At 33.3% G+C, this 72,089-nt stretch overlaps 1 long non-coding RNA gene across 1 annotated transcript; it reads right to left on the reverse strand.

Moving 5' to 3' along the window:
- Positions 1-24,592: 24,592 nt before the first annotated feature.
- On the reverse strand, positions 24,593-40,410 carry LOC144282846 (uncharacterized). Its single transcript, XR_013351259.1, has 4 exons — positions 40,340-40,410; positions 39,651-39,840; positions 26,350-26,482; positions 24,593-24,757 (listed from the first exon to the last, which is right to left on the reverse strand). It is a non-coding gene; the product is annotated as an uncharacterized LOC144282846 (long non-coding RNA).
- Positions 40,411-72,089: the final 31,679 nt, after the last annotated feature.

Below are 72,089 nucleotides of genomic sequence, written 5' to 3' on the forward strand. Positions count from 1 at the left end.
AATATGTGAACGTAAGTTTTCATTTTCCTGGGATAAATGCCCAATATTTCAATTACTGGATCATATGGTAAGTTTGTTTTTAGATTAAAAGAAACCCACTAAACTCTTTTCCAGTGTGTTGCAATATTTTACATTCCCATCAGCAATGTATGAGTAAATTTCTCTTCATCCTTGCCATTCGTGGAGTTACCACTATTTTTTTTTAATTAGCTACTCTGCTATATGTGTTTTAATTTGTATTGAATTGAGGTTTTTATTAGCATTTTCATAATGACTAACAGTATTGAACATCTTTTCAGATACTTGTTTGTCATGTGTGTATTCTTTGTAATGGAAGGTATGTTCATATATTTTTCTACTTTTTAATTGGATTGCTGTTTTTATTGAATTTTGGGTTTGAGGAGTTCTTAAATATTCCAGACACAAATCAAGATAGTGTGGTAGTTACAGAATGATAGATAAATATATAGAACAGAATAGAGAACTCAGAAATTGACTCACAAAATTTGCCTAATTGACAAAGATCCAAAAGGAACTTAATAGAGAAGAGATGGAATTCTCAACAAATTGTGCTGGAGCAATTGGATACCTTTAGGTAAAAAAATAAACCTCAACCTAAGTTTCATACTTTACACAAAAATTAATTCAAAATGGTTCATGAAGTTGTATGTAAATCTAAATCTAAAGTTTATTTTATTTTTTAATTAAATCTAAAGTTTAGAAAAGAAAAAAAACATAGGAGAAAATCTTTTATATTTGGATTAGATTTAAAAGAATAATTACAATTGACACAAAATGCACGGTTCATGCAAGTAAAAGTTCACAATTTGAACCTCATCAAAATTTCTTTGTTAGGAGGCTGAAGACAAGAGAGAGACTGGGAAAATTTTTTTCTAAATTATTTTAATATGCTTAAGGGCAGGAATTATATTTGTGTTTCTTCCTCACATTTCTCTACAAAAAGTTTCTAGTTATAAATAGTACACAGTAAGTTTGAGATAAAACCTGAATGTTGGCTGACAGAGACATTCTCTTTCTACTTTGGTATCAAGGCAAATTATTCTAGAATATGAAGAAGAGAAAGATCCTATTTGGTAGTGTATAATTCATGAAAGAAAATGCAAAACTTTTGAGAGCTTCAATATTCTGTGGGCCCTTTTTCACAGGTTTCTGAGAGAATGATGTGCATTGTTGACCATGCATGAGTCATACTCTAATGATCTTGTTGACAAGTATAATTGATTGCAAGGAAACTACACTTGACAAGGCTCAGTCTGCTTGCTTTGCAGAATTTGAGTGTCCTACCACACAGTGTTGCTTCAGGACAACAGGAAAAAAGTACCATTCTCCCTGAAAAGTCCTTTTAGATATATCCTGGCTATCAAATGTCAATACAGCTGACAAAGTGGCCAGCAAACTGCAAGAACTAGATATCACATGGTGATTATAAAAATTTACAGCTGTCAGCTAAAATGAGAATATCTCCCATGGGTGTGGATGTAAAATGTGAGGATTAGCTGATGAAGCATTCTGCTCTGGCTTTTTCTTTCATGAACTAAGATCACAGAGATGTGAGAATGTCATCCACAAGGTTCAACAAAAAGTTCTCCAAAATTTAAAGCATGATACTGAATTTGTTTAAAATCTCTCTTTTTTAAAAATCTTATTTATTTCAGACAGAGAGATAGAGATAGCAACAGAGACAAGGAGTAGGGAGGAGAGGGAGAAGCAGGCTCCCCATGGGGCAAGGAGCCCTATGCAGAGTTCAGCCAACTGAGCCACCCAGGTGCCCCTAAAATATCTTTCTTATATAAGACAGAATTTTTAAACTACTTTGAAAGGCACGGTGAAGTTGTTATTTGGCAAGATAAACTCAGAAATGATTAAAATGCACTTTAATTAGTATCATGCATTTTAAACATTGTATCATATTGCTAAGTAATCATTACTTGTGGCATAGGTATTGCTGTCATGTTAAGGGTGTTGCTCATTTAAAGATAAAAGCAGGGTCATCAGTCTTTTCAATCATGTCCAGAGAGGTCTAGGGTTTTGGGGAAAAGTAGAGCTGTGCCTAAATTTGATTCAGTATTTTCCCTTCTCTAAAGAGGAATTTCTTATGATTCAATGCATTTATATAATTGTTTTGAAACATGCCTTTATCAAGAAATGTGGATGAACTCAGTACTTTGTTATTAGAATTTTGTCTGGATATGGATGGAGTCCTGTTTAATACAGGAAAGTGGCTAATTCAGCATTGTGTATAGATAAGTGGAAAGTACAGAAACTTCCTAGAAGTGAAGCAGAAACAGGTAAGAATGAACAACAACAATAACAAAGGAATTAACAAAAGGCACATAAAGTTTGTTTCCTATAGATCACCTATTACTCTCCCAAGCCATCTAATTGCCAAATTCATGAGATTAATCTACCTTCTTAGTACATAATTCTCTGTCAAATCACTTCCTTTCCAACTCAAAACTTTATTATCTCTCTTGGATATGTGCTATCTGGATTTCTCTATCTTCAGTTTCTTTCCATAAGATCTACATTATTAGGTTACTTTTCTAAAGCACAATTCTGATCACAATATTTATATACTCACAAATGTTACTACTCAGTAAAGCCATAACAAATTAGTATGACATTAAAGTCATCCATTTTTTGGCCTCCATTTATTATTGCCGAGGTACTTTCCACTCTTTCCCTTCAGTTATGCAAGTAAATTAGATATGCCATGCATGATACCCACTTTTAATATGGCCTTTCTTCACTCGAATTTCCCTGCTAGCATATATGACTTTATCTTCAGTATTAATCTTGGAACCAGTGTAAAATATTGGAGAAGCCACTTTTTACAATGCACTCAGAAAACATGCAATATACTGGGCTTGTATGTAATAACTTTATGGAGAAAGTGTTTCTGGTAAAAATAAATTTCTTTCTAACAATTTAAATGGGAAAATATCAATTGGATGAGTTAATAAGCAGTGGATATTGATAATACATGCACATGTATGATCTTGAAGCATCTGAGGCCACAAGTAGTGAACGTGAGCTAAAGTTACAAAGAGGTAGATATATAAATAATTAGAAGCAGTAAGAGAGCATCCTTGTACAACCTGAGAAAAGACTGTAAGAGGAATTCCAGCAGGCATGAGCACAGGATGTTAACTCCTGTTCAGAAGGCAAACTATATAATAATTCCACAACATGAAGATGACTCTACAAGATAGGAGTTACCACAACATTGTCAGTAAGAGGAAGTCTTTCCTGACAGCACGTCTCATAATATCCATCCAGCTGTTAATGATACCACCTAATTGGGGTATGGATTTCAAATTTTGTGATTTTTTTTGAGAAATAACCCTTTCTATTTCTGTAGAATTTTAAAGTCCTTTTTTTTTTTAAGATTTTACTTATTTATTCACGAGACACACACACATACACACACACACAGAGAGAGAGAGAGAGAGAGAGAGAGGCAGAGACACAGGCAGAGGGAGAAGCAGGCTCCATGCAGGGAGCCCGACATGGGACTCGATCCCGGGGCCTCCAGGATCACACCCTGGACTGAAGGCAGCGCTAAACCTCTGAGCCACCCGGGCTGCCCTTAAAGTCTATCTTGACCCTAATGGTTCAAGAGACTGCACCATTAAATGCACATAAGAGGTAAGACCCTAGAGAATGCCTAAGTGCTTATTTGGAGACTGGTCCATTTTCAAGGTCACTATAACACTTGCAATCAAGGAAGTTAGGGCATTCTAAGTCTATTCCTAAAATGATAGTTTGCTTAGTTTCCATTTAGCAAGTTCAAAGCACGTTCTATTTAGTAGGGTTTAGCTGTTTATTCTTTCAAAAATAACTTACAAATCAGGCACAACCTGAGTCTTATGACTACTACAATTACTTTTTGAATTACTTAATAAAGAAAATGTAGTATATTAAGTAAAGCAAAGGCTGTATATTATTTTTCCCTTTTTGAGCCTCGGTTCAAGAATCTTGGGATGACTCCAAGATGCATAAATCTTAATGATACCCCTCATTAGCATCATATCAGCATTGATATTCTACCTAGAAAAACAAAATTCTTTGTAAAAGAATAATAAAGACTAACAAGCATATGGAACTAATAGAAAATAGCAGTGAAAAAGACAACATACACAAGTTCAAACATTTGATGTTTTTTAAGATTCTCCTCTTATGTGTGTTTTTCTTTATTTTCATGCACTGGCTGCAAAGTGTTTTTTTTTTATTTATAGATTTTTAAATCCATTGAATAGATAAGATGTTAATATCTCAGTATTACACCACTTTGAATTTCAGAAGTTAATTGGAAAAAACAGAAAAGTATAACTAAATCAATGACAGGAATCATCATAGATTTTTAAGCCGTAATACATGCTTTTCAACTGGGATATTTTCTGTGTACATTTTCAAAATATTTTATGGGATTCTATAAGCACCAAGGCTCAAAATTTGAGTTCCAAGTGAGATTGTGACAAGTTCTATTTGCACATTTTATCCCTCTTACATTTTAGATAGTGCTTCCCTATACTTTTAGAATTAACATCAAGTTATGCCATATCCATTTTCACAAGTTTTGTTCCACCATAAAATAAATAATTTAGCAAGTGATAGCTATAAAATGTTTGAGTATAACTCTTAGGATCGATTAAGGTAAGAAACAGATTCTTTGAATTTTCTCATTGAGATTGGAGTTCAGGGAGTAAAATCACCCTCCCCAGGCTCAGAAACTATAGTTTCAAATCTGTATACATTTATTTATTCCTTAAGGCTTAGATGTGTTACATTGGAAGAACCAAGCTGGACAATCACATGTCTCTCAATTAATTCAGTTTGCTTTAGCTCATGAAGAAAGAAAAGATAATCTCCATTAAAAAAATAATAACTGTTCCAGAGAATCTTCACAGTTGCAAGGATCATGGTATGGTGGTGATATAGATATATTTGGGGTGAAGAAATCAACAGTAGCATTCAAAGGGCACATGCTACTTTTTAAGAAAGGGATAAAAAGAATCCATGTGTATGAAAATGATTTTTCATTTTACTACAAAATTACAACTTGGGGTTTTCTTCTCTGATCTTCAGATTCTATTTACACACACAGTGATAGAGGTGTGATTGCTATCAGATACTTCAAGAACCTTGTTTGTAATATTTACCCTCTTAGTTCTATGAGACTAGGGATTGGAACAGAATATAGCCTCTAGACTACAGACCATGCCTCCTGTGTTACTTTGCTTATATGTGGGTGCCTTTTTCTGGATCTGTGTAAATATGTCAACACTCAAGCATAAATTCCAATAAATATTTTGGACAGCCCTGTGAACATAGCTTGATCCCTCACACTCCCCCACCTTTTAAAATAAAGTGATCAATAATTATAAGACAACAAAAAGCTTAACCCAGTGATGAATTGAGGTGCAGAATGTTACTATCTGTCTGCCTAGAACATTAGAGAATTTATCTTAGATGAAATGTACATGAAATGTGAGAAGGGGATATTTAAAGCTGACAACATATTATTCCTTCAACTAAAAGATGAGTGTACCTCAGCAATAAATAGAAGATACATTTGCAACATGCCATTAATACTTCTAACACCAGAAGCCAGTGTAATAGAGGACTCGTTTGATGAAAAAGCTGTGCCTCAAGCAGAATCTTCCTGAAGAGATAGTCACCAAGATGGCCAAAGGTATCTCTGGATACAGTTATCTTAAGCTTTAAATGGAGAAGACCCTCATTATTGCTCATTTGAACCATAGTGTCTGGCGTAATATAGATGCTCCAAAAATACCTACTGACTGTTTTTATTGAATAAAATCTATTTAAATCTGTATGCCAAAATAGATTGAATCACATATTGTGGAATATTTTTTTTAACATTTTAAGAGGAGAATGTAAACTAGATATATAATCATAATTTAAAAGAAAATAGTGTGGTTAGGAAAAATTCCAAAGTATTAAATAAAAAGCAGGATTTTGTTTTAAACAGTGAAATAAACAACTTCCACAAACCAAAACCATAAAAATTTGATAGGAAATGTCTCTAAAAATCTCATGGTAAATTAGAAAGTACTGCAATCATCCACCATCTGGTGATTGTTTATAAAAAGAATTGTACAGGGATCTAGACATTTCTATTGGGATTTAATGAGTTCGTTAGAAGGAACCAGAATGCACAAAATATTCTCTACAAGTGTTCTAATTAGATGGTGTTCCACTTTCATGCAATAAAGGTACTGGTATGTGGATATACAGTTCTCCCTTCAACTTTATAATATGTGTGACTGCTACCTCATTCATGTTTTAGATCCAATGTCTTTACAGAAGTTTGTGTGTATGTGAGACTTGAGGGTAGAACATTCAAGGAAATATTTAAGGACTTTGAGATTCCATCTTGAATAATTGTGGTCAAGATTAAATGATAATCCTGCTCTAAAATTAAATAAAATCATTTTGACAGAATGATAAAGATGAGTTTTCAATGTTCAAAAATTCTGTTGATACAATAACCACTTAAGCAAACATTAATTTACTGAAATTTATATTTTATTTATTTTTTCTTTTCATTGGTAGAAAACAATTCTCCATTTTCTCTAATTGAATCTTTAACAAGACAGCATTGAATTTGACTGCTTCTTTGAATAACTTGTGTCTCTTTAATTTTTTCTCAAATATTGTTAGAATCAGAAAATCTGTTTGCCTAAAGGACATCTGGAAAAGTTAACACTGCTCTTTTTTACTACCATTGTGAGTTTATCAGTGATTATAGAGTGGGAAAAAAATGAATACATGAACTTTTTAGGAAATACATCAAGCCATTAACTGACATAAGATGTATTGAATTTTCTCTCCAATTAATCAGTCAAATCATGTCACCTTCAGTACTATTTATTAATTTTTCTGAACTATCAAAAATAACCTAAAATGTGGTCATATTTAAGGCAAAAATTGTTCCTTTTAAAAAAGTTTCTATTGCAAATTAGCTAAGTTTACAGGCTACTCAGTTTAGTAGAACAATGTGGAAACATGCAAAAAGGTCACAAGAGGAAATACTTATTAAAATAGTAGATAACAGTGGAATCAAGATTTATATAGAGATAAATAATAAATCTATTACAAACTAATTGCAATGTGAAAATATTAAATATCACTATTAAATATTAAATGTCACTATATGTGTATATGTTATATTACTGTCTACTTATGTGCATTTATTAATTAAATTTTAATATAGGGCATATGGAGTGTTCCTTCTTCTTAGTAATTTCTTCCATTTGAGTGGATCTGAATTACAGTGGAATTGTATGTGTATCATTGAGGCAAAACATTGCATTGTCGTGAATTGTGGGTCCCGATTAAAGGTCTGAGTTGGGACCAAAAGAATTAAATTCTAGGACTATTTGTCTGATAATAGATAACTGAATTTCATTACCTTCGATTTTTTCTGGTCCAATTAAAAGTATTTAGTAGAGAATTTTTCTCTCTACTATTTTATAAGCCATTGTTGCTTCCTAAGTCCATTTTCAAGGATGTTGATAATGACATCATTTATATTTTATTATGACTAACAACTTCTATTGTTTTATATTTAACAGGGAGAAAGCTGCTTTCAATCTGTCCCATTTTGGGGTTACATTGGGATGAAATATCCACTTTTTATTTTAGATAAATCATAAGCCTTACTAAACATCAATATTTCCAGTAAGCTACACATGGGCAAAACAAACAGACCCATGTGCACGGTTACACTTGTCTGATTTTAGAATTAAAGATAAACAGAGTCAGCCTAAGGCAAATTTGTGGTGAAAGAGATGTAAGCGTACATCAACTCATCTACTCCATCTGTTTGCTTCGAGAACGAAACATCTTTTTCTAAGCTTTGACAACCCTCTTCCTCCTTCCTTCCATGCTCCCTATCATGATATAGAATGACATAATTATTATATATCTGCTGGTTTAATATTTGAATTGAAAGAGCGTAAATGGAAAAATTAATATAGAACCCCTGTTGCTTTATTTTGTAGTCAAGTTTGTATGCTAAGTATGCAATTAATAAAACTAAGAAATACTATGTCAAAATCTGTCTTGAAAATGGAAAGGCATGAGAGTGAGCCCATGGAGCTCTATATTGTTCTAAAGTTTGCATGTGTGTGTAACAGAAATAGATATAAGAACATCATACACCTGATTTTTTCTTTCTCCAAGCCTCTTAAAATTAACTTACCTTATGAAGTTCAGTAACACTAAATTTTATGGCTGTTAATATAAAAAATCCCTGTTATACATCATTCTTTACTAAAGAGTTTCTAAAGGTGTGGTCTACCTATGACTTGTAGGTACTCTAAGAGACTCTTGTCAAGATGTTCGCAAGCTCAAAACAATTTTTATAAAACCAAGAGATTATTTATCTTTTCTACTATGTTGACATAAGTACTGATGCTGTAAAACCAATGGTGTATAAAAATGATGCTTCTTTAGTACAAATCAAAGTAGTATTCTCAAAAGGTACTAATTGTCATTGCATTCTTCGTTGTTAGGAAATTATCTTAAAAAAAAAGAAAAAAAAACGATCCATTTAAGATTGTCCTTCATGGAACAGAAAAACTAATGATTGTACTTACTGTCAACCCGAAGTAAATGTGTTTTTCGATATTCTGTGTGACATAAGGGCAAGTAGACTAAAAGCACTTCTGATGCATATATGAAGATGATCGTTGTATTGAAGAAAAGTGCTTGTGTGATTGTGAGATTTGTGAGCCCAGTTGGCCATTTTTTATTGGAATCCCATTTGTATTTGGGAAAACAACTGGCAGACAAACTTTGATTATTTCAGACTTGGACATTAGACTAATGTTTTCTGAAAAAAAATAAAGAAATGTCTGTTTGAAAAACAAATTATAATATTGCCAACCCTAAGATTCAAGCTTTTAAGGGAAAATTAGATTTTGGGAAAACTTGTGTCACTTAAGATTGACAGATTATAGACTGAATACTTAAATTTCTCTCTCTCTTTTTTTTCAAAGATTTTACTTATTTGTTCATGAGAAACACAGAGACAGGCAAAGACACAGGCAAAGAGAGAAGCAGGCTCCCTCCAGGGTGCCTGATGCAGAACTCAATTCCAGGACTCTGGGATCATGCCCGGAGCCAAATGCAGACCGAAGCCACCGAAGCCACTAAGCCACCGAAGTCTCTTTTTGATGAAAGTAGTGATAATAATGATTGTGATTATTTTGGATACTATGTAATGACGTGTCAAAATATGAAAGATCTGCCTAACTCAGCAACCAATATTTTCCAAATACCAACTCTTGATGTTGCATTGGATGAAGTTAAAAAAGATGGAATAGCAATGCAAAATGTTACAAAATTATGCCTGAGTAAAGTGTAAGGTAGAATGTAGGAAAATACAAATTTTCCATGGTATTTATGACTTGGTATTACACATGGCAATAAACCTTTAAGAAATTCTGACTCATTAAGTGTTATTTAGTAACAAAGAGAATATTGATGATTATTTTAATAGACGTTAAAATGTCGTTCCTCTTTCTTACCACTATGTCTATATGAAGCCAGATTTTGTTCTTATATTTTAACCAAAAATTACAAAACCATATATTGAAATGCAGACCACAGGTATTAGAAACCAGCTAATTTCTATTAAGCCAAATATTTTAAAAATTGCAAAAACTGCAAACAATGTTTTTTACATATTGCTCGTAATTTAGAAAATACTTATTTTTCACAAAAATTGGTAATAGTTAATATGTAATGAGCTTATTGTTATATTTAATAACATAAATCAATATTTTAAAATAATCATATGTTTATTAATATAGTAAATATTGATAGACCTAAGCCATCTAACCACTCTGCATTCCTCAAAAATTTTCAAGGTTATAAATGTTTCCCAAGAACAAAAATTGTGAGAACATCTACTTTTTTACATTTTTACCTTCATAGAACCTATAAATGTCATTATATTAGACCTATAGCTGAGCTAGTTTGTACAAAAATTCTCAATAAGATATGATGGTTATCATTCTCAAGGATGTGCGAATTTTATACTACTAAAAATGGAATTTTGAAAGGAGGAAAATCTTTATGTCATAATCTTATGATTTCAGTGGATACTAAACTTTGATATTTGAATATTTACACAACTTTGATCAAGTTTAGTAAGGATTCTTTTTTCAACTTTGGTAAATCACTTAAGCTTGTTATAATTCAGTTTCCCATTATAAAAACTACCTCCATTATTCTTATTAATTATCCTGTGTCAAATAATTAACACATACTTGTCAAATCTGTTTTCATGTGCAGATTCCAAAGATATCCTAAGATAATGACAAAATTCTTTACAAGTGATACATATGGGAATGGATAATGGATATATTAAGGCGATATGGAAAAGCAAAGAAAACATTAAAATTTAAAATGTTTACTATTGTTTAGTTAATTTAAGGATTAGGTGAAATATGATCATGTTCAAAAGGGTTTAATGTAATAAAATTATTATAGAAAAAAGGTGCTGGAGAGATATGACTTTGGGTATAAAATTAAATAATAAAATAATATTGCACATAAAATTTTCCAGTTTGCAAGTGTCATGGTATTTAAAATACTTTTCTTTTTTTTAAGATTTTATCTATTCATGAGAGACACAGAGCGAGGAGCAGAGACATAGACAGGGTTCCCTGTGAGAAGCGTGATGCAGGACTCAATCCCAGGATCCTGTGAGGAGCATGATGCAGGAATCAATCCCAGAATCCTGTGATCACAAACTGAGCCAAAGGCAAAAATGCTCAACCACTGAGCCACCCAGGTGCCCTTTAAAATGCTTTTTTTAAAAAAGAAAAAGTAGCAGTAAGCCTCATTGCATAAACAATAAGAATTAAGTCATCTATAAAAGTATCAGAACATTTAGAAATTTCCTTAATGTATATTGTAAACCTTTAAAAATTTCCATAACTACAATCTACATTATAATTGAATATAGCATAGTTTATCTTGAGTATTCTAATTTAATATTATATTTAATACTATATAAAATTATATTATATATAGTAATACAATTATAGTAATAATTATATATAATATATAATAATATATTATTATATGTTTTCTTCAACTAGTCAGTTAGATCTTGAGAGTAAAGCTAATGATGGTAATGCTACCTAACTTTTCTTGAAAGTCTAGTATACATAGACATGGTGGAAGGAATTGTCTGTTGTCTGTAAACTTAAGACTACACTATGCTATAGAGATTGACATAACTAACTGGAATACATTCTCCTTGACAATCATGGTCCCTGGCATAAAGAATATGAGGATACAATAGAAAGACACTTTTCATCTGGAAGATTAACTGTATTGTGTTCAAATCAACAATATAGGAGTCAAACATGTGTTGTTCCTGGACAGATTCAGATAATTTTATATAATTTATATCATTTATAAATCATAAAAATTTAACCACTTATCTGTCAACAGTTGCATCCCTATTTGAAAACAGCCTCTAAACTACCCACAGGCAGATGAAAGGATGAGACAGAAAACACCTTATCAGACCATTTAGCTGGCTGCTGCATTTTAAAATTCTAATTGGTTTGATGTTATCTACTAATACCTGAAATATTTCATACTGTCCTTCCTCCTATCCAATGTAAAAATAAATGAATAAGTAAATAAAATAATAATTTCTGAATTTTGCATAACACATAATGGAAAATGTGCATTCTTAACCCTTTACCTTCATTTACCTAAATTTAGATGCAAAGGCGAGGTTATATAAAGGAGACTAAGTAACCCAATTAAGTGAAGAATGAAAACATTACAAAGTTAGATACAAATTATGGTAATTTGAAATAAGGAGATCTTTTACAACACAGGAAAAATGAGGAAGTTAGATTTTATATTACATTATTTTCTCTTTGAGTTCATTTCTAATTAACTCACAAGTTTGGGCTTCTAGTGTGCCCAAGAGCAATGCTTTCAGCAATTCGTATTGGGTCCCTTTTGATTACATCACACAGCCTCCTGTAAATTGTCCTTTCAGGGTGTTTGTTTGTTTTGGCTGATGAGATTTTCTCAACAACAATTTAAGAAATTAAAAAGGACTATGTCTTCTTTACCTCATGCCACTAAATTGAGAGTAGGTAGGAAAATTCACAAGGCTTGATACAGAATGTGGTTTTCAAGTAAATCGTAGAATTTTGCATACTCTTTCATTTAGTAATAAACAACAACAAAATAAAGCTTAAACCTTAATATGCTATAAAGAATTTAAGAGGAACATATTTTTGAAATTTTAAAGACAATGGTCAACATATGGGGGGGAAACAAACTTGTTTTTACTTTTCTTTGCCATTAATTAGTAAATTTAAATATAATTACACTTGAAAATATATATGTAAAATATAGTTAAATATATAAATAAAATAAATATATTTATTATTTTAAATGTACAAAATTAAATTTAAAAATTATATTTATTAAGCTGTGAACTGTGCTAGATGTTGGAAATGCAAAAGTAAAAAAATAAAATTACAGTGCATAGGGAATACAAGTATGCCAATAAGTAAAATTAAGCTACTTGCATTGCTTGAGGTACAGTCCCATAGGGAAAGAAGTATTTGTGTCTTTTTTAGAAACCAAATTCAAAGGTATTATGTGTTTTTGTGTGTGTGTGCATGCTTATATATTTATGTATGTCTATATATTTTTTGCCATTCCGAAGCTAACTTAAAAGACTTACTTTGTAAACATGTCCTTCTGCAATCTACCTGAAATAGTCTTACTAAAACACATCAGGGGACTTTGTTGTGGTCATGTTTTTTGGTATTTTTCTATTCAAAATGTACAAAAGATGAACTTTTTATACACTTCAGTATTTTTTTAAAGATTTTATTTATTTATTCATGAGAGACAGAGAGAGAGAGAGAGGCAGAGACACAGGCAGAGGGAGAAGCAGGCTCTATGCAGGGAGCCCGACATGTGACTCGATCCAGGGTCCCCAGGATCATGCCCCGGGCTGAAGGCAGTGCTGAACCGCTGAGCCACCCAGGCTGCCCTCAGTATTTTTAAAAAAGATTTTATATATTAGAGAGAGCAAGCATGAGCGAGGGGAGGTGGGGTAGAGGGAAAGGGAGAAGCAGACTCCCTGCTGAGCAGGGACCTAGTATCCTGGGACCAAGGATCCTAGGACCCCAGGATCATGACCTGAGCCCACAGAGATTGCTTCACCAAGTAGGTCACCCAGGAGCTGCTAGGATTTATTTTTAAGTATAAATGCCATTTGGACAATAATCAAAATTGAAGAAAAATAGAGGATTCACTTCATTCTGTTATTGATTTATGAATTTTAGAAATGGATTTGTGTATATGCAAATGGTGAGGAAATAGAACTGAGTTGTAAGAATCATCAATTGCATGATCAACAAATAGATGTCACAAGTTTTCCCAAGACAAGTGTTGGTTCTCTTGGTTTCCCAAGACGACTCACCCCGTCCAGGATAATTTTATCCATGACAGTGTGCTTTATCTTCCAATCATCATTGTTGTTTCATTACATGTTTTCTAATTAAATCACACCAAATAGACTGGGAATAACTAGGTACTTGGGACAGTAATGCTGGTGTGCAAACTATCCTTAGGAAGTGGGAAAGCCTAAAGTCAATTTAACAAGTTAAAATATAGAGGTAGAGCATATGAGATCATTCCCTTAGGGAAGAAATGTATCATCTAAAAATAAGTCAGTATTATCTATAGTAGGATTTACTGTGATTTTCTTATTTTAAGTGCCCATATTTTATGTTGCAACAACCTGAAGAAAAGCCAACCCAGTCTCACTTTTATTTGTGTTTTCTTTCACTGAATAAAAAGCAAATTTATTAAAGGGCTTCTTTTTTATTTTATTTTATTTTTTGTCAAATCAGAAGTAGAAAAGATTTCGTATACAAGGCTTAAAATATTTGGAAAGAGGAGACATAAATGCATATTTCAGAGGAAATTTGACTTTTATAACACAAAATTATAAATCCAATTATTAAAAAATCTTGCAGCAAAGAGGAGCACAGAGGAATTGTATGAATTCTTGTCATTGCACATTTCTGCATGAGATACTTTTGCATAGTTAAGCTTTCCTGTGAATAGAGATACAGATACATAGATACATCTATAGATATGTGTATCTATTGACCTGTATCTCTAGATCTATCTATATTTATCTATGCATCTATATCTATTGCATTTAAAGATTTATTCTATTGAAAGACTTGTGGTCAGATTGTGTTTCTGTTACTTATTAGCAGAGAAGTTAGACTTCTAACTTCTCTTGAAGCAGGATCCGATGAAATATTAAATGTGACTTAGTTTTCTGAACTTTGACCACAAATAACAGGTTCAAGACCATTTGCATAAGACAAGCCAAGAAGTTATGAAACCTACTCCGTGACTCTTAGTTCATCCCTGTTCTAAATTTTATAAGAAAAGTCAAGGAGGCTGATCAGGAATGACAGAAGTGGGGATTTCATAGAGAGAATTGACAGTATACAGTCCACATCAATGCATAGCTCTGTGGGGGGAGGAAATGAACGTATTCACTCATGTTCTGCAATAACGAAGATAAGCTTCAGAGAAATTTAAAGCAGCTTGACATTGGTTTCGTTGGATCTGGGTTTGTCATGTGAACTGGTTTCTACTCATACTCTAGGCTGGCTAGACCTATCCCTGATTTCAAATAGAAGCGGAAAGGCAAGAATGGAAGTAAAGCCATCATCTAATGGCTTGACAAAGATTTCTACTTCCTATTGGTTGCAGATGGATACTGAGAATGAATATTCCATCAACTTAGTTGAAAAGAGCTTTCATTCAAAAATATAAAGGAGGTATGTATACAATGGAATATTACTCAGCTATTAGAAATGACAAATACCCACCATTTGCTTCAACGTGGATGGAACTGGAGGGTATTATGCTGAGTGAAGTAAGTCAGTCGGAGAAGGACAAACATTATATGTTCTCATTCATTTGGGGAATATAAATAATAGTGAAAGGGAAAATAAGGGAAGGGAGAAGAAATGTGTGGGAAATATCAGAAAGGGAGACAGAACGTAAAGACTGCTAACTCTGGGAAACAAACTAGGGGTGGTAGAAGGGGAGGAGGGCGGGGGGTGGGAGTGAATGGGTGACGGGCACTGGGTGTTATTCTGTATGTTAGTAAATTGAACACCAATAAAAAATAAATTAAAAAAAAAAAAACAAAAATATAAAGGAGGTGGAAGTGATATTAAAAAGAAAATTTATGTGGAGTGGTTGGCCAAATACCTGGGGAGGGGGGTAGTGAGTAAGTAGTCAACAGTGAAAATAACTGCATGACCAAGAAAGAGACTAAGTTCCATAATAATCCACACAAGTTTTTTGGGATGAGGAAAAAGACTGTATACAGATAGCTACTATATCTGAAGGTGACTGCCAAGAAAGAACCACTGACTGATATGTTGTAACAGGAATATTTTTTTTCCTCTTTCCCCCTCTTGCAAATGTGCCCATTCTTTGAAAGCTCAGGGAATCGGGGTATATGGGCAAGCCAAAGAAATAAAATGAACAAAAGCACACCCATTTTTTGTCTATCTGTTATGGACTTTGGACCCTGATTTAAGCCTGAACTTGAAGGATGAAAGTATTTACAATAGGTAAGAGATAGATATTAGGTTCTACTAGACTTTTAGAACTGAAAAAAAAAGTTAGTATCTTGAAATTATTGTAAAATCTTGCTTAGGTTTAACTATCAGCAGTGACAAGACAGATTTTTATTGCTTTCTATGGTATACATAATAAATAGTACAATGTTTCTCCCACACACACTCTATGAAAGATTTAGTCAGTTGGTTTTGATAAAAAATAACAAAATGTTTAATGTTTTCTCTTGCCTACTCACGTAAATGCTTTATTGTACATATATTGATCTCTTAATAATCATAAGTGGTAGAAATGATTAATATGCCATTTGACAGAAGTACAGACAGACAAAGTGATTAAGTAATACTTCTTAAGGCATACAGCCAATAATAGAGAATGCTTGCATTTTGACCAAGGTCAATCTGACTCCAAAGTATTGACTATGCTCTATTAGGCCATTTCTCCGTTTCCTTTAATATACTTTCTCCAAATATATTATTGGCCAAACTTTACAACCAGAATAATTTATACTCTTCTGACCTAACTCTAGGGTAAAATAACAAAGAGGCAATATCTTCTTGGTACCACTTTTAGGTGTGCCTTTCCCCAGGGTTGTTTTATAAGCTCATTATATGGAAGAGATACAGGGTGGGACACATAAATGTCAGCTGAGCACCTCCATATCAACATAAAAGTTCTACTGACTTGTCTTAAAAACTCAGCCAAGAGGACAAATATGTAAATATTTATGTTAATGAAGCAAGATTTAGTAAAAAAAAAAAAAATCAACCCAAGTGTCATGTTTAAAAAATTGTATTAGAGTCTGTATTTCCACTTGATCCAATATAGCTCTAAATAAAATCTCAGACTTTATCACTGAAACAAGTAAATGATAATTAGATTTTAAAGCAGTTTTTCTGCTTATTCTTTTGAGGTTGGTAATTGCCAACACTGATATAAAATTAATATGGTGCAGTATTTTACCTTTCTAATGCACTTATGCCAAAGAGGACTTCAGATGGAACTAAGTTTTCATCTCAATATTAAAGGGACTATTTTAATTGAAGTGATCAGTCTTTCCCTAATTGGCATAGCAGGTATCCATCAGTGTATTATACAATCAAGACATATTGTTACAGAATAAATTGCTAAAAAAAATTATCCAAAATCCAATTTATAAAACCTGCATGATAAAGTTTCTTTTTAAGGACTACAGGTGCACAGAATTGGCTTAATTAAAATCCTTTCTGAAGTATATCCTCATTTTCCGTGAATGATATTATTTTATTTTTATTGTGTTTTATTTTACTTGATTCTCTCACAGTAGAATGAACACCTATGTACACCAAACCAGAGAATATATATACAATATATAACATATACAATAATTTGTATATACTTGTGTGCTCACTTTTGCTCTTTACTCATAGTAAACATTCTAATTTTTGCCTTTATTATTTTCTCAACTTGTGTATTATGCTACAAAGTTTGTTGCTATTGTGTGTAGTTTAATATTACTGATTTTCATGGCTGTGTAATGGTTCATTATATACGTATGAAGATTTTGTAATCAAATCTTCAATCTCCCAATGAGCGCCTAATTTGTATTTTTTCTGGATTTATTTTTTTAACCTTGCATAAGAGATGATAAGAATGCTAGGGGCACCTGGGTGGTCTGACTCTTGATTTTGGTTCAGGTCATGATCTTGGGGCGTAGGTTGAGCCCCATGCCAGGCACTCTGTGCTTGCTGTGAAGCCTGCTTAAAATTTCTCTCTCTCTCTCTCTCTAACCCCCCTCCTCCCCACACAAACTCTCTCTCTATATATATATGTATATATATATATATATAGAGAGAGAGATATGCCTAAAAATGGAGATACTAGTATGTATGGTAGGCAATGTTCGATATTACTCAAATTGTTTTCCAAAGGTTATACCAATTTTTACCCTACAGTAGAAGCCTGTAAAATATTCAATCAGTCATTGGCCTCTGAAATATTTGATATATTCGATGTATTGATCCTGGATATTTTACCAACTGACTAAATGTAAAATATTATTGCAATCTCGATTTGCATTTCCCTGATCACTATGAAGACTAAACCTTTGTATATTAACTGTTTGGATTGAAGTACTTCTAAAAACAACTAAATATAAAATAGGCTTAAATAAAATAAAGGAAAATTACTTTGCTTTTCAGCTACTCCCTGGACCAATAAGGTATCCCCATTATGTTCTATAAACATACTTGTTATTTAAAAGAATATATATCATCATTATAAACTTAGTTAATAATAATCCAAATGTAGATATATGAATTAACAGAATAGAATACTAAGCCTAGCAATAAATTATATTCTATTGTATGATAATATTTCATTTCAGATAAAGAAAGCATTGCATTTTATTATATAATAAGATTTTGTTTCGGATAAAGAAAGACGATAGTTAAGTAAAGACATTATTAGTAGAGGGTGTTGAGAGGTCTTGCTTGAAATCTGAAAAAATAAATTAGATGACCCATATTTCAGACATAATGCTGATATTAATTTAAAGAGATTATTCAAAAAAATTGCCAAAAAAGGGAAACTAACATATATTTGTAAAAGAATGAAATAATCAAATAACTTTATATATGACAGATATGACCTTAGATATGATATGATTGTTTTAAAACCTGGGGTTATGAAAAATCACAATGAATCATTATACAACTTATTAATAGTTATATGTATTTAATAAAAATATATATTTTTAAAGCACATAAGTGCCTAGTAGGTGACCGGGCAAAGAAGATGACAGGCAGTTTGCAAAGAGAAAAACAAAATTAAACTAAACTAACAAAGAAGAGGTGAATGGTTAATGTTCATAGTCATCAAATAAAGTGTAGATTAAACATAGTATAATTTTATACTTCTTTAGAAAAGTGGATCCTAATACTAACTATGGGCAGGGATTAGTCAAATAGGTACACTATATGTGGTTTTTACTGGTTCCTATGTGTACAACACTGGAGGGAAAGCAGGTTATGAAAATGAATTAGAAACCATAAATGTTTCATAACCTTGACATAGGAACTGGTTTCCAGGAAACCATCTTAAGAAAATAATTTAAAGAAAGAAAAGAAAACCTGTAGGGGAAAACTTCTCATGGTATTAATTTAATTAGGACAACTATTAATAGCTTAGACATCAAATATATATGTGAAATTAAGTTAAATTACCCCTTTAGGCAGAAATTCCTTCTCTTTATTCTCCAACTGTATATTTCAGTCATCTAGCTGTAGCATCATTTAATTCAGGAATGGTTTTCTGAAACCTTCAACCTGTCCCTACCCTTTGATTCAGTCCTGACTTATATGTCTTTTCTACATGGCTTCAGAGTATCCTGTGAATGACTTAACCTTCATTAGAGCTTTCATTTAGACATATTATTGCCTCAGTTCCTCTATTTGGAAATGCAAAGCTATTTTCAAGATTTATGGGGAAGCATACATTTTCATGTTTAGCTCTGGGCTACTGCTCCATGATAGCTATCTTTGTCCAGACAAAAATGAGGGGAAAATCCTTTATTCCACAAATGTCCACTAACCATCTGGTATCTTTTACAGTGGTTTTGAGTTTACACTTCAGGAAAGTGAATATTTCAAATTGTTTACAGAAACTCTTACTCTGCCTTTCTACCATTCCAAGGAATTTCCATCACTCCTTCCTTCACTCAGCATAGTTGTCTGACATGTAATCTATGTAGCATTTTCTTCACATACCAACTGTCCTTTCCTTCTTGTGATCAGAGTCCAATTTTTCTCACTGTTTAATTTTCTCAGGCCAACTCATTCTGCTTCTCCCTTCTTAGCTCACATAGCCATATATCCATGTCATTGTGGTGTCATTTTTTTGCCTCAATTATTTTATAAAGTTATTTTTCTAAGCAGAAAATTATAAAATAACATATTTACCATCTATGTGTTTTTACATTTATTAATTGTACATATGTGTTTACCTGTCACTTCTCTTATTCATTATGAATTCAGTAGAATCAGATACCACTCTTTTGTTACTCATAGCATCTCAAAAAATGCTTTTTATAGGTGTTCAATAAGTATTTTTTTAGGTGCTCAATAAGTACTCATAAATGATAAATAAATGAGCAATATTCTGGGCGATTTTTTTCCATTTTTATTTGTTTTCATTTTATTAATTTCATTTTTGTTTTATTGATCTCCAGGCAGATGTCATGTGTTCTTTGTTATATAAAAGGAATTAATAAAAACATATAATGATTAAAAATACATAGTATATGTAGAAAATGCTGTGGAGAATTCACCAAGAAGTTTCAGATAAAACTACCGTCTTCTGATCAATGACACAGCACAGAGTAATGATTCACTACTCTGTTTAGAAAAACATGATCTCATAAACTTTAAATAGAAAGTGGTATTATTGACATAAATACATACTAAATTCAAATGGAAAGCTACCTAGATTTTGAAACTTAAACCCATTTTTGTTGTGATTCAGCATACACCTAAAATTTGCTAAGAAAGTTTATTGTAAGTGTTCTCACCACATACACACACACACAATTATAACTACATGAGGTGATGGATGTGTTGATTAACTTGATTACAATAGTCATTTCACAATGCACAGTAAATCATAATGTTGTACACCTTAAAAATCATGTTATGCAATGTAAATATATATAATTTTTTATGTGTGAATCGTGCCTCAATAAAGCTGTGGGAGAAAGGAGCAAAGAGGACAGGAGAGGAGAGGAGATAAAAAGGAAAAGAAAAGAAAAATAAGAGGATCCTGTTCCCCAAATCAACACTCAAATGCCATGGACGAAGAGGGCGTAGTTGTGGGATTTCAACTTGCTATATATCACTTTTATGTTGTTGTTGTTTTTTTTTTAAGCAGTGAATTTATAAAATTGATAAATTGGCCTTTTGAAATTTTTATTTATCATAAAATAATAGATATAAATTTGGGATTGCTATTTTAGGTTTCATTCTAACTAAAAGAAAATTTCAGTGATACTGAATAAAACCAGGGATTTTCATTTCCAGGTTATGTTCTGACACTAAATAATTTACTTCAATCAATAAATTAAACCTTTTTGGGCCTAAGTCTCTTCATCTTAAAATGAAAATCTTGGGAAAAGAATAAATGTCAGATTTATCATTTTAGTGTGCTTTTTAAGGTCTCTCATAATGCTTAGAAAGTTATGCTTAATATATATATATATGTATATATACAACTTTCTCTCTTTTTCTCTCCTTAAGTAAAACTTTGAAAAATTATATTTGGTATTTATTTGCCTAGTGAATAAGATTTTGTAGAATTAACAATAAAAATAATATTTTTATTATTAAATTATTAGTGCTTTATATAGATAGGATTATCTATATGCAAAGGATATTTTTTTTGCAAAGGATATTTTAAATTGAGAATTCTACCTATAGGGATGCCTGGGTGGCTCAGTGGTTGAGCATCTGGCTTCAGCTCGGGGCATGATCCCAGGGTCCAGGATTGAGCCTGAGGAGCCATTGGGCTCCTTGTGGGGAGCCTGCTTCTCCCTCTGCCTGTGTCTCTGCCTCTGTGTGTGTGTGTGTGTATCTTGTGAATAAATAAATAAAATCTTTTTAAAAGAGAAAGAAAGAGAAAGAGAGAATTCTACCTACAGTTGCATCATCTTTTTAAAGATTTTTTATGTATTTGAAAGAGAGAGCACAAGAGGGAAGAATGGCAGGGAGAGGAAGAGCCAATTCAGTGCTGAGCACAGAGCTCCACATAGGGCTTGATCTCATGACCCTGGGATCACAACTTGAGCTGAAACAAAGAGTCTAATTGACTTCACCACCCAGGTGCCCCATAGCTGAATCATATTTTTATTTTATTTTTCTATTGAATTTGATCTAATTTAGTTATATGAAGTCTATAGTATCTTATATACTTGTGCATTGTATTTTGAAGAAACTCTAGCACATATTCTACACAAAGGTTTTTTTGTTAGCTTTCTATTTTTTCCTATATCCGAACGTTTAAAGACATTACTCATATAAAAAAATATATAGGGGATCTTGAGTGATGTAATGGACAGTATTCTCAGCAACAGTTATAAAATAAGAGTTGAAACTTGTTCCCATAGGGCTATTTCTTGTACAACCCTTAATAAATGCAGAGTGTCTAACATTACAACTCAATAAAGGTGATTCCATTATGGAAGAAAATAGCATTTATCGAATGGCCATAATGTGCCAGACATTCTACATTTATTACCTCAATAATTTTGCTATCATTGAGAGATGGATAGGACATCCCAAAAGAGAAGTGGAGAAAATGCCAAGGTAATGGATCTAATATTGGACAGCTTGGGACCTGAATTATGATTCCAAAGTCTGACTTTCCACATAATCAAAGCATCTCCTGCTTGGTCTGAGCCAGTGTTCTCCTTCTGGTATCCTGATTGGTTAATGATTGTACTTAGCAGTCCAGGAAGGGTGGATCACCTTATTTATTGATATCAAATTTTAGACTCCATCAGGGCTTGTTGAGATTGCTAGGCTTTACTGCCAGAGATTCTGATTCAGCAAGTCTGTGGTGGGGTTCTTGAATTTTCATTTTTAACAAGTCACGAGGTATTGGAACTGCTGTGGTTATGGGCACCATGTTTTTAAAACAACTAGTTTATATGAATGCACACCAGTATATAGAAGATGGTTCCAAAAAGGGAACTTAGGATGCTTAAAAGAATTGATAAGCTACCATGGAGATAGAAAACTCATATCAATAATGATAATAACAATAATAATGATAGTATATAGCAAGGGAATTATTGTGTACTTTATTGTGACATATAGAGCAAGGATTAGTTACTGTTGAGTGCCTACTAGGTAACAGGTATTCAGGTAAATGCTTGACGTGGAAGGTAGTCTTCAAGATACCTACAAAGTAAATAAGCATAGGAAAAGTGACAGAGCATGAGTATAAGTTTTTGAAGGGTGGAGTTTGTTAGTCAACAGTCCATTTGCACAAAGAACCCGGGCAGCGCTCTGTGGAAGAACCAGAAGTACAGACAGCATCCATTGCCTTGCTGTTGAGGCTTCTTTTAATAAACCTCTGACTGCAATTATTCTGGTTTGTCTTCTTGCCTACTATTAGTTTCATTTAGTTGCCTTTAATTTTGTTCAGTTTAGTTTTAGTCTTCCCAGAGAAAGAAGTGAAAAAGTTTTTAAGTAGCTGCTCTGCCTAAAATATATATTTTTTCCTTGCACGTCCATATCACTCTCCTCTAGCTCACCTTTTATTCTTAAAAGCTTTCCTTTTCTCTTGTCTTTCTCAACCTTAAATTAGTGTTCTCTAGAGTTTTATGTTCAACCCCTATTTTCTCTATAAACCCCTCACATTTCTAACAGTTCTAAAATATAACCCTTTCATGATTGGTCATGTATTTATGCTTTTGAACTTTCTGATTAATTTTCCTGGGCCATCCTTTATCTTTCTATCCATCCAGAATATTAGTCTTCAGCTCAATTGTCACCCCTATAATGTGACCCCAGTTTCCTTTAAAAATTTCCCTGTGATTTCAAATATTTGCAAAGATCTTGAATATTGTCTGCATCAATTTGTACATTTATCTGTCTATGTATTTATGTTTCTAGTCTCTCAAATGACCTTGAGGAGCAGCTCTCATGTCTTCTTAATTTTTGTGCCCTTCCCTTCATGACTTCAAAGAATATCTGCTCCATCTGAAAAATGTAATGAATAAATGGTTGATATCACGAGTCACAAATAATAAATATGTTCTCAGTACTGCACAGGAAAAGCCCTAAATAGGAATAACTAGCATAATGGAAGTGGTCACTTACTTCACCATCTATATTATCTAGATCTAGACTGCTATCTAGAATATTCCCCTACATTGCTCTAAACCTTTGGATTTTGAGGCTGTTTTGTTTTCTGTTTCACTGTCAAATTCATTCCGTTGCTACAAAAGCCCTGAGAATAAATCTATTTGTGGTGAGTAGACATTCACCTTTTTTTTTAAAGATTTGATTTACTTATTCATGAGAGACACACAGAGAGAGGCAGAGACATCGACAGAGGAAGAAGCAGGCTCCACGCAGGGAGCCGGATGTGGGACTTGATCCCAGTACTCCAGGATCACACCCTGGGCAGAAGGCAGATGCTCAACTGCTGAGACACCCAGGCGTCCCTGTAATGTCCATTATCTAAAGGATTACTCAAAGAAGTAGATAGAGTCAAGATTGAGTCATAAGGAGATACAGAAATATAGGAAAACTATTAATGAAAATCCAGCAGGAATAATGTAGAACCAAGTTCATGAATGTGCAACAAATATATATTAATACAAAGATGACTTAGAAGCAATGGTATAATAATGGGTGACAGAGTCTCAGACATGGTGATAGGGATTTAGAACCAGCTATTCTACAACAAGTTTAAGAGTATAGACTCTTGGGTACAGGTACTAAGACAGTGTGATCAAATGTAGGCTTGTCTTGTTTTGTGGCTCACAAGTGAATCTTCCCTATCTAATATTAGCATATTAGCATGTATCTCTAGATTCGTGTGCAGAAGGTGAATGAGATAAAACTCCTAGGTAATGATTAGAGGGGAGAAATGTCAAAGAACTCAGGTATATCTTGTCATCTTTTCTTTCGTTGTTATGCGCATAGCACATGGGTTTAAGGTAGAAAGATCTAGATCTTATTCACTTTTATGGTCATGTATGTAGCAAATGGAAGATTCTCAACAAATCTATTAAAAAATAAGTAAATGAATATTTTTTTTCAAGTGGCTTCTCACCAAAATACATTCAACTCAGTTTTCTTAAAGGGCCAGCAGTTCTCTCAATTCAACATTTTATTTGTTTGTTTGTTTTCATTTGGGCACTTTTAAGCTTGCAGTAGTTTCTTAGGAAGCTGTTGCACAATTTTCTGGTGAATTATAGGCTTGGGATGACTTTGAGAGTTCCTTGGATCCATTATTTTGCCTCAAGGCAGTATTGGGACTAAATAAACTGAAAGAAAGTATGGAAAAATTCAGTTTTCCCTAAGAAGTTAGTTGTTTTACATCACAAAATAGCATACTTCATGGTTGTCTTTCCTTTTTGATTGGTATTAAAGTATTTTACATGGTTACTTTTAATTGTGTATGTTAACTGGGTTAAACCATGTCATTATAAAATAATTGTCATTTTTTTCTGACTTCAGACATTTTCTCATGGCTAAATTTCAGGTAGTATTAAATTCACCATCACCCAGAGATGTAATTTCACTTCTTGAAGACACACAATATCAATGTTCCAAAATAGCATTGTAAAATAATTGTTTCTGATTGGCATTGATTACTCTAAATAATTGTTTCTTCTCTATGGGTTCTGAAATCACTATATGACATGCTCAACTGTGTAAGAACAAGCTAAAACTGCAAAAAGAAATGTTGGCAAAAATTTTAGAAATAATTAAGAATTATGTAAATAAATGTGTCTTCTGATCAGTTTATTATTTCATGAAAAATAATATACTTTATGTATATTATGGAGATACATATATGCAATATTGTATAAACATCAGACCCAAGGACTTTACTTGTGATATGTATTAATTATACATTAAAATATCAATTGCAGCTGTTGTACCCAAACTATTTAAACATTTCAAAAGAATATAGTTTATTTCTGGTACTAAATTTTTCTTGACCCTAGGTATACAAATGCTAGTAAAGCCAAATTAGTGGTCATAACCTTTACTGTGGAAATACACAAATAGTTAACTTTAGCATTATTTTGTGAATAAGTAGAGATGTATGTATGGATGGATTCCTAAGCCAGCACAGGAATTCTTAAATTGTCCTGGGTTGGGGTAGGTTGGTAGAAAAGGATCACAGTAGATTTTAAGGAAAATGATAATCTTTAGCTGAATGTTGAATAAGCAAGAATTAGCCCAAAAAGTTCATCTATCCACTTTTCCACATTTCTATGTCTACTGCCACTGTCTAGCCAATATCCTCATGTACTTATATTATTTAAAAAGCCTTTTAGTCTCTTGTGTCTCCACAAATTATTATTTCTAAGGCTGCCAAAAAGATTACATCGTTAAAATGTATATAAGACAATGCCTGTACCTAAATGTTTTCAAATGGCTAAACCATGAAATAGAATCCCAATGCTTTATGGCCTACATAATGACTAAAAATATTCTTTAAAAATATGGCCTCTGCGTACTACATCTTTTTTTTTACTGTACTCAGGCAATCTGACTTTTTTTCTCCTTCTCAAAAACTTAAAATTTGTTTCCTATTTATAGATTTTAGATTTATTTCTTCCTCTGCATTAATTTATAAGTTTCTCATAGCTGACTTTAGGAGGTTTTAAATCATTCCCTCTCCCCTTTTTTTTGGCATTCCTACTATAGATAGGTCTCTGGCTTGGCCTCCTGAATCAGGGGGCTGGTTTGACAAATGAGTGTACCAGTAGTGATGCTGTGTGACATCTGAGGTCTTTTTGGCTGGATCATTCATACTTTGGTGTTAAGCTGTTATGGAAGAAATCCAGGTTTTGTGAAAATGCATTATTTTGAGGAAGCAAAAACACATGGAGAGTCCACTTACATTGTAATCAGCAGTAAAGGTCTTTAAGTCATCCCAGCCCAGGTACCATAAATGTGATGTATCTTTAAATCACTGCAGTTCTCAACCATTCAGCCATCCCAAGCTTTGAGCCCTCCAAGTTGATGTCAGAGATCTGAAACAGAGAGCAAATCATCCCATTGTGTCATGTCTGAATTTTCCACAAAGTTCATTTGTATAAAAATCAGTTGTTTAAGCTATCACATTTTGAGATAATTTGTTATGCAACAGTAACAGGTATATCATATAAATCTTGTTGCAATAATACCTCCTCAGATGGACTCCATCACCAAATTTCATTAAACATAATATTCATATCCATACTATTTATTATAGCCAAAGGCTGAAAATAGCTCAAATGTTCATCTATAATTGAATTAAATGTTGGTATATTTACACTGTGGAGTATTATACAGTAATTAGAATGGAAAACGTATACTTACATGCAAAATATCAACAAATTATCAAAAAATGTTGAACAAAGTAATTGATGCAAAAGAATACATTTTATGTGAATCCTTTTATTTAAAATAAAAAAAAACAGTAAATTACTTCTTGTATAACTATTTATTGTAAAAATGACAAAAGGGCAGCTTCTGGCGTACTGGTAGTATTGCTATTTGGGTCTGGTTACAATTTGTACACTCTATGCATAGTATACAACAAGTTTAAATAGCTTTCAGCTATTTCTTATTTTTATAATATATTCTTTTTTTCTTTATAATATAATTTATTGAGAATTATCTGGTATTATTCAATTAATTTCATTTATGATTCCTTGTTACCCTCCTAGAATGCATTGACGGTAAGAATTATTCTGTCCTATTTATTTTTTTTATGTCTTTGTCAGTTGAATTGAATTAGTGTCAAACTATAAAATATTAATATTGTGTAATCTTTTGTAAATTATTTTTTAAGAATCTATTATATTATTTTATATCAATTTAGAAACATTTAAAAGGAAGAGCTAATTGGAGAGAATCATGGTAGATTCTGTAATTGAACTCAAAAGTATTTAACCTTTAAAATCATAAAAACGTATTGTTAAAACTACCGTGTCACATCCCAATTAACAGAATTAAATCATTGTTTTATGCTAAAATTGCAAGTTTTAAATGTAATATCACAAATTGGAACATCTTCAGAGTAAAATAACTAGGAAACGAAAACAACTCCAAAACATATGTTGTGCAAAAGTACTGAAGGTTACCAACTCTCACTTATTATAACTCTATCTCCTGTTTTGTGCCTCTGTGGATTCTACTTTATTTAAACAGTATGACAGAGCTTTCTGTTCTCCTAAACAGAAAACTCATAGTGATTTATTAATTCAACCATTCATTAAAGACAAAATCTTCACCCAGGCACTTAGCACCTGAACTTTGATCTCTGTCTCCTCATGTCATGGAGTATCTTGGAGAGAATGCTGGATTCTGATTGGTTTCCTTCTGCCCTATATTCTTGAGGATTGCATTAGGCTATAATTTGGGACAAAATTAGGATTTACTTTGCTCATTTCCCTTTACTCAGCAATTAAAATTCTGTGATGTCTTTCCAAAAGTTTTTTAGTTGTTTGAAATACAGTAAGTCAGGTGCCCATTATTATTTTACAGTTGGATGCAGAATTATCACCGTAGTGTTAAAGGTGTAATTTTTGCATTTATATAATGTCTGTCTCTATCCTTAGACTGCAATAACCAGAATAGAGCCCTACCATTTTTAAAAAATAAAAACAAACAAACCAATAAAAACACTTGTTAACCCGCATCTTGCACACTGCCTGATATGTGGAAAGTAAATATATGTTGAATGAATGCTTTAAAATAAATGGCTTTATGTATCCAAAAGATTGCACTATTTCACACCATTATTCATTGAGTTATCACAGGCAAATATACTTAAAGAGGATGAGTAGTGTACCTAGTTACTCCATATATTTATTAGGTACTAAGACTCACCTTGCTACAAAGCAAATGAAAGTAATATATTTCTTGCCACATTTATATTTGTATTTAATTTCACAATAACCCTATGTAAAATTATTATACTGATAAGTGAGAGTCATAGAATTTGCCATTTGTCAAAATTTGTACAATTGATGAGTGTCAAGATCTTAATATTAAATTATTTCTTTTTGCTTCAGCACACTACCGAAATTATCTCCAACTACATTGGCATGATTTGGATCAAATATACCATTCATTGCTTGGTACTCTTCTTGTAAAAAAAAAAAGTTATTTTTTTCACGTTCATGATTTCTTCAGACTAGTGTATTTTATGAATGTAAATGTATTAATTATATGAAATTATAATTATTTTTCCAACCATATTGCAACTCTTTGAATGGCAAGAATCATTCCATAATGCCCACATCCTTATATATGTGTGAAATATAAGTAGTTGCTATATTAACTGATTATATAACATTAGATTAGAATTGTTATACCATTCATTGTTGCTATATATATTTATGCAATAAAGGTATATCTTTGTATCTCATGTTTACCCACAACTAATAAAATTCCATCTGCCCCTTCAAAAAAAAAAAAAAAAAAAGAAACGAAGGAAGAGAAAGGAAACAGAAAAGAAAAAAGAAAAGAAAAAAGTCTGATATGCTTAAAACCAGGGAGATTTATAGGTATGCCATATATAAATACAATTCACATTCTTTTGGATCTTTTTAAGTTTTTACTTAAATTCCAGTTAGTTAACATACAGTGTCATATTAGTTTTAAATGTCCAATATAGTGATCTAATACTTTCATACATTTGGTGTTTATCACAAGTCTACTCCTTAATTTCCATAACCTATTTCACCCATTCCCCCCACCACCTTTTTTGGTTCTGATTATAGCATCTGTGCCATTTTCTTCTTCTGATCTAGACAGCTTTCATATTGTATCTGCAGAAAGCTCGTCTACTAGTGGGAACACTTTGCACCCTAGTGACTACTGTAATTGTATACCGGGAGGTTATTAATGTCTAAGGTAAGAAGACCTATCTCCAATGCTCCAAATAATACTTCTTTGCCTTCCTTCTTTGGCATTTATTATTACTGATGAAAATTCATGCTGAGCCAAGGTATGTGTGAGATTTTCTCTTCCCATATGATTGCTTGCTTATAAACTGGCCTTGCTACTATTGAATCAGACTTGTGGGAATTACAAAGATATACAATTTGGACTTAAACTAGGAATATAAATGCCTTCCATATAAACAGAAAGATAAGTGTCAATGTGCCATTCTGAACTATTCTTTTGTATATATTCAATTTCTTGGAGTAGTTTTTCTGACATAATCAAAAAATAGAGCAACATGATAATTTAAAACTGATAAAGATAGGTGAGTGGGACTTACTATGAATTTCTTCTCTTATTCAAATATTTCCTTATCTACAAAGCAAAGTTGGAAATATCATCCATCAGATTATCTCAAATTTTCCATATGATTTAATTAGTCTGTTAATGTAAACTTCTAAATGTGCATACTTCTATTTTTACAGGAAAGGCTTATATAAAAAAGAAGGTCTCTGTTTAAATTAACTAAAGTCTTTCATCAATCTCTGCCCAAATGTGCACAGGAGAACACTAAAACAAATAGCCTTTATGTGATAGTACCATGAATTCTGGGGAGAATTAATAAATATTCATTGCAATATTAATTGAGTCATTTGAAGTGAATACACATAGGGCACTTCCTGGGTGTCAGTTGCTTAAACTATTCATTTATTGTCAACCTAAGATAAAAAAAAATAGGCTTACAAGACAACTGCGAAACAGAAGCACAGTACAAGATGTAAATACTTGGACGTTCTTCAAGGCAAAATAAGTGTAACGTTTTGTAGATTCTTAAGCATGTGGGACTGACTTCAAGAAATCTATGTACTCTCTAAAACTGCATGTAAATATTTAGGTATAAGTAACAGCTGCATTTCTCCGAAAAGAGGTCCACTGCTTTTAAAAAGCCCTCAAATAAGGTCATATGTCATTATTCTATTTTATTAATTGTATAATGATCCCATAAAGGTCTATTTCATCAGCTTATATGTATGTCCCACATACAATAATGGATCAAAAATAGGATACTTGCATTGTTATTTCTCATCTAGAATAGGTGAATGGAGAAAGTCCTATTGTTTCCAAATCCATGTTTTCTAGTTATTGGAAAAACCTCATGTTGATTTAGTGTGCATACCATGAAAAATCGGATAGGTTATATACTTTGCAACATATGGAACTTGGGTAATACTGGGGAGAGTAAATAAAAAAAAAGAACACCAAAGCACTCTTGAAGTAAATAAATAAATATAGAAAATGAAAATCATCAGAAACATTATGGACAGGCTTAAAAGTATAATAAAACAAATACATAAAAGTGGCTTTTGGCAAGATGACATTTATTGAAAACAGATTTCATGTAAAGAAGGTATCATTTAACTTTAATTGGTTACAATAAAGAAAAGAGTTGAATAAGTGGAACTGAAAACTATATAAACATGTAATAACAGTATGAATAAACTCCTGAATTACTGCCTATGAGGAAGGAAAGGAACTCAGCAGCACCTCATTCAGAGGAATGAGGCAGTGTGAGATCACTGATGCAGTGTTCTGCCTTGGGTAAAAAAGAGGAACTTCTACAGAGCTTCAGCAGAGGTTCAGCTAATATCAGGCAGAGCTGATGAAAAATGGTTTTAGGAAGAGGAAAAATTGTTCTTTTGATTATGAGCAATTGATTCCACAATTTGATCGTGTTTAGAGATTTGGGGCAGATTAGTTGTAAGAGTTACGGTCATGGGCGAGAGGGGTAGAAAGGAGCAGCTTCAGAGGCTAAGGGAATGTGAAAGCCACAGGGAATATCTCTTCTGGTTAATAGAGATTATGTGTCATCCCTCAACCGCCCCAACGTTTGTTCAGATCTGCTGCTGACAGCAATCTATAACTCAGTGAGAACTGTCATCATGTCTTCTGGTGATTTTTGTCTTTGCAGCTGCATTTCGATCATATCAGTGAGTGGCTAGAAGCATTCAAGTCTCTGGAGGAAAACTAATAATGGACAATAGAGAAAACAAGTGTTGACTTGATAATTACCAGAAAGTCCTGGACAAGACCTGTTAGCCAAGGTTCTGTTACTATTGGTATTTGATAAGAGAATAGTTCTTACCTCTACCCTGAGTCGGTAGAAGGGGAACTTAGATATCTATACATTTGCAAAAACTTCTTCATCCTCTTGATTTACCCAGAGAATCAAGATTAGAAGAAAAACTTCAAAATCTCATTTTAACAATAAAAATTCTTAAGGCAACATAATGGGATAATCATATCCTTAAAAATCAAGTCAAAAAAGACAAAAAAAAGTATAGAATTAGTGATTTCTGTCTTTTGGGGGTTTTATCCAAATGTCGGAGCTATAATACCACAGTCTGCTGCTTGGTCTAACGTTTGATCTAATCATCGGACTGACTCATGTAGATATTGCTGATTTAATGCTCATACAATGACTACTACGATGGGCTATATATTTTGTAATATATGGAACCCCAGCAATACTAGGGAAAGGAAATGAAGAAAATGCTGACCTGATGCTGACGACTTCTAGAGAAACTTGAGGTATGTTCAGTTTTAGATCTCCTATTGGTATAGAAATCCAGGAAGTGGTTGTATGGTATCTTTTTAACTGGAAAACATGAATGCCAAGATGGGTTTCCTGGAGTTCCACTGAACTGTGTGGTAAATAGTACATGATAAGTATTTTTCAGTGAGGCTCAAGATTGGTCTTACATTGCTGTTATGGTCAGTAAACCAGGACTCTGGGCCAAAGGTCATGCCTTGATTCCTGTGATTTATCCTAGGGAGAAGCCACTGGAACTTTCTGATGATATGTTTGGGGATACTATATTAAATGTCTACTGATTTATCCATATTTAGTTATATTTGAAATTGCAGAATGAAAGACAGAGGATGAGATCTCCAGTTGTGTGGTGTCTTCACATGGGGATAATCTGTGATGTTACTGTTGATCGGAAGGTTTTGAGAGCTGGAGAAAGGCAACTGAAGTTCCCTATTTAGTCTTGTAAGTTTCAGCTTCAGTGGTTAATGCACTCACTCAGTTTTCTCTGAGGACTTAGGTAAGAGACAGAGATATTTCTTGGTTAAAGGCAGAGCCTCATAGAATTTCTTTATTATTATTTCAAAAAAATGGATTTCTTTCTCAACATATTTCTCAATATTTCTATTGTCAGAACAGTTGCTTTAGGCAGGGAACACCTTTTGCCAACCAGAAAATAAGTAAACCGATAATGAATTTGAAAAACATAGGGAAGATTGTATCTGAATAAACCCATTTTAGATATTCAAAAGGCCTACAGGTTTTAACTCCTGTCCATGTCTAGCCTGTATAGTTTTCCCAGAACTTGAAAAATGAGAACTGCCCCAGGATCATTCTTTTCACTCTTACTGAAATTTCCCCATTAATGCTCATTTATGATGGTTCTCAATTGTTTTCTTTCCACAGTGGAAAGGAAGTAACATTGCAAGACATTGTCTTAGCATTTTAGGGTAGACCAAGTATTTGTCTTGTTGCCACCAAAGACCATCTGGTTGGAACAAACAATGTGATCTTTTCCTGTGTGGTATTAGAGAATCAAGTGCTTGAGATTAGAGTTGACTCAAGTCTCAATTGACTCTACTCAATGCCAGTAGTCAAGAGTTACTTTGCGCCTTGATTTTTGAACTTTGTGGATAGCATAAAGCTTGTATAGCATAGTAACCATCTAAAGAAATGCCTTTTGTTTCTTGAATTTGCTTTATTTGCTTTACAGTATGTGCCTCCCACTTATGATGGCCAATGCCTTTGGAGGAAACATCTAGGAGGGCTTTTACATGATTATGATATTTAATAGAGGTAGCACCTGCAATTAAGAGGCTGTGTTGCTTTTTTTTTAAGATTTTATTTATTTATGAGAAACACAGAGAGGAGAGAGAGAGAGAGAGAGAGGCAGAGGCACAGGCAGAGGGAGAAGCAGGCTCCATGCAGGGAGCCCAATGCGGGACTCGATCCTGAGTCTCCAGGATCAGGCCCTGGGCTGAAGGTGGTGCTAAACCGCCGAGCCACTGGGCTGCCTGGCTATGTTGCTTCTAAAGCAGTATAAAATCATTACCTACTTGAAGAGATTATCTGATGTCTGTATAGACATTTCCTGTCTACTCTCTAGATAACTGATCATTTTAGTAAAAGCTACAATCTGACAAACCAGTGCAGATTTGGCCCCCAGAACCTGGATTTAAGCAATTTGAGTTGTTGTGCTTGCAAATTCAGATTAAAAACCTCTATATTCTGGATGCCTGGGTGGCTCAGAGGTTGAGTGTCTGCCTTTGGCTCAGGGTCTGATCCCGGAGTCCTGGGATCGAGTCCCACATCGGGCTCCTTGCAGGGAGCCTGCTTCTCCCTCTGCCTGTGTCTCTGACTCTTTCTCTGTGTGTCTCTTATGAATAAATAAAATCTTTTAAAAATTAAAAATAAAATGAAAAAAATAAAAACTTCCATATTCAACCTTCAGGTAGAAGCAATCCAAAAGGAATTCTAAATCTGAGTTGTCTAAGTAGATTTCAAGCAGGTTTGAAGCCAAAAAATTCCCAGTGAGTGCATGAATATCCCAAGGTATACCATCCACTGCAAGAAGAAAATAATCTGTAGGGTTTAGAATCTTACAGCAATGGATATGAATATGTATAAAGATAAGAAGGATTTTGTAAGAGTTCAGTCTAGTAGAAGGAAATGTCTGCATGGTATGAGGGACAAAGAGGTTGTGTGGGGATGTTAAGAATTTACTTGTTAGAAGTCTTAGTTAACTTGGATGTTGCCACAATTATGCCTGAATAAGAGGATAGGCTTTTGCTGCAGGATCCAAAAACAATGGGTCTCTGATTTTTATTGTTCTGTTGAGATAGAACACAGAATCTCACCATGGTCTTTCATGTACCAATAGAAAGAAAGGTTCATGGCAATGTGGAAGCTCAAGAGTAAGGGAGTTTTAAAAGGGAGTGTTCTTTATTAAGAATGCAGCCTTTAATAAGTCTGTCCAGGGGCAAGACATAGTTTGTGAGAGTTTTTGTCAGGTCATGTATTGGGCTAGCTAATTCAAAAAAGTTAGGAATCCAATATCGGCAGCATCCAATGACCAGTATTCAAACAGTATTCTACAGAAGAATTATCCAAGGGGCTTTTGGTAATTAGCCAGAAAATTCAAGAATAACATTTAACCTTTGAAAAAGAAACACTCCAATACACATGGCAGGGGAGACAGACAGTGTCCGGTGGCAGTCCTTCAACAGTCTTGTTTTTTTTTTTTTGGTTTTTGTTTTTAAGATTTTATTTATTTATTCATGAGAGACAGAGAGAGAGAGAGAGAGAGAGAGAGAGAGGCAGAGATGCAGGCAGAGGGAGAAGCAGGCTCCATGCAGGGAGCCTGATGTGGGACTCAATCCAGAGTCTCCAGGATCAGGCCCTGGGCCAAAGGCAGAGCTAAACCGCTGAGCCACCCAGGCTGCCCCAATAGTCTTGTTTTTAAACAAGCCCTTCAGCAAAGGGCTAGCCAGATCAGCTGAGATCCTTAACAGTTCATGGTCTCTTGTATCTTGTTTCTTGGGCTCGGATGCTATCTTGTCAGATTTAAATTCTGAGACATTGGTAGGAAAGACATCAGATAGAAAATGATCAGTTTGAGACATTATTAAATTACAGTCTGGGGATAATTTTTCTGAATGTTCCAGAAAGAGGCTTTCTAGTCCATATTTAATAGTACTCTGCTGTATGCAAAATCAATCTATGCTGGGACGCCTGGGTGGCTCAGCAGTTGAACATCTGCCTTAGGCTCAAGATATGATCCTGGAGTTCTGGGATCAAGTCCCACATCGAGCTCCCTGCTAGGAGCCTGCTACTCTCTCTGCCTGTGTCTCTGCCTCTCTCCGTGTCTCTCATGAATAAATAAATAAGATCTTTTTAAAAAAATCAATCTATGCTAAAAACATTCAGCAAACAGAAAAGCATATCACTAGTGAAAAAGCCCAGAGGCAGGAAGTGGCTGAGACAAATGCTGAGTCCAAGGATCATTTGAGATTCTTACTTGTAAAATCTGTTCGCTACTCCAAGGACAAATGATGGAAAACCAATGACTCTTATGGTAGAAAGGCTAGACACAGTATCAAATAGAAACAGAACATTTTGTATTTGCAGTTGTGTTAAAATGTTTCCCTTTTTTTACTAAGGGAAATTGTAGGCTGACCAGGGCAACTAATACCTCATAGAGATGTTATTCTATCAAAGTTTGTCCTTTGTCTGCTTAGGGTCTGTCTTCCAAGTGAAGGCAGAATAATTGTTCTTTCAGTGACCATTGCCTTTACGAAAACTATAGGCATATTTGTCTTTCCTGATTTAGACATGGACATGCGTTCATGCAAATGCCTGATCAGAGGAGCTATTAATTTATGTCTAACGTTTCTTTCCTTCTATATCAAACTATGTTCAAAGTGCACAACAATCTCTTGATGTTTCAGGATTAAGACCATCCACAAAGAAGGTGAGTAGGCCAGTTGTAATATTTTCTCCTGAATGAGAGTGCCATAGTCTCTGAAGGTAGAAGTGAAATAGCCTTTAAAGTCTGAGCTTTGGGCAGCCCGGGTGGCTCAGTGGTTGAATGTCTGCCTTTGGCCCAGGGTGTGATTCTGGGGTCCCTGGATCGAGTCCCACATTGGGTTCCCTGTGTGGACCCTCTTCTCCCTCTGCCTGTGTCTCTGCCTCTCTGTGTCTCTCATGAATAAATAAATAAAATTTGTATTAAATAAATAAATAAATAAATAAAATCTGGGCTTTTACATTGGATATTGATTATCCAATGGATATTGGATATTGATCAATTAATACCAACAGCAAAAATCTCAGCATCAGATACTAAAGGGTAGTCTTCTCTTTTTTTTTTTTTTTTTTTTTTTTTTTTTTTTTTTATAGTCTTCTCTTTTATACTCTTTTTCTATTCATCCTTGGTCAAACTTTGATACATATATTTGATGTCACTTGGGTTTCAATCCATCCTGTCTTCCTTAACCAGCTTTTTCTCATAAATCTTGTGTCTTTAAGATGATGGATTCAAGACTTGTTATAAGCTGCTAGAAAAATCCTATACTCTATGAACTTTCATTCTTCCTCATGAGGGTTTGAAAAGTTGTCAATTAAATTATACAAATCTATTTTTAAGCAGGCTTTAATGTCATAAGACAAGCAAGGTAGGTCTCATGTCTGACAATAGTATAAGAGATCAAGAAGAGATACTTCCCAATGAAAGGGTGTGGTAGAGGAAGGGGGAGAGGGTCCATGAAAGTCCTGATACAAAGTGATGGTGTGGGAGGCAGACTTCTAGATGGTCCACATGACCTCTTGATGTGATTTCTGTGATTATTTTACATCACAAAAGGGATTTTGCAGATGTAGAGGTTGCTGATCACTTAACTTTAATATAGGGAGAGTATTAGGGTGGACCTAACCTAACTATATGAGCCCTTGAAAATAGATATGTTCTTAGACTAGTGACAGAAGAGACAATCAGAGACAATTGAAGCTTGAAAGAAAATTAATGTACTGCTGCTGGGTTGGAAATGGAAGGTATTTTAAGAAATGAATGTAGGTGGATCTTGGAAGTTGAGAACAGCTGATAGCCAGCAAGGAAATGGGGACTTCATTCCTCTAACCATAAGTAACAAATTCTACCTATCACTGAATAAGCTTGGGAGTGGCCTCTTCCCTTGAGCTTCCAAATTAAAGTGCAGTCTGGCAAATAACTTGACTTTGGCCTTGTGAGGTCATAAACAGAGGACCCAATGGAGCCCACATGGAATTCTTACTTACAGATAAATGATGTAATAAATGGATGTTGTATTAAGTTGATAAGTGTGTGTTATTTTGTTATGCAGTAATAGAAAATTAATATGAATAGAGAAGAAGTCAAGGCATAAAGGCCCTGATGTATGGCCAACCTAGAGTTGACTCACAAGAAGAAAAGGAGAATTTGAGTTCTGATTTTAGATTCTTCATATTTTTATTAGCTTTTTATAAGGAGGCTTTCAAGAAAGCAATTTTAGAATTTTTCTGTCATTTAGAAGCCTCTTGATATAAAAAACTAACTATGTTGCTCATGGAATAATTGTAGTCGTCGAACCCTTTAAATCTAAGATGTGACATGGGTGAATTACTTTAATCTCAAGGTCCTGAAGTGGCCACTGAGATTCTAAATTGTTGTTGATAAAATTCTATAATAGCTTCAATAGTTAGTGCATGACACCATAACATTTATACATGTAAGATGCTGGAGATTGGGAGTTTCATTTACTGACTGTTGATCATCTATACTAAAATAAAAAGAACAAAAAAGATATATAAGAAGGTTCCATTAATTTCAGTTCAACATCTCACTTCATAACAAGTGTTGATTAGTGAAAATAATTTAAATCAAGAGGCCTATTCCAAGAACTCTAAAGAGAAAGAGTCAAATTTAGGCGGTGTTCAACAGAAGAATGTAGAGCATTGGTTAGAAGCAAGATCTGAGAAAGAAAGATAACAAAGGTATAGGTCCTGTGTATTTTAGCTTTGAAGAAATGACTTTGGCTTAGAAGCAGCAGATCCAGCCACCTCCACGCCACACCAAAAGCTGTAGAAGCAACATTAACTGGAGAGCTTCTAGGCAAGCTTCTAGGCATCAGCTTTAGTTCCAAATATCATGGCTTGACCATAACCTTGGGAAATAAAGGTAGATTGTAGCCAGAGGGAGCAGCTGAAGCTCAGCCAGTTTCCATAATAGTTGTTGTAGGACTGTTTTCATAGAGGGGATGGACTATTTCTATAACTGGATAGATGTTGTTTTAGCCATTTGGGTTTAGCAAAATGGTGGAAGGTGGGGTGGAATAGTTGTGGGGCCCAAGGTTACCAAGACTCATCATGGAAATGTTAAAATCTGTTAGGATCTTTCATAAACAAAAAGTTTATACGCAGTCCAGTGAGAAAATTTTGTGAATAATTTACAAAAAATATATATCACAAGCACACTGACCAATACCAAACCTATCTGTTTCTTTCTGTCCCTTTCGACTATGTGAATAGACTAATATCTGGAATAAAGTTCATGAAATATTGAGGTTAGTTATTTTGACTTAAGTTAACATGAGACCAATTTGTCATTTTCCCCACTTAGTTTATATGTTATTTATTACTAAGCATTGATCATTATTACCAGTAATATTAAAATTATATTGATTATAATTATATTGAAGACTTAATATTTTATAAAATGATTCAGTCAGTAAATGATGCCTAATTATGTTATTTTGATTTTAGTTGTTCTTGTTAACTTTATCAGTTTTATGCATTTTAAAATATTTTTTCATTTACATTTTTTTGGCCTTTATTTCTACATTCTTTTAATGAAATCATTTTCATCAATGCTTTTGACAATAATGGAAAGTGAGAATTTTAGTTTTTCATAAGTAGAGGTTGCATAGAAATATGCAGAGCTTCTAAAATTGGTATACATCTTACATATATTCTAAAAGCACACATAACAGTATAATTCCATAATCCATTTCTGGGGGAAAATAGCAATATAGTCATAGGCTTCCCTTGATTACAATGGAACTCTTCTCTGATGTCCATAGGCATGAGGAATTAAAATGTCTAAAAAGAAACATAATTTTTACCCTTAAAGATAGATTTCCTCTAATGAATACTTATCCAATCTGAAGAATATATCTGTGTGTTGAATGCCTATTTAATGACAGTAAATGAGAAATGAATGATTATTTATAAAATATATTTAAAAAGCTATATATCAATGTTATCAATAGTTTTTGGTAGACTAAAATTATCAACTTTCAAAAATCTCCTTGTTAACTGAATTTTATAATTTTATATTATAAAAGTCATTGTTTTCATAAAAATAGTAAAATAAACAATAGATAAAATGAAAATAAGAGGGATTTGACTATTTGTAAATAGTTTACTTTCTGAATACATGAAAAGCCAAATGTACCTTCTCACCACTTTTGTTGAAAGTTAGTTTGCTTTATATCATTTTCTTTGTTGAACATTCATAATTCATAGATTTTTTTTTAACTCAGAGTTTTCAGAATCTTTAAGATAACAAAGGAGTGAAAATAAATGTTTGGCTGAAAATGAATTAAAAACAAAGGAAATAAAAATAGTGTGAAATATACAAAATTCTTAAAAAATGGCATGGTACTTACAAGATGAATTGAGAGAGGATTGCCTGGGTGGCACACTGGGTTGAGTTTCTGCCTTTTGGTTTCAGCTCAGGTCTGATCCCAGAATCCTGAGATTTGGCCCCAAATTGGGCTCCAAGCTCAGTGTGGAGTTTGTGTTTCTCTCCTTCTCCCTCTGTCTTCCCCCACTCTTCTCATTTTCTCTCTCCCCTCTCTAAAATATATAAAATAAATTTTTAAAAATAGACGAAGAGTTACAAGATCATGCTATGCTAAACACACGCACACATTATACACACAAAATTAAAGAAAAAGTCATATTTTTTATAAAATTGTTCTATTTATGAAGTTGGTATTTTTACTCGAATTTAAAAATTAAAAAATGGTAAGCCTATTTCTTAAACCAAAGTGTAGACTAATGAAATTTTTAACATATTAATTATTTCTAGTAGTGTTAATTTCCTTCCAAGCACTTAATATTTGTTTAACCAGCCATCTTAGTATCTACATGAATAATTTAACATTAATTCAATATCAGTACGCTCAAAACGGACTAAATAATATATTAGCAACATTTCATGCTATCATTCCTACAACAGGATACTACAGATAAAATTAAGGCAAGAAACACACTGCGAGGGAAAATTCATAATAAAGAAGTTTTAAAATTTATTTTAAAATATTTTATTTATTTATTTGAGAGAGCCACATACCAGCTGGGTGAGGGGCAGAGGGACAAGCAGACTTCTAGCTGAGCATAGAACCCATCTCAGCTAGATCCCAGAATCCCAAGATTGTGACCTAAGTAGAAATCAAGAGCCAATTGCTTAACCAACTGAGCCACCCAGGTGCCCCAAGAAGTATTTGGATTTTGCTTTGATTTTAATGCTCTTTAATTTTCAGTAAACTACCCGAACTACTTGTTCTCATAGAGTGGGTAAATTGTATTTGACACACATGATGAATCTTTGACTCATAAAACAGGACACTTTCAGAATTCTCTATTTATGTCATTCAGATTATTAAAGGTGTTTTGGAAGTTATCTCTCCTAGCTTTCTTTTTGACTTAAAAACTTTCATTTTAGGGGATCCCTGGGTGGCGCAGCGGTTTAGCACCTGCCTTTGGCCCAGGGCGCGATCCTGGAGACCCGGGATCGAATTCCATGTCGGGCTCCCGGTGCATGGAGCCTGCTTCTCCCTCTGCCTATGTCAAAAAAAAACCTTTCATTTTAGTAAGCTCTATTCTTTAATGTCAAAATAAGAAAGTTTTCTTTTTGAGATTTTATTTATTTATGAGAGACACGCAGAGAGAGAGACAGAGACAGAGACAGAGACACAGGCAGAGGGAGAAGCAGGCTCCATGCAGGAAGCCCGATGTGGGACTCGACCCCAGGTCTCCAGGATCAGGCCCTGGGCTGAAGGCCACGCTAAACCGCTGAGCCACCTGGGCTGCCCAAAATAAGAAAGGTTTTAATGAATGATTATATAACTTTTTGGAAGAAAGGAAATAGTGAGATACTGGGTCATTTTTGTCCCATTACAAAAGAGCCCTTATCATTGCTGATAGGTGGGACAGAGACTACCTTGGATAATCAAAATCTTACTTAATAAGAAATCAATAGGCTGCCCGTCCTCTAGAGAGCTGGAAATACATGATGACAATTGGTATCAGGGATACTTCAGAGAATATTGTAGTTTAAGGGGCTACTTACATGTTATCAAAACTAAAGGAAGAATATCAGAAGTGGGATGTCTCACATATAACTTGTCTTTGTTGGTAGCGACTTTCAAAGATGTGAATGATCCAAAAACTTGTTCAGACAAACTATTTCTAGCATATTTTCATCATTCACTGACTTTTATGCACACATAGTCATTAATGGAGCTTCACATATTTTCACATAGTTTTTTTTTTTAATCATCACAAGCATTTAGTTCTGATATGAACATAGATGTTCCCTATCGTAAAGCTGGGGACATGAACCAGAGGGACAAATTGCTGCAATGTCACTCCACCTACAACAAACAAACAAAAAGCTTGACTTCTAAAGCAGGCTTTTGCTTCTAGGCCTAATAGATTTAAACTGAATTAATATGACTCTTAGTATTCCTTTAATTGTCTGAAAATGAGCCAGATCTCTTCATTTCTTTTAATCTGGTGCTAAGTCATACTGTGGCTGGCATCATCAGCAGCAGCAAGGGATTGCAGAGCTTTTTGTTTTTTTGGGATTTTTTTCCCCTACTTTTTCAAAGTGCTGCTCATTAGCCACTTAGCCATACTCAAAGATCTTAATTATAGTTTTTTAAAATGTAAAACAACTTATGCAAGTATACACAACCAAACAAGGCATTCAAAAGCATTCCCATGAGCAAACTGATATGCCACTCACACAAGATTTTGTATTATTTTTTGGAAAACTAAAATCTCTGTAGGGGTATTTCTAATGTTTGTTGTAATGTTTCTGCCTAGGCAGTAAAAATATAAACTATGGATAGTTTATTTGCAGCTGAAGATATGCACCCACCCACCAATCCTTGCCACTCCAGAAAAAAAAAAAAAAAAAACTTAATTACTTACTTGCCATGCCAGATTCTTCTTAAAAAATGATTTTCTTTTCTAAAAAAAGTGTTTTAAAAGTGGTCTTTGATTCTCTTAAGACAAGTACAGTAGTACCAAGGAGACTTCTTTGGGGTGGAACATTGAACAAAGTTCTGGGACACTTTTTCTTCAGTAGAGCATTTTCACTTAGTTCTATAAATTATATGATGTTATTGGGAGGAAAGAAAGAATTCTATTGCTAAAATAAAGTTTGGAAAATTGTGTGATTGGCAAATAGTAAGTACTCAAAAATTCCAGTTGAATGAATGTGTGTTATTTTTAGATATAAAACATTAATGGCAAATTAGAAGAAAGATTGGAATAGAAAGTAGATACAAGAAGGCTATTTGTAGGAACTTACTGCAGTTGTCTAGGGAGAAATTATATCTGGTATAAGAAAATGGCAAAGGGAAGAAAAAAGGAATTTGAGAGTATTTTCCAGATGCAATGCCTACCATGGGTAGGAAGTTATTGCCTATGAGTTTAGTGAAGCTTGACTCTAAGTTGGATTTCAAACAAAAGAACCAAAAGAGTTATCTATTAGATGAAGAAGAAGCCAGAGGAGGAAAATTTGAATGCACTATGGGGAAAATAAGGATATGGAGGAAATGAAATCTAGGTAAAAGCAAGATATATATATCACCTGCTAACTCATTCGCTCTCTTTTGTTGTTGAATGTAAATAGAACTCACCAGAATCTAATGAACACTGGTATTTTACATATAGGGAAATAATTTCCAAGACGTTTTGTGCTTTTAATTGTGCACGTGGTTTAGAGACAGTATTATTTTTCTTGTATCAACCATGTCTTTTTCTAATTTAAATCTGTAATAAGATACATTGCATTTTTAAAAACCATGTCCAACATTGGACATAACAGAGATATTATATAATAATGATATATAAAGTAAGATGGTACTAAGGAACAGAAATTGGTTTTCAAAACACTTTAAAGTGTATTAATTTTTTTTAATTTCAAAATAGTTTTTATTACTGTAACACTGAAAAAGAGAGGAGATAAAATGAGATATAAACCAAATCAGGGGGATCCCTGGGTGGCTCAGTGGTTTAGCACCTGCCTTCCGCCCAGGGCATGACCCTGGAGTCCCGGGACGAATCCCAGGTTGGGCTTCCTGCATGGAGCCTGCTTCTCCCTCTGCCTGTGTCTCTGCCTCTCTCCTTCTCTCTCCCTCTCTCTGTGTCTCTCATGATTAAATAACAAAATAAAATCTTAAAAAAAAAAAAAGCCTTCCTTTAAAAAACAAACAAAACAAATCAGGATGAAATAGAAGAAATAGCATAAGAAATGTGTTGCTAAAATAAGAGAAAGGTTAGAAGTGCTAAAAAGAAGCATAATACCCATCAATTGTGGTATGAGTATTAGAGATGCTTCCATTTTATTTTTTGCAGTTTCCATTTTATTTTTAATTTTTTTAAAGATTTATTTATTTATTCATTCAGAGAGAGTGAGAGAGAGGCAGAGACACAGGCAGAGGGAGAAGCAGGCTCCATGCAGGAAACCCAATGTGGGACTCGATCCCGGGTCTCCAGGATCACACCCCCGGGCTGCAGGCGGTGCTAAACCGCTGCGCCACCGGGGCTGCCCTTTTTTTAATTTTGAACTATAAAGAGTGAGAGGTATAAGATCAATATTTACAAGAGACAAATAGAATGAGTAAATTTTTTTTTTTTACGAGTAAAAATTTTAAGGGTAAATTTTGAGAGTAAAAATGACATAAAACAATTTTTAAATTCAGATCCCCAGATGCGGTTCTATTATTGCCTGTATCTCCCTCTCTTTTTTTGTTATTGTGTTGTTAATACAGTTTTTTGGGTTTGCTTTTATCTTATTTGAAAATATTATTAAACTATGAGTAGGATTGAAATGGTTTTGAACAATGAAAACTGACATTTAACTCTTCTGGTGAGTTTCCAATCAGTTCAATCATTTAATTTAAAGGTACAGCATGGATAAGATCAGAATACAAGAAAATGTCGTGCTCTTGTGCAAGTTGAAGAAATGATTACTTAACACATCCTCTTATCCTCTCACTTTCTTCATCTCTTCAATTTCTCCCACTGGTTCTTTTAAAAATTTTACTTGTCCAGAATAAACAATAAATAAGTTATCATGCTTTCTCTGTATTCACTCTATTTGAATTATTCTGCTTTACAGTACCATTGTTTCTGTTATATCTTAATAATTGGTTAGACCCTTTTTTCCTACATAATCCAAATATTCCTCATTATATTTGATGACTTTATAGGAGAAAAATACAGGGTATTATGACAGACTCTTGTCCATTGGTGTCCATCAAAATAACATCTAGAAATAATTATCTGATCATTTTAAATAGGAGCAGTCCAGTGGGACTAAGTATGGCACTTTGCCATCTAGAATCATATGGTTCTCTGAGAACACTGCCATCTTGTGGTTAGTCTCTTAAAACGATTAGTGCATGTCTGTGTAGGCTGCAAAACTCTTAGGTCATTACCAGTAAGCACCAACTTTCATTTAAATGGCCAAAAGCTTTAGAATTTTTGAGTAAATTACTTATTACTCATCAGAAATTTTAAAATTCCAGTGCTAAAGAGAGTAACAAAGACAGACAAAAGACATTTTCTTCAGGACACAGCTAGTTATTTAAATGCAGTCTAAATGAGTAGAATATAGCTAGAATACATATGTACCTAAACATGAAGATAGTAGATTTCTACCACCTGTGCAATAATAATAATAGCGAATATCTACTTGGTGCTTTAAAAAATTCTAAGTTCTGATATAAACTTAGAAGGTGAGCATGCTCATTCTCTCTCCCTCTCATGCACATACAAATATATTCACAATATATGCTATATGTTAATGTAGCATTATATATGTTATATATAATATTCTATGGATATAGTGTCATTAGAAGATATGATTAGAGTATTTCTTTGAAATTCTCATACATATATTTAATTGGAGGTTAATATACAAAATATATGAAGAATTTATACAATTTAAGATTTAAAAAAGAATAATCCGATTAAAATTTGACAGAGGATTTGAATAGACATTTTTTTCAAAGAAGACATTCAAATAACCAACAGACACATGAAAAGAATTTTCAACATCACTAATCATAGGGAAATACAAACCAAAACAAGGAGATATCACCCTACATCTGTCAGAATGGCTAAAATCAAAACCACAAGAAATAACAAGTGTTGATGAGCATGTAGAGAAAAAGGAACACGCACACACTGCTGAGAATGCAAAGTGGTGCAGTCATTGTGGGAAACAGTACAGAGGTTCCTCAAAAAATTAAAAATGAAATATGATTCAGTAATTCCACTACTGGGCATTTACTAAAGAAAATGAAAATACTAAATTAAAAAGATATATGCACTCCTATGTTTATTGCATCATTATTTACAATAGCCAAGATATGAATGCAACCAAAGCATCTACACGTAAATGAAAGGATAAGAAAGATGTGTATATATACAAAAGAATATTACTCAGCCATCAAAAAGAATGAAATCTTGTCATTTGTAACAGTATAGGTAGACCTAGAGGGCATTATGCTAAGTGAAATTAGGCAATATGAGAAAGACAAATACCATGTGATCGCACTCATATGTGGAGTTTAAGAAACAAAACAAATGAATAAACAAAAAAAAGACATGAACAAAAGCACACACTCTTAAAAACAGAGAACAAACAGGTAGTTCCAGAGGAGAAGTGGCTAAGGGATGGCTGAAATATATTTTAAAGTTACTTATGCACACATATATGAAAATAACGGGATATTTGCACTTATCTGGAATAACTTAAATAATACAAGGATAATGGTTCTCCTACTCTTGCTTTTCAGTTTACCTTCTCAAAAATGACAACTTTTATGACAACATGGTATACTTCTAAAGTAATATATAACCATATATGTGCATGTGTCTATATATAATATGTATGTATGTGTGTGTAGGTTCATGCATGTGAATATTATATAGGAACACACCCACATATTTACTTTTTTTATATATATACTGACTTTCACCTTCTAGCTTCATGATCTTGGGCTATATACGTAATATTTCCATGCCTCCGCTTCCTTTTTTGGCAAGAAGATACTAGTACTGATACCTACCTCATGGGACTATTGGAATAGTTAAGTAATAAAATTTATTTTTAGTTCTTATCTTATTTCCTGGCATTCAATGTTCTTAAATTGGTAGATTCACTTTTGCTGCTATTATTATCATTATTATCATTGAATTTATTATTACTTTACTTACAATTATAATAGAAAAGGAAGTTTTTCAAGTAATTTTCTCACATTCATTCCAGTATAGGAAACATATCAGAGAACTATCTATTTTATTAAAAAGACTTTTCCATGTATATATATATTAGCACATTAATTCTAGAAAGTGAGGCACATCAATGTTTGAAAAATCTTATAAATATTTTCTTAATTATGGAGAACTGAAAACATTTATTATTTGTCAATGATATTTCAAAGATATTTTTTCAAATATTGTGTTTTAGATCATAAAACAATATTGATTTTAACTGATCATTACTTTAAATAGTATCATTTATTTCTGCTTATGACTATATCTTTTTAACGTTTACCTTTAACAAAGATAGTAAAAGATTTGGAAGTTACTATAATGCTCATCTCTTTATAAAATGTAATATGTTGATGGTAATCAGTGATTATACAAAACCTTGAAATAATTTTCTGACAGTGCTTTCTTTCTTTTACTTTAGTGTTAACTATCTCTAATTTTATGAGATGTTTTTATTTCTGATGTCAGCAAATGTGTCATTGCAAATCTCACTAGGGATGCCAGAGCTTGCCAAGAGGACACATTAATTTCTGGGAATCAAATCAAGGTCTTCCTAAGGTTATCAGAAATTGCTAACAACCAGAAAATGGTGCAGTGTCTATATGTATGTCCGCACTTCTGATTTTAAATAGGTTTTAATTAAATCTTGTTTCAGTGAATCTTACTTAAACTCCATGACCAAACTCTTGTATAATTGGCCAATCAGAAACAAGCTTTCAATTCCATAATCTAGCATTTTCCCAGTGCACAAGTTTCTAAGTGTGTAGTTATCTTGCTATTTGGGCATAATAACCTAGGATACTCAAAGCATGAAATTTCAACATAAATTTGAATAGTTAATATTCAATGTTTAATAATATGCCTTGAAATAGAAGAACATTTTAAAAAGCAGAGTTTATTCTTTTCATATAATTCAAAATTAAACATAGAATTGATTCTATGAGCTTTCCCATTAACGCCCTGTGTAGTGACGTCACCTTAAACAAGTATCAAAGGTGATCCCAAAAAATAAAATGCAAGATTTTCTTTAACTTATAAAAGCAAATTATAATTTTCAAATTTAGTTTACATATGTATTATTTTTACCATTCCAAAAGGCAGCGACCTTTATGGTCACAAATATTTGTATTTTCAGGGAAAACTGTTTTAAGGAGAGTTAATACTCAAGCTTTTAATTCCAGTTCTGAAAATTGTCAAACTACTATGAAAATTAATCTTGATGGCATACTTCCCCATCTTATCCATTTCTTGGTGTTTTAAATATAAAATTAATATAAAATAGTGTTTTCCAATTCAAACTGATATATATTCATATTTATTATTTGGTGCTATTTTAACAAACTTTATATTAATCTGGAAGTGGATTGCTCCTCACACATGTTATAAAGATAATGAATGACCATGCACAAAACAAACATCACATCTAGTTCACACAATCTCATTGCAATGATTCAGCAGCCATATTAGAATATTACCTCTTGAGTGGCCCTGGCTGATTGTCAGGATTTTCCACTGAACCTTCTGCAGAGTGGAAGCCTTTCATTAATTCTCATAGAATTCAAGGTGAAAAACAAAAAATAAGGTGTATCTGCTCTTTCACTGAGGAAGTTCTGATATATGGAAAGAAAACAAGTCAAACCAACATGTGGAAAACAGCTAAATAGAACAGAAACTTTTGTGGTCTTGTGTACATAATCTTTTCTCATCTGATTCCCAGTTACATGGGAATATTTTATAGCCACTTAATTATCTTTCAAGTGATTGAAAATTATGAATACTAAAACAAAAATAATTTTCCTCAAACTATTAGATGACTTTGGAAATAGCCTTAAACTATTTCTGATGAATGTTTCAGATAGTAAAGTTGCTTATGAAAGGATCTATAAACAGGTAGCATACTTAGGGATAAATATTTGGCATCCTAATTCTATTAATCATCTGATCTATCCGCTCAACAAGATCTATCCAAGATTATTTCTTCTACAGGAAACTTGACAACAAAAATTAATGACATAAATTTAAGTTATTAGAAAGAAGGTCCTTTTTCATCACCTGTCTATAAATGCAGGTTATATAACTAAGCCACTTGAATGATACCATCTGTGTTCTATATCTATCTGAAGGGGTTTGCCTTTTGATGACATTAGCGAATGAGTTGCTGAACAGACAAAAGAGGAAAAAGAGAAAAGGAGGAAAAATTGCAGGAAATATCTCAAAGTCAAGATCCAAGTAATCTACTCCAAATCATGTCCTTTAATACACTGCCTTGTCTCTTAAGCCTTTAACTGTGACATTCCAATCAAAATGAGAATATCATATTTCTTAGGATAAAGTCCTATATACCTTGTGAAACAGTAATCTGATTCTCACTTCTTCAGTAGAAAAAGAGGTCTGAAATATATAATCGTGAGAGTGCATATGTTTTACTTCAAAGGCAAGCAAGATTAAACATCAAAACTATTTTTAAAGAATTGTCAAATATTCTAAGACCCTTTTGTCTTCATTGCCTCTTCCTTTTCTCCTGTACCCCTTATTTCCTATATGCCCACCCAAAAATGACTGCATTCATACATAAGTATGATGTATGCTTATCATCATACAAGGAAAATTAACTGCCAGAAGTACATTCTTAAAATTTATATGGTGCCTTAATTATCAGAGAATAATTGGTCAAGAATATGAAGTCTAAGGAAGCCTGGGTGGTGCAGCCTGTTGAGCTTCAGACTTGTAGTTTCCTCTCAAGTTATGATCTCAAGGTGTTGAAATGGAGCCTTGCCTCAGGCTCTGAGTTCAGTGGGTAGAGTCTACTTGAGATTCTCTTTCCTTCTGCCTCTCCTGTTCCTGCTTTCTTACAAAATGTACCAGCTTTACCACATACCTGCAAGAAGCAGGATCCTGAAAGGCATTGCTAGTTGGGCAATGTTGTTACATTGTTATGTAACATTGGACAGTTTGTGGGCAGCAGGATTTTTTTTTAAGTATAAAAAGGAAAGGATCCTGTTGATTCACCTCAAAGCAAATAACTCAGATAAATCCTAACAAAGAATAGGTTTCAGACTAAAATCCTCAAATACACACAATTTCAAATAATGGAACATTTCATCAATCTATGGCTCACATTACAAGCAGAATTTTTTATTTTTAGTGAATTCATTTTCTCTTTATTATCAGTGTCTAATACTATGCTTTTCTGAGACAATTTTATCAAGTAACATCAAATATTATTTTTTTTATTTTATATTTAGTTTAGGATATCTTTTTATGTCTTTGCCATCATTTAACAACGGGCCTCTTTGGTGAAAAGACAATAATAGTGCTCATTTCTAGAAATAAATTTATCCATGATTCTTTCTTTGGCAAAACTCCCAACTACTTACAATTGGTATCTGGGAGTCATCAATCTGTTTGTATTATATCATCTCAAACAGAAATGGTCATTTGAATGTGAACCCAGTTCAGGAGCATACCTACCCTTTGTCCATAAATATTAATACATATATGGATATATATTATGCTTAAGTATATAGTGACAAATGAGATAAAGTCTGTGTTTAAAGGGCTCACAATACCCTGGAAGAGGACAGCCATGTATAAATTAAACAATACGGGCTCTAGAAGAGCTGTGTGATCGATGTATGGAAGCAAGAAGAAGGATAGCCTAAAGTTCTCTTGGTAGGAGGAATGTAAAAGGTTTGGGGATAGTATCTTCAATTGGTCATAAAGTATTAATATAAGTGCATTGCATTCAAGGAAGTGGGCTGTTTTTAGAGGCCACCCCATGTTCAAAGACAAATAGATGTAAAGGAGTATTGTAGGTTTAGGGAAGAGCAAGACATTTTGTTTGACAGAGCACAATGAGCTTTACAGTTTATTTCAAATTGTTTAAGCTCTCTCAGCCTTAGTTTCTGCAATTACATTAATTAGAATAATTCCTGAACTCATATCTTATTTTTGACAAGTACAAATGACATATGTACCACAGCATACAACCTGTCTTAATAAATGACAGCTATGTATATTACCATTATATAAGTACAAAGTAACAATTTTCTCTGATGAGGAAAATGTAAAAGGAAGTGTAATCTTTATATTTAATCATCTTAACAATCTGTCCTAGTCATGTTGATCACTTTTACATTTACATAGATTGAAACAAAAGTTGTGGTATAAGTTGATGAAGATGGCCTAATGACGTGCACAGCCTGACTAAAGTTCAGTCAAGTTTCTTCCTGACTTTAAGCCATGACTTCTCTTTTCTAGGAGCATGTACTTTAGAGATCATTTAATTGTAAATATTTCCTCTGCTTCTTTGGGATGTAACCCTTTTGAAAATCTTGCCTGTTTTCTAACCCACTAAAGCCTTACCCAAGGACCTAGGAACCATCTCTTATATATAACCATCAATGAAGATGACACTCCTGTCTTCCAGTTTCTGTGAGAAGATAGGAGCCTAACTTCTGCAGATTCCTGGCTCCAAACTGTGAAACTACCTCTCTCTTGCAAAAATAGGAGAGGCTTACTTTTCATTGGATAAAGCCAGTTAGTAAACACAGATAGCCTAGAAACCCCACTTCAGCTCAGAAGAACTCTCCAATGCATTCTTTCAGGGAAGCTGAATTCAGACCAAGCTCTGGTAACTCTGTCCTATTTCAATAACCTTGAAAAAAGTCACCCTTGCCTGTTTAACTTTGGGCCAATTTTGCCTTTGACAAAGTGAATGAGGTCTCATCACTTACAGTAGAAATCAACAAATAATTTATAAAATTAGAAAAAAAAAGATGGAAATGTGTTATTGGTTGTATAGAAATACGTGTTGGGAGAAACTGAAGTTGGGTAAGTAATTGTCATTAGGGAAACAGAATAAGAAAGTGGGGAAATCTGGAGCAGAACACAGGAAGTTTTTTTTTATAAGCCTTGTAGTACCATTTTTATTTATAAATTATGAACATATATTACATGTTGAATTCTTTTAAAATTAAATTTTAAAGACACCAAAGCAAAAATTTCAGTTAATTAAGCACACAGGAAATTAAATTAAAATAACCTCATAAAATTTAACATATATGATCGTTAAATTTGCAGCAATACTTTTTTGCTTATGCATGCTGCTCTATACATACTTTCTAGTTTATTTCTTTAAAACAAAACTCCCAATAATAACAATGACATCAATTATAATATTGTGCATTTTATAGTACTTTTTATTTTTTAATGTACTTTCCATGTAAAATTTCATTATAATTGTATTGGTTATCTCCTTCACTAAGATACACATGACCTTAATGATGTAATTTTGTAATAACTCTGGCCATCTTGAATCTCCAACTCTATTTAAGATTATCTTATTAATCTTGCCTTTTTTTTGTTACAATGTGTAACTTTAGATTTAATTAGTCAGTTAAAAAAAATCTGAGACTGTATTTGGGATTATGCTTAATCAGTCTGAGACAATTAGCATCTTTAAAATACTGAGTCTCCCAATCCATGATTGTTATGCTTTTCTGTTTACTTATTGTATCTTTAATTTGTTTCAGTGTTTGATAGTTGATTTTAACTATAAAGGAAATATCATAAATTTTATAAATTTACTAGTTTTGCAAATGATGTAAATTTTTGAAGAAAATCTGCTTCTAGCATTATATTAACTCTTTCAAAGATTTTTAGCCACTAACTGCTTAAACCCTCCTAGCATTTTCCTCTGTGTCTTTGTTTTTTGGTATGCTCAAAAACAGTTGGTAGGGTCCTCACAGTCTCAGAGAAAGTCTTTGCCTTTGTTTTCTGCCACACAATTATAACTCAGCTATGGAAGTCTCAAATGAATGATGATTGTTGTTTGATCTTCTTCCACTTGCCCAACAAAATAAATAAAAAGCAAATCAATGTGTTGTTCTTGTAGAGTAAAGGGAGAGTAAATTACAGCACATGTACAAATTAGGTAATTAGTTTATTATTAGAAAAACACTTGGAATAATTTGATGTTTCTCTTTCAGATAGTAAACCACAAAGATAAATGTCTTGTATATATAATATAGCAAATGTTATGACTGAGTGGTGAGTACATGTTCTGTATGGACCTGACCATTGATGTCACATTTCCCCAAACTTCAATTTCCCTATATCTTACTCCAACACTAAGAAAACAATTTATGACTGCCACTCATTGGATTTTCTCAACGCTATACGCCATTAAGTAAAATCTATTCTTGCCCTTCTCTCCTCATTAGGAATGTAATAAAAAAAATAAGTGTCTTACAGGGGATATTTTGAAATTCAACTATGTCTTAAATAGATATTTTTAACCTTCCAATTACAAAAATTTTATTGTACTGTTGAGTAGGCTCTTTCAATGAAACTCATGTTAGTGTACCTCAACTTAATACTGCTGTGGAGAAAAAAATATGAAAAATGATAAATGTGAGCATAATAAATATAGCCCTTGGAAGAAATAAAAGTAAACTTAGGTCTTTGTCTTTTAAACCAGAGAAATTAATCCATTTAATTATTAGCTTAGAATAGTTACAAGTGGCTTCCACAGTTTTTTTTTTTAATTTACCAAAACTACCAATAACTTACCAATAAAAATGGACCTCACCAGTGTGTAGTAATATGTCCAAGTTTGAATAGTTAATTAGTTCACAAAACTAAAACTGGAATATATTTTTCTTGACTTACACTTATTCTCTGATACTAGTTGAATATCACAGTGCAATCTGAAAAGCCGAAGTAGTGCAGTAATTGTTCTTTTTCCTCAATAAACCAACCACAGAATTTAGAAAGCTCATAGACCATCTATAATAGCATAGACACCCACTTTGAAATCCACTCATAATAAACATTATGAAAGTCTGAGATAGACAATGTGTTTATAGCTGTCATTCACCCAGCAAGTAGTTACTAGAACTGGAGGCTGTATCTCCATGTATAATACATGAACTCTTAGGCTGTCGAACCCATGCATGTCAGAAATGCAGTTATACCAAGTTTTATGCTTTCAGAATATACTGCATAACTCACCTTCACCTTCAGGCATCCTTTAGATGAATTCACAAAACTGGAAGAGAAATTTGTTCATTCTAATAGCCATCCCACAAATAATGTGCATCAGCAGATGAAGTTAAGTAGAAAGAGCTTATTCTCCTTTAGGCATATAACAGAATTGCTTTTTCCTGATTTCAACCACTGTTAAAGAGGCTTAGAGATGATGGCATAAGCTATGTTGTAAACAGTCATAGACAATGTAATAGGCATGCCACTTTGTCACAATATGAAGAACAAATAAAAGTTCTCAAAACAAGACAGTTGATGCTTACTTGCTACCTAATAACAATACAGATTTTAGAGTTTGCCAAAACACTTACTGTTTAGTTTAGCAAGATGGTTACATACGTAGTCTCTGGAGCCACAGTGCCTAGTTCTGATCTTGCTTCTGCAACTTAAAATTTCATTTTAAATTCATTTAAAATGAATGAATTTTAATTCATTCAAATTAATTCATTTAAAATTTCATTTTAAATTTAAAATTTCATTTTAAATTTCATTTTGGTTAAGTTTCTTAAAAACTACTATATCATTCAGTTTTTTCTCTTCAGAAATTGAGACTGATAGCATCTTTCTTATTAGGTTGTTTTCAGTATTGAGTTGTAACCTTTACAATACTTGAACATGCCATACATATATAGTAAATGTTGAGAAAATTTTAACTTTTCTTAGGAATACTTACTGAATCTTTAAAACTCAAAATTTTAAAGTATTGCAAACTAACCCATAGTATTTATGCTCGAGGCAGAGCTGTCATTTTCCACGTTAGTACATTGTCTGCTCAAAACCAAAACAATGTCAGAAGAAATTTAAAAAAAAGAAAATCAAAGAGACATTCATATGCTCAAAAGCAGCACAAATATCTCCATTGGCCAGAAATAAAACAGAAACTAAAGGAAGTGAGAGTCTAAAACCACTGCTCTGCAGACTCTGAGCAAGAGACATGCAGGAAGGGCCAGTAGATTATGCAGAAGAGACTCTATGTGAGTACATGAGATGCTGGAGCCAGACTCACTGCTTTAGGCAAATGGCAGTAGATGGCTTCACGGATGGTGATGAAAAAGAATATGACCACCAACATAAGGCTTTGATTTATCAGAAGCTGTGGATACAGGGTAATCTAAGACATGCGGGGAAAGGTACAAACACAGCCTTTGAAGAATGTAGCCAACTCCTACTACCTTCATGACGATCTGCATTAACTGCAAATATGTAAGACTTCTTTCTAGATGGGGATTGACCAGAAAGAAGAATGCAAGGTGACTCTCAGATTGAAAAGAGAGAGAGAGAGAGAGAAAAGAAATAATAATAACAGGAAAAGCAAAACAGAAAAAAACACTTCAAAATGAGTCTGTAAACAAGAATTACAAAACATATGAAGGAATAAAGTACTGCAAATATAACCTATAAAAACCAGTACTTGAAACATAAATTCACTTAAGATGAATTTAATTTGTAGGAAGCAATCTGACAAAAATTTAAAATACACATACTTAGAAGCTGAAATTGATAAAGGAAACCATTAAAAATAAATGGTGATGGGTTACTGAAGTGTTGGATCACTATATTGTACATCTGAAACTAATGTTACACTCTTTGTTAGCTAAATGGAATTTAAATAAAAACTTTAGAAAAAAATAGTGAAACTAATAAAGGTAGGTATGGAAAATAACAGATAGGAATGAAAAATATAAACAATGAAATCAATATGTAGTAGAAAATCATTTTTATTCTGGTTGCCTGTGAAAAGGTGATTAGTGAATTTAAGTATATTATTTAGTAATTAACTCAAAATTTATCACAGAGATAAAGATATCAAATGTATTAAAGAAAGGTATGAGAAACAGAGAGACTGGTATGTACCTAGATTTTTCAAATAACTTTCAGAGAATGTAGGAAATGTCAGTTGAAATGATTAAAGAGATAATTATCAAGAGTTTAGCTGAATTAAGAAAACAAACAAGAATATTAACTGCAAGGTAAATATAAATTCAAACCAACACACATAGAAATGTTGAAGAAAAACACATATAAAAGAAGAAAAATTAAAAAAAAATAACTTGAGAGAAAAACAGATTATTTGCAAAGGAAGTTCAAGTAGAAAGTAGCAGATGTATTAACAGCAATAGGTTCCATTACCTAATCAAATATTTATCAAGTTCCTACTGTTTGTCTGATACTAGTGTTCATGCCCTGGAGAGAGATTTGAACAAGAGACAGAAATCCCTGCCCTCAAGGAACATATTACATTCTAGTTTGAGAAAAATAAAAGAATATATAAAAGTTCTAGGGCAAGAAGTTGTGAATCTAGTATGTGAAAAATAAGCAATTATAAAATGATGAAGAAAAGTAAAAGTATTTTCATGTATTTGAAAATGAAGGGAGTTTATAAAAATATTTATTATCAAGTAAAGTATAACTCTAGTATAAGAAAACCACAACACAGGAATGATTCTACATTTATAAAATCTGTTGATGACAATATTCAGAGATAAAGAAAAGATATTTGATCATTTCAGCAAATGCGGAAAAAAACTTTAAATCACAATGCTTTTCCATGATTTTTCTTAAAAAGGTAATTGCATGGAATCAGTAATCGTGATGGAAGAGGCAGAGAAGCTATTCAGAAAACTAAATTTTTTAGTTGTCTAAAAGGCTGTCTAAAATTTTAAAAAGCAAGAAGCCATGATCATCCCTAGAAATGAGTGTCAAATGGAGAAAATTGAATTAACGGAGCAGAGGGTCTGATATCAACTAGCAGAAGTGAAATTTTCTGGACTTGACAGAAACCGGTCCTCTGAAAGAAATAAAGCCAGAGGCATCTTCCAAGCATAGGAAGAAGGGAATGTATTGATCCTCTCCTTCCAGTCTTCTATCCAGCTAGAAATAGACTGTCTTTAGGACTCACAGGAGTCAACTCCCCTTTCATACAGGAATGAGAACAAGGAGAGGTAAGAAATGTTGTGGAGCAAGCAATGTCAACACAGAAAAAAGAATCCTTAATTTAAGGTACAAGTCTAGTTGCTAAAACCCAAATGTGAGTAGTAAAACTTCTAAAATATTAGATAAAACATTATTATTACAATATTTTCTGAGACAGTTTTTAAAAAAATATATAGAACACAACCATGAAATTATAAATAAAATATGGAATCATTTTGCTACATTACAATTAAAATTTACTTTTCAATGTGACAATTTAAAAAAAAAACATTAATTAGAAGAAAACTTCCAATGAATCTAATTTCTTATGACTCATTCTCTAGGATATATAAAATGCTCAAAATTAATATAAAAAGGCAAATAGCCTAATATATAACTGAGGAAAAGATATGATAGGAATCTTATTGGATAGATCCAACAAGATACAAAAATGTATTCATACTGTAGTGCAGTCATTTCACACTTATCAGATTGGCATATATTTTAAAACATGAAAACATAAATATTGGTAAAAATCCAGAGCAAAGGAAATGTCATGAGCTGCTATGAGAAAGTCAGTTGGAATAACTATTAGTAACAATTTGTTGGTAGTGAATAATGTATTGAACTGAGGCTTACCAAGATCATGTCAGTCAGTAAGTGGGGAACCTGGATTTGAATTCATATGCGATCTTAAAATCTACAGCCATACTCTTAGAATTATAATAAATAATTTAAGAATATTTATTATAAAGGACAGTAAGTTCTAATATAATCAATGTTTGACTTGTTCAATAAATTAGTTTACCAAAAGAGATTGTGTAAAAATAGGTAAAATTATTTTTAACAAAATTTGCAGGCAGCTCTGTTAAGCAGAAGAAACTCTGGTCTATCTGACATGGGCATGTTTTCTTTTCTTAGTAACATTCTGTTTAATGGAGTTTCTTAAAAGCCTTAACATTTTTCCCTAGCCGATTCCTGAGTGCGTATTTTATATGTCATACATTCTCAAAGCAGATGTGATGTCTCCCTCATTCTTTTTTGAGGCTTCTCTTTTTCCCCCATTTTCCTGTCTGCAACTAGGTTTTTTAGACGATACATGATTCTCACAACTGTCAGCTTTCTTGTCTAAACTTTAGTCCCCTTTACCTTTATCTTATCTTTTATACTTCTAGCCACATACATATTTTTCCCTTCACAAAGCCCTTGTTTCTGGTAGAAATGTCTCTTTCTAATTTAAAGATGTAGACACTCTAACAAACTAAAACATGATCCTTCAGATAGATCTAGAAACAGCTAAGGTTTTATGAGATCTTTTTACAGTGCACCATTTCTGCCTTATACCACACCCTATGCTAGTGGAATTGTCTTAAAAAAAAATATATGCAGATACTTTACAGAGACATCTCTAACAGGGCTAATTTCTATCAGGAAATTAAGATAATCTGTTTGTCAGAAATTGCTTTGCCTAACATTAATTCACACTGACCTCAGCTCTGTAACCTTAGCTGGGTTCCTAAATTCTATGGTTTGCAATAAAATGTGTGTAAAAAATCATGTCTTAAATAAGGATAAAAAATTGAACCAAATGTATTTGCTAACAATTTCTCAGATCTGAGACATTTTTTACTTAACTATAACCATTTGTTGCTACTAATTGTATTATGCAGTGGCTTTCGAAAAATCCTAAATACACTGATGGTAGACCATACTCTCTGATTCTACTACAGTACAAGTTTCCAGGTCACTTACATTTATGGCTTTAATCCACTTGCCCAGGACATTTATAGATTAACCTCTATAGTAAAAAATTATTTTACAATCATTCATATTTAATGTCATATTGCTCAATAGCTACATAAATTATGGCATTTGTTTCAGAAATTTTGAAAACATAAAAATATCTTTATTTGTAAATATTCACACATGCTGTTGATAAGGAAGGAAAATGTAAAAAAAAAAAAAAAACTAGTTACTTTCTACTGATTTGTGATTGACACTCAGGAATGTGTAATACTACTTTAGAAAATGTCCAGAAGACAACTCATTTTTAATACAGAGACTTTACCAAAAACAAAAAGAAGTACAAATAAGATGATTTGTATTTAAATATTTCCTCATGTTTAAGAAAAAATATCCCTTTAATATTAAATAGCCCATTCTAAGGGTAGTTCATTTTCAGGTTAAGGATTGCCATATTATATATTTATTTAACCTTAAATTGGATTAGTCTCCTAAATGTTGTAAATCTCATCTTATCTTCATGTCACGAATTTGAAGGTAAGCTGACCTCCTCTAATATGAGATTGCTTCGGTGCCAACAAGAATGAGCTTCCTGTGGTGAGCATTTGGCTCATGACAGACTTGTTTTCTGTGGATTCTGTGGATTCTTAGCAGGGTAGGAAGCAATGGGAACAGACAGAACCAGCCCAGCTGACAAGAAACACACTTTATATAATTTAGTGTTCAGTAGAAAGATGAACTTTAATCATTTTTTCCTCACATAAATACAAATACATCACATAAAGGAAGAATGTCTACTTCTGTCACCTCAAAGATGATTAATAATGTGTCTTTTGAAATTGGTAAATGGAAAAAGAATAAACGAATGATGGGCCTATTTGGTTACTTTATTCAAAGAAAAAGTTCTGATTTAAATATGCATTTCTATTCCCAATTTTTTAAAATAAATTTATTTTTTATTGGTGTTCAATATACCAACATACAGAATAACACCCAGTGCTCATCCTGTCAAGTGCCCCCTCAGTGCCCGTCACCCATTCATCCCCACCCCCCGCCCTCCTCTCCTTCCACCACCCCTAGTTCGTTTCCCAGAGTTAGGAGTCTTTATGTTCTGTCTCCCTTTCTGATATTTCCCACACATTTCTTCTCCCTTCCCTTATATTCCCTTTCACTATTATTTATATTCTTTTTTTTTATTATTCCCCAAATGAATGAGACCATATAATGTTTGTCCTTCTCCATTGACTTACTTCACTCAGCATAATACCCTCCAGTTCCATCCACATCGAAGCAAATGGTGGGTATTCGTTGTTTCTAATGGCTGAGTAATATTCCATTGTATACATAGACCACATCTTCTTTATCCATTCATCTTTCGATGAACACTGAGGCTCCTTCCACAGTTTGGCTATTGTGGACATTGCTGCTATAAACATTGGGGTGCAGGTGTCCCGGCGTTTCATTGCATCTGTATCTTTGGGGTAAATCCCCAACAGTCCAATTGCTGGGTCGTAGGCCAGGGATGTCCACTCTCACCACTGCTATTCAACATAGTACTGGAAGTCCTAGCCTCAGCAATCAGACAACAAAAGGACATTAAAGGCATTCAAATTGGCAAAGAAGAAGTCAAACTCTCCCTCTTCGCCTATGACATGATACTCTACATAGAAAACACAAAAGCCTCCACCCCAAGATTGCTAGAACTCATACAGCAATTTGGTAGCGTGGCAGGATACAAAATCAATGCCCAGAAATCAATGGCATTTCTATACACTAACAATGAGACTGAAGAAAGAGAAATTAAGGAGTCAATCCCATTTACAATTGTACCCAAAAGCATAAGATACCCAGGAATAAACCTAACCAAAGAGGTAAAGGATCTATACCCTAAAAACTACAGAACACTTCTGAAAGAAATTGAGGAAGACACAAAGAGATGGAAAAATATTCCATGCTCATGGATTGGCAGAATTAATATTGTGAAAATGTCAATGTTACCCAGGGCAATTTACACATTTAATGCAATCCCTCTCAAAATACCATGGACTTTCTTCAGAGAGTTAGAACAAATTATTTTAAGATTTACGTGGAATCAGAAAAGACCCCAAATAACCAGGGGAATTTTAAAAAAGAAAACCATAGCTGGGGGCATCACAATGCCAGATTTCAGGTTGTACTACAAAGCTGTGGTCATCAAGACAGTGTGGTACTGGCACAAAAATAGACACATAGATCAATGGAACAGAATAGAGAACTCTGAAGTGGACCCTGAGCTTTATGGTCAACTAATATTCGATAAAGGAGGAAAGACTATCCACTGGAAGAAAGACAGTCTCTTCAATAAATGGTGCTGGGAAAATTGGGCATCCACATGCAGAAGAATGAAAGTAGACCACTCTCTTGCACCATACACAAAGATAAACTCAAAATGGATGAAAGATCTAAATGTGAGACAAGATTCCATCAAAATCCTAGAGGAGAACACAGGCAACACCCTTTTTGAACTCAGCCACAGTAACTTCTTGCAAGATACATCCACGAAGGCAAGAGAAACAAAAGCAAAAATGAACTATTGGGACTTCATCAAGGTAAGAAGCTTTTGCACAGCAAAGGATACAGTCAACAAAACTAAAAGACAACCTACAGAATGGGAGAAGATATTTGCAAATGACCTATCAGATAAAGGGCTAGTTTCCAAGATCTATAAAGAACTTCTTAAACTCAACACCAAAGAAACAAACAATCCAATCATGAAATGGGCAAAAGACATGAAGAGAAATCTCACAGAGGAAGACATAGACATGGCCAACACGCACATGAGAAAATGCTCTGCATCACTTGCCATCAGGGAAATACAAATCAAAACCACAATGAGATACCATCTCACACCAGTGAGAATGGGGAAAATTAACAAGGCAGGAAACCACAAATGTTGGAGAGGATGCGGAGAAAAGGGAACCCTCTTACACTGTTGGTGGGAATGTGAACTGGTGCAGCCACTCTGGAAAACTGTGTGGGGGTTCTTCAAAGAGTTAAAAAGAGACCTGCCCTATGACCCAGCAATTGCAATTTTGTTTTTCTTTTTCAAATTTTTATTTGAATTCTACTTAATTAACTTGTGTAATATTGGTTTCAGGAGTAGAATTCAGTGATTCATCAGGTGCCCTTAAGGCCCATCCCCCATTTAGCCCATCCCCCACCCACCTCTTTATAGAAACCCTCAGTTGGTTCCCAATCATTAAGAATCTCTTATGGTTTGTTTCCCTCTCTCTCTTTTTTCTCCCCTTCCCATATGTTCACCTTTTTTGTTTCTTAAATTCCACAAATGAGTAAAATCATATGGTATTTGTTTTTCTTTCCATTGCAAAGTTTTAATACACATTCAAAATGAATATATATTATGATGTCTGTTTTAGGGGAAAGCTCCTACATGGCTGCTAAACTATATGATACTATGTGTTGTACTTTTTAAAAGTCATATTCTTTAATTTTGAAAAAGGATAAAAACTCAAGCTTTTGAATCAATCTGAATTAAGCCCATATCTCAGCTTGGCTGAGATACAAAAAATTAGTCTACAAAAAATCCACATTGTTAATATTGGCACATTGTCGTGTTGGGAGTTTAAATGGGAGAGTACAGATTCAGCATTTAGCACAGTGAATGGTACCCAATAAACACAAACTATTAATGGTGTTATATTTCCTCTTCAATAATAAAACACTTAGAATTTGAACGTACACATATATGGAGTGGATATTTGCTTTTAGCTGATGTTCAAACAGTATTTTAAATAGAGATGAATGTATACATGATCCCATTGTTATATTTTTTCAAACTTTTTAGTAGAGGTAGTGAGAATAACATGGGTTAATTTCTTGATCAAAAATGAAGCCAGACAACAGATAAAACTAAAACTATAACTAGGGAACTCTAGATTCATGAACAAATTTTTTAATCATTGGACTACGTAACCTTCATAGAGCACCAAAAGCATCAATCAGTACATAATTATTTAAATAATTATTTAAATTGATCTTTGTTCTGGCCTACTACGGAGTTTTGTTTTGTTTTTTTTTTTTTTTTTTAGGTTGACTTGTAGCTTACTTTTAAGAAGTATAGCTGGTCTTGAACTTATAAGTGTACTTTCTCTCTAAATTAATTTGTAGAATTTGGAATATTTTCCTGCAGATATAACATTGTAAATATGTGTTGTTATTTACAAAATTAACTCTCCAGACCCAATGTATTTAAAAATCCACTGAATTATTGTAATGGAAGATTTCATATTAATTTTGGTATCTGTACCAGATGTGTTGTAAAAGAACAGAAGATGGGGAAGGGATGTTTGATTCTTCCTCCCCTCACTCCCTCCTAGGGCAGCACCACTAGAAAACCTTTCATTTGTCTACCTTTATCTTGTTATTGATGTTGTTTTACTGGTGCTATTGTTGTTATTTTAATGTGATTCTAGTCTTTGATTTTCCTCTCCCAGCTTAACTCTTTTCACTTCCTGTGATATCTTTTGCCAAATTGTCAATGAACCAGTGAGCTGGCAGTGCCCCATACAACACCACCAAATCCAGCATATACTCCAAAGGGCTCTCCCAGATTAGGTATCTCATCTTCCTCTCAGACCAAAAACCTCATTGGCGTTAGGCAAATTTGGAATTAAAAATGATCTGCCTGAAATTAATTCCAGATCGAAGAGAGAGGAACTTTTTATCTCTTAAACTTTTTCAGGAGTATTTTTAAAAAAATAACTCTATTTTGAAAAAAAGAACATTTATCCAGCCAATTGATTTTCCAAATATTAATATATTTCAGAGACTCTAGTATCAATGATGTGACTGTGGCCAAGGAGTCTTGGGAGAGTAATTTATTGCCATCAAGAGCATCAGAAAGCAACCTAGGTTCTTTGAATGCCTGTTCCTAAGAGGGGCCTCCCTAAGCTCTTCCTAGTTTTCATGAATTTATCTACTGTGCTTTGCACTGGAAGCAAAAGATGTTGATTATACGGGGGCACAGGGATTCTTTGGGGAGCAAACAGATATTTAGGGCAGTCAATCAGGGAAAATAACTGCAAGGACCCAAGAGCAAGAGGTCATGGGAGAACAAGTGGCAGATGGCATTAATTTGCATCCTAACTGGTGGTTTAAAGAAATACTATTTACATATATAAATAGGACTTTCATCAGGGAATTCAGTTTTTTCACAGCTGGTTATTAAATGTTTATTTCACTCATTCATTCAATCACTCATTCAACAATTATTTATCAAGCTCCTCTTGTATGCTATGCATTGAGGATATCAAGGTGTTTAACACAGATACAGCCTGACTTATAGACATCACAAAATCTAACAGAAAAGACAGATAACAGAACACTTTTTTATGAACATTTTTATTTTGAATATTTTCAGATTTACAAGAAAAATTCAACCACAGTATAGAGAGTTTTCCATATGTTTCATACTTATTTCTCCTAATTTCTTTCTTTCTTTCTTTCTTTCTTTCTTTCTTTCTTTCTTTCTTTCTTTCTTTCTTTCAGAGGAAGCAGGGGAGGGGCAAAGGGAGAGAGAGAAGAAGAATCTTAAGCAAGCTCCACGCCCAGCATGGAACCCAATGTGGAGCTCCATCTCATGACCCTGAGATCATGACCTGAGTTGAAATCAAGAGTCAGGGGTTAAACTGACTAAGCCACCCAAGAACCCCTTCTCCTCTTATTAATATCTTACATTAACATGGGGCATTTGTCATAATTAATGAATTAATGTTGATGCATTGTTAACTAAGGTCCATAATTTATTTGTATTTTCTTAGATGTTACCTAATGTCTTATTTCACATGTCCTTGGGGTCCTTTGTGAGAATTTCTCAGACTTTTCTTATTTTTGATTACCTGACTGTTTTGAGGAGAAATTGTCAGATATTTTGTAAGATTTTCTTTATTGGGATTTGTCTTATGCTTTTTTCCCCCATCATTATCAAGAGGATAAAGGTTTTAGGGAACAAGACCACTGAGGTAAAGGGCCATTTTTATCACATGGTATGAAGGGAACACACTACCAGCATGACTTACTACTATGAACACTATTAACACTTCACTGAGGTAGTGTTTGCTAGATTTCTTCAGTGTAAAGTGAATCTTTTTTTCACTTTTCTATACTGTACTCTTTAGAAGGATATGACTATAAATAGAGTGTTCTCTACAAAGTAGTGAGAGCACAAAAGAGAAAGGTACAAGGAGTTGAAAGATGTGTAGAAGGATGAAGTAACATAATCAGTGGCAATAAGAATCTCCCTCCTTATGAATTCATGCTTAATTGATATCCAAAGGATGGAAATTAATTAGTCCAAGGAAGTATGAGTTGGAGGAATGGAAGAGGTATGCAATTATGCTTGGCATTTTCGGTATTTCTCTTCCCTCTTGAAAAGGCTAATGATTTCAATTTATAGAAGTTTTATTATCTAAGGTAAACTTAAGCCCCAAATCTATGCAAATAATTTTATATCAAAAATAATTTGTATAGTGAGTTTTTTTAATCTAAAGTAGAATAATGTATCAAGTAGATGTGGATAAACTTATACAATGTATGTAGATTTGGTTTATAAATTGTATCTCATTTCATGACAAAATGTATTTTTCTAACTTTTATTTACCACAGCCTTTGAAAACTCAAGCAAGTTATTATAAGCTATTGACAAGTGTTGCTACTCAGTTCTATCTCTTCTTCATAATATCTTAGAGGCAGGTGCTAACCCTAGTGTTTTGATAGACTTATAATTACTAGGAAGGGAAAATGATCAATGATGTACAAATGGGGAGGGTGGTGGAGGTGAAGGTGGCTTGAATCCATTGTTATAATTCATTATTTAACCCTTGCAAAACAGAAAGATGAATACCATGGACAAATAGAAATGAGAAATGAGTAATTGTCAGAATTTGCAATGGTTCTAACATTCTGCTGATATTACTCAGAGCCTCCCATGGAGTAGTTGCACAGTCTTATTTATTGGAATTAATATGATGGGCATAATCAGACATAGTCCAAGTAGCTTTAATATTTTAAATATAAATATGCCTCAAGGAGTTGGTTTTTTCCAATTTACTGCTTAACTACTTATGCACACTTAAGTCAATAAGACTAAACAGGATCACTTTGCACATACCTTAGAAACCTACATTCTTTGAAAATGTAAGGAAGAATTTGTGCAGAACAGAAATTATACCGGGATATAACACGTTTTCTTAAAATATTATCCTCTAAAACCTACTCCAGAAATAATTGGGCTGGCAGGAGATATGAAAGATTAAGGAGAGAGAGAGAGAGATGGAATCCACAAGTCATAAAGAATAATGATTTCTATGGGGTAAGGCTGAGAATTGGCATCTTGAACAAATTTACCAGATGATCACAAAAGCACTAACTCTTGAGATCCCTACAATGAACCTCAAGTTATAGGAATACCAAGAAAGAAAAATAAAAGAAAGAAAAGAGACACAGAGTGAAAAGTTTGAAGTAAAGTAAAAAAGTGTTTTTTATTAATTGATAAGCACAAACAGAGCTCTCAGATATTTAAGTAGTCAGAAAAGTTCTTTTTATACAATAGTAAATGTCTTTATGTCTCCTAAAATAGTATAAACACATATTAAATCATTGGAAGAATGGAGATACGTACACTCAGTGGTTGAAGACATAGATTTGCTCTGGGAAATGGTGAGGAAATAATGAGAAGATATTGAAATAATGATAAAAATAAACTGCATTTTCTGAAAACAGTGGATGTTGAAATATGTACAAATCATTATAGAAACAAAAAAATAATGCTTCCAAGGCTTTTATAAATATCAAATCCTGAGGGAGCTGTTAACACGTGATTATTTTAAGAAACTTCCATGTATGCACACAATTTATCTTTCTCAATACTCAGTTATCTACCCACTGTCTTTTCCTTCAAATTCATGATGTCTGTGCTAAAATTCAGACTTTAATGAGAGAACTGGTTAGTCCTTTATAAACACCACATAACTGTTTATTCCCACAGGTTAGTCTGAAGGCATCTTGTTGGGTCTTCCCATTTTGCTGTATTTCTCCCTTCCAATGATTCGATCCATTACATCCTTTCTGCCTTTCAAATGAGAGCTCTTGCCCCTGGCCTGAAGACTGGGCCTCAGCTGTCCTTTGAATCCCATCCTTAGCTTGTGTAGGAAGCATTTGTAGGGTTCTGGCTCTGAATCAATTCCATGCTGCTCTAGTCTGATATTCTTTTTCTTTCCACAAGCAGTTATTGACCATTAACTGTGGAAGATTCGGAGCTCAGAACTAGAGATGAAGGCATCTAGTTTCCGGCTGTATCTGGAAGAATAATTTAACTTGGATAAACCTCATATTCTTCATCCAAAAAACCAAGAGGTAATAGGCTATGTTGTAAGGTGTAGTGAAAATTGCATAAAATAATAAATGTAAAGTCTTCAAGATACGACATTAACAAGAGACCAAGGAGCAGTGGAGGCTATTATTATTATTATTATTATTATTATTATTACCACAGGCAAAAATATTAGAAATTTGCCATTCTAGTGAATATTTTTCCAAGTTACCACAGCATCTCTGAGTCAATTTATTCCATAATTTCTGTGTTTCCTGTTTTTAAAACCTATTCAGAAAAAGAGTCTCTCTAGGACTTAAACCAGTCTTGATCACTGAATCTCATCAGGAACTGGAATCAAAATCAGATTATATTTAGATGACTCAACTACAATAATTTCAGTGAGTGTACCCTATGAAGCCCGTGGTCCGGGACCATCTGTATTAGACTTAGGCAGTTTAACTATCCTAGAAATAATGAATCAAAGTCTCTCAAAGTAGAATATGAGTTTGGGAATTTATAAAAGTTAATCAGCTGAATGTTTATGCACCATTATATATTGAATTTGCATGCCTGACTCTGTCCAGCCATCACTACAGCAAGGTGGAACTCCTGAATCAGCAAATAAAAATTGGCAGACAAAACTAGAATCCATGTTTCTAATTTCTAAAATAGTGCTACTTTCTTAACTTCATACTACTTTTCAAAAGACAAATTATCCCTGATACAAGTTTTTTTCTTAAAGATTTATTAATTTATTTTAGAGAGAGAGGGAGAAAGACAGAGAGAGTTGTGAGTGTGAACAAGAGGAGTGGTAGAGGGAGACGGGAAAGAGAATCTAAAGCAGACTCGCCACTGAGTGTAGAGCCCTTCACATGAGGCCCAACATAGAGCTCCAAGCAGGGCTTGACAAGAAGGTGGAACTGAACTCAGGGCTAGAAGCAGAGCTCAACTCAATGACCGTCAGATTATGATGTAAGCCAAAATCATGAATTGGAACTTCAACTGACTGAGCCACCCAGGCACCCCCTGATATAGAAGTTCCTAAAGATAGTCAGTTGTGATGTTTTAGGGATACTTATTGCATAAATCCTGAGAATTTTGTCTGGTGAACTTAATCTTTTTAGGCAAGATCAAAAGTAGGATGTGGGGGGATAAAAGAGTAGGATGAGGAGAGTAATTCACTTACCTCAGGTGCAAGATTTAAAGGGACACTTAAAAAATTCAATAATTCAGATAAATAACATTTTAATGCAATATTTTTAAAAATAAAATTTAATACAAAAATCTATGATGAACAAAATAAGAAACTTTAGATAAAGGCATGAGTGTTATAGATTTTTTCCTTTGACCTAGATTCTAATATGGCTAACATCAAGCTGATTCTAGAAACACATATTAATTAAAATTGTTCTATTGCTTTGGGGATATATGTATAAAAATATAGCCTCTTTTCCATGATCTGTTTTAAAAATTGTTGAGAGACAGACAATTCAACACAACACAACTGAAAAAAATCTTTACTATATCTTATGTACTTACGAACACCTGTTATGGACTGAGTTATATTTTCCAAAATTCTTACATTGAAGCCCTAACCTTAGCACCTAAGAATGTGACCATATTTGGAAATATGACCATTAAAAAATGATTAAGCTAAAATGAAGCCCTTATGGTGGACCCTAATCCAAAATGACTAATGTCCTTATAAGTAGAGAAGAGTAGACATGGGGGGAGAGGCACCAGGAATGTGTGCACACAAAGAAAAGGGTATGTGAGAATAGAGTGATAGGGCAGACACCTGCAAGCACAGGAGAGAGGCCTCAGGAGAAATCAAATCTGCTGGTGCCTTGATCTTGAACTTCTAGGCTCCAGAACTATGAGAAAATGAAGTTCTGTTGTTTAAACTATTATTATGACAGCTTAAGCAGACAAATAAAAGGTCTGTTTGTGTGGTGATGGTAGTGGTCATATTCCTCTCAGGAAATAGTGACATTAGAATCTTTTTTGAACGAGTAGTAACAGTTGGCCACAGGGAAGATAGAGGAAAGAGAATTTGCCAAGTACAATAACATTTGAAAGAAAGAAAGAAAGAAAGAAAGAAAGAAAGAAAGAAAGAAAGAAAGAAAGAAAGAAATTCACAAATGCATTCCAGGGAAAGAAAATCCCACAGACATGTATGTTTGTATTCGTGGCATCACTCTATTATTAAGGTATACCATATACAAACAATGAATTGATGATGAGAAATACAAACAGAGCATATGCTATATAAGATTAATTATAATTCTGTGTCAAAAAAATTCTGTATTAGGGAATGAGATCTTGTTTGCCTTATCCTATGGAGTTTTGCTATATAAGAAAGGCCCCGTGGATGAATAGTATGAAAGTTGTCATATTTTTCACACCCATTCATTAGTGCCTACCCCTGAAATAAAAAGGAAGGAGATGCTTTCACAATTTACACTTATTTCTTAAAACACTCACTCCATCAACATATTTAACATTATATATCCAGAGAGAGCATAAGAGCAATCTATCTCAAATATAAACTAAATCTGCAGAATACTGGAGATGGAGAGACATTTTATTAGCATTTATAAATCCATTAAAAAAAAGAAAGAAAGCAGACAGGAGATTCCTCACTATCTCATCCTAGCTAAAAAGTACATATTTTCAAGAAAAAATAAGAAATTCCAAATTTAACATATTCATAGAATAAAGGCTAGGATAAATACTGTACTAAGTGAAGGTAAATTACTACCTCATTAATTAAATGGATGAAAAAGTATAAATAAAATATGGAAAATCTAGGTTTAACAGCATTTAACTGTGATAAATCATTATGACCAAGTCAGACTTATGTCAGGAATGCAAAGTTGGTTTAATACTAGAAATTTAAGCTATTTAGATTTTGACATTGATGAATTCAGGAAGAAAACAATATGATCATTAATAAGTGCGTTAAAAAAAAGTGCTCGGGACGCCTGGGTGGCTCAGCGGTTAAGCATCTGCCTTCAGCTCAGGGTGTAGTCCTGGAGCCCCGGATGGAGTCCCACATCAGGCTTCCCACATGGAGCCTGCTTCTCCCTCTGCCTGTGTCTCTGCCCCTCTCTCTCTCTCTCTGTGTGTGTCTCTCATGTATAAATAAATTAAATCTTAAAAAAAAAAAAAGTGCTAACTAGGGATCCCTGGGTGGGTCAGCAGTTTAACATCTGTTTTTGGCCCCGGGGCGTAATCCCGGAGTCTCAGGATGGAGTCCCACATCGGGCTCCCTGCATGGAGCCTGCTTCTCCTCCTGCTTGTGTCTCTGCTTCTCTCTCTCTCTGTGTCTCTCAAGAGTGGATAAATACAATCTTAAAAAAAAAGTGCTAATTAAAATTCAACATGCAGTTATAAGTTTTAAAAAATCATGCTAGGAATATAGGACAATTTCTGAAGCTAATAAAGGATAGCCCCACAAACCAAAACTAGAAAAAAAATAATTTTTGAAGGGAGTATTTTTGAAAGTCATTCCTGTAAGATGGAGAAAGATAAAAGATGCTGTTAATATCAGTTCTTCTCAAGATAAAAATAATATCATGGTATAGGGATAGGTTCCTATGAGCCTCTGGTCACCACATTTTCATCAACCAATCAATATGTAGTCTTCTTTATGTGCGTTTGCGTTTAGTGTCACCTTATATTTAATATATATTATTTATTTGTTAATATTACTCATAGTCAATAGCATTATAACTTATGGCTGATCCAAACTTATTTAACATATTTCTTTTCTTTGTAAAGCACATCATGGACCTCTTGCACTTAGGAACACTAGCCAGTACTTAGGCACTGTGTTGTGGGCTTTGTGAAATACCAACAAAATTATAATGAAAAAGATAAGAATGAAAAAAGATGACACTGAATAGGTCCAAAAAACACAGAATAGAAACAAGAGATTATTCTGCTCAGCTGGGACAATGATATGTATTGGTTAACTCCATGTTCTTTGCAGGCTCATACATGTCTTCAGATGACCATGAAAGAAACACTAGTATTGATTTTAGGATTATGAAATAATTTTAATAACTAACCAACTTAAAAAATATAAAATCTGCAACTAATGAGGTTAAACTGGTTTAGTATTTGGAATAAAATATTCCCTACAATTAATACAAAGAAGTAAACAATTTATAGAAGATGAACAAAAAGATATATGAAAATTTGACAGAAGTGGAAGGGAAAAAATAAACATAAAATACAGCCAACCTCAGTAATGATTAGGGAAATGCTAATTAACATCATTAAGCATTATAAGATATCACTTCACAATGATTATATATACTTTTTAAAATATTTTATTCATTTACTCATGAGAGACACACACACAGAGAGAGAGAGAGAGAGAGAGAGAGAAGCAGAGACACAGGTGAGGGAGAAGCAGGCTCCATGGAAGGAACCCGATGTGGGATTTGATCCTAGGACGCCAGGATCATGCCCTGGGCCAAAGGCAGGCGCTAAACCGCTGAGCCACCCAGGAATCCCCACAATGATTATATTTTAAATATTACATAGCCTAATAATAATTATTAGTTAGAATGGGGTACAATAAGAACTCAATAATATTACTGTTGATAGTATACATGGAAATAACCACTTTCAAAAGATTTAATGTTTTTTTGTTTGTTTGTTGTTTTTTTAAACAATTTAATGTTTTACATAATAACATTGAATATTCATTTTCTTTATCAAGCAATTCCAAACCAAGGTATAAATATATATATATATATATATATATATGAGACCAATGAGACCAAAGGTCAGGTGTAACACTCAGACCAGTATATTCATAATAGCAAAAATATGGAAACATTCCAAATGTCCATCAGCAATAAAACTGATAAAAATTTATACCATCCATATAAGGAAATACAAGAGAACTTACAGCACTCATAATGAATGAGTTGACTCATCAACATGAGGGCATCACTCTGAGTGGATTTCAAAAATATAATGTAGAAAGACAGAAGGAAGCATCAGAATACACATAATTTAATCCAGTTCAGCAAATCTATAAAGTAGATAACTTAAACAAATATTTGAGAATGAATAATACCAAATTCAGATGGAAGTAATGAGGTGAAATGTGAATAATGCAAGATACCCAAGGGGAAGGTTTCATGCTGGAACACTCTATTTCTTAAGTTGTCTAGGAATCTATAGAAATAAAGGTATTCATTTTACTATTATCCTACGCTACAATATAAACTCTCTACTTCATGTGTTAGTACAATATATATGAAAATTTAAAAAAACCTCAAACAAAAAAGATGAAAGTACCTGAGAAACAAAAGATATGGCTTACTTCCTAAATTTGTGGAAAGTTCTAAGACCTGTGAATTATTTTACCTAGCAAAACTTGTATTAGTGAGATTAAAAGCTACTTATCAAAAATAATTGGATCTGATTTAGA

This window comes from Canis aureus, chromosome 14 (assembly GCF_053574225.1).
Source record: "Canis aureus isolate CA01 chromosome 14, VMU_Caureus_v.1.0, whole genome shotgun sequence".
NCBI lineage: Eukaryota > Metazoa > Chordata > Mammalia > Carnivora > Canidae > Canis > Canis aureus.